Raw genomic sequence first — 72,089 nt, 5'->3', positions numbered from 1 at the left:
GGTTTATTAAGGGGTGGTGTTTGAGAGTGGTGACCCATCTCACACTCTAACTGGTTTACAATGTCGCACTTATTGAACTTATTCTCTGGGAAACATAGAGCGATCACGGCAAACTCCAATCACTGTATCAAGCAATCTATGATCGGGCCTTATAAGGCTTGGATGCACTTTAGCCTTGGTGACCTGATTGAGGATTTGGGGTTCCAAACAAAGCCATAAGTTGGTGGTGCTTTGCTTGGGAGCTAGTACATTGGGGCTTGCCCATTGACTCTGTGAAAACCCAACTCTTTCACACCCAGCAACCTCGCCACCTCTCCATTGATCTAACATTGGACCATTCAGCTAATTTACCTCTTCACAGGAAGAAGTGATATCATGTATATAGGCCAAGGACAGACCTCTGGTCTGCAGGAGTAAGCTTGAAAAATGTATCAGTGGGACTGACAATGGCTCCTATGGAAATACTTTGAGGTACACTTTAAACCTTGACTGAGGCTACACATTTTTATCACGTAATGAGCAACATCATCTTAGTATCAAAGATTGCTTAATCCACTTAGAGCTCAAAATGAACATTTGATTCTTTAAGTCATTTTATGTATACTCAATCCAATAAATTGCTCAAAATAACGAAAAAGGAAACAGTGCAGTGCACTTGAAAGGTGACAGATATGATGAATTGGAGTGAAAACCGAAAAATCTTAGGTAAACAAAAGCTGCATGATATATTTATATGAAGGACAGTTGTATAATAACACATTAGTCCGCAAAACACAACACATATATATATACTATATACAGTCGATAAAAGGACATCATCAACGTTTTCACATCAAATCATGTCTTCCTCAGGGGTGTGTGTACTGTACTATCACAAAGCCTAAACAATGGAAAAATGAACGAAGAATTTAGTTTATGAGGTCTGCTTATAGGAAGAGACAAAATACTGTGGCTGACCTATAGGTTGCTTACCAGACACATTGAATCTGGGCAAGTCATATCAAACCTGATTGAATCGAAACACATGGAGATCGTTCCTACATTATTCCCCTAGTCACTATAACATCAAAAGAACAGTGCTTAGAATATGCCACATAATAACAGGAGTGAACCATCAAAGTATCTATTATATAAATATGGTTAGCTTATCCATGAATCCAAGAGTCATGCTGAGTTAATGCAAAGGCATATGGTAAAAACATGGACCAGAACATCTGCAAGTCAACGGGACAGATTGAAGAATATACAGTGTGTAATGTACATAAATGATGCAAAAATACAATCCAGTGGAATACCCTACCTAGAAGCATCTAAATTGATTAGCAACAAGCGTCCACATATGTGTAACATCTATTTGTGGAAAAAGTGGGGTGAGCATTTTAGAGTGAACTCTACAGCGTACACCATAGCCAAATCAATGGAATAACCACCAAAAAGGTTTTCTTGCTTTCATTGGTGGTGCAATGGCACCAAGTCTGCAGTACTTGGGTCAAAAAAGTAATCTAACAAATATTGGAAAAAGTAAATATTAGGGTGATTTGTGAGTGAGAAAAGACCTCGAAGAAATGCTATGCATAAGGGTGTATGTGATTACCAGAGGTTTCAAGAATTCAAAGAAAGCAAGAGAAAAAAGACCAAAGAAACCAAGTTCAGAGAAAAAATCAACACCACAATTTCCTGCATTAAGTATATATACAAGTATAAATTTAATCACCACCTGAATATGTTTATATGAACTCTGGAATATAAATATTCTGCCAACGGGAGAGGTAGTCACAAGACTACCCACTTCTCCAGTCCATTATTAATAGTGTCCATTGAATGCATTCCTTTTGTATTTACATATGTTTAGGTTTGCTGACCTCCTACCCTCGGTCAAAGATATGCTCTTCCCCAGCAGCTCTGCTGTACTGTGCTCTGCCTACGGTCCTCCAAGACTCCGCCACCCTCCTCGCACTCAACCCTGGAAGACACACTGACTGCCAAAGATCCACACCTAATACTACCCACAGACAGTTCTCCTGCAGACACTGCCGATGATCCTTCATCATTAACAGCGCCCCCCCACAACCGCCATAGGTACTCTGGATGCACGCACCTCTGAGGCCCTGACCTGCACCCTCCTCAGTGTGCACTCCCTACTCAGCCACGCCATAGAGATCAGGGACCTGATTGACACCCTCTCGCCCGACGTCGCCTTCTTCACAGAAACCTGGACCTACTCCACCTCTGGCCCGACATCTCTGACGGCTACAAGATCCAGAGAAAGGACCGCCCTCATCGCCCAGGAGGAGGACTCGCCATCGCACACAAGACCTCCCTTCGACTCTCCACCTCAAGCATGAGCGACCTCCACTCCAACACAGAACACCTCCACTTCCAGATACAGACCAGCTCCGGGACCACGCTACTCGGCACCCTTGCCTACAGACCCCCGGGACCTCGCACCCAGTTTGCAACCACCATTGCCGACCTCATCGCACCCCACACCATCACCTCCATGGACTACATCCTACTCGGAGACCTGAACTTCCACCAGGACAATGCAGTGACCTCAACACCACCACCCTCCTTGACAACCTCTCCAACCTCGGATTGAAGCAGCTCATCAACACCCCTACTCACAGAGCAGGACACACCCTAGATCCCATCTTCGCAGAAGGGACACACATCCACTTCAGCAACACCACGCAGCCCCCCTGGATGGACCACCACTGCGTACATTTTACCTTTAACACCACCACTGCACCCAAGCCCTCCCCGCGCCCCCCACGAAGGAACAGGAGCAAGATCACAGAAGATAACCTTAACACCACCCTCCTCCTAGACCCCCCCTGCGCCATGACCGATGCCAACTCTGCAGCAAAAGAACTTCACCCCTGGATCTCTAGCTGCACCACCAAGCTCGCACCGCTCTGCCACCCCGCCAAACAATGCCCCCGAAGGCTGCCTGGTTCACCACCGAACTCCAAGAAGCCAGGCGCTCCTGCAGACACCTCAAGAAAACTTGGCGAAAGAGGAAAACCACAGAAGTCTTGAACAACCACATGAGCACCCTGAAGGAATACCACCAGTAAATAAGAGATACCAAGCGGACCTTCATCTAGAACAAAATCCACACCAACGCAAGCACCGCCAAAGAACTTTTCAAAGTCATACAGCAATTCACCAAACCCCCAGCGAAGTCACGGACTTCACACCATCCCAAGAACTCTTCAACAAGATCAGCTTCTACTTCCATCTAAAAATCAAGGCCCTCTACGAAAATTTCAGCGAACAGACTCCAGACACCCACCCCCCACCGCAGACAACGAGCCGACTGTTACTAACTGGAACCCCGCCACCATTGAACACATCACCGCGACCATGAAGATCACCCAGTCAGGGGCCCCCATGGACCCCTGCCCACCACACATCTACTGCAGGGCCACCGCCGCCATTGCACCCAAACTAGGACAGACCGTCAATGCCTCCTTCAAATCCAGCATCTTCACAGACGACTGGAAGTGGGCAGAGCTCAAACCCCTCCTCAAGAAACCCACGGCTGACCCGACGGACCTGAAAAACTACTGGCACACCTCTCTCCTCCACTTTGCTGCCAAAGTCACTGAGAGACTCATAAACACCCAGCTGACCGCCTTCATCAAAGAGAACTCCATCCTAGACTCCTCCCAGTCACCAACCACAGCACTGAGACTGCCCTCCTTGCCGCCACTGATGACATTGCATGCTACTTGACCAAGGACTCTCTGCGGCCCTCATTCTACTGGACCTCTCTGCAGCTTTCGACACCGTCTCACATCACACTCTTGCAGCCAGACTTCACGACACTGGGATACGAGGAACTGCCCTCAACTGGATCCAATCCTTTCTCTTCGGCAGAACCCAGAGGATCAGACTCCCTCCCTTCCTCTCCGAACCCACAGAGATCAACTGCAGAGTAGCCCAAGGATCATCGATCAGCCCCATGCTCTTCAACATCTACATGGCCCCCTTGCCGCCATCGTCAGACAGCATGGACTCAACATAGTATCTTATGCAGACAACACTCAGCTCATCCTCTCCTTCACAAAGAACCCCAATGACACCATACTCTATTTCCAGGAAGGAATGAAGGACGTCATAGCCTGGATGAAAGAGAGCTGCCTGGCCCTCTGCAGTCCACCCACCCCTATAGACCATGCACGTAACCTCGGCATCATCCTTGACTCCACCCTCATCATGACCCACCAGATCAAAACCATTGCCTTCACCAGTTTCAACTGCTTCTGGATCCTCCGCAAGCCCTTCAAATGGATACTCCCCGATTGCAGAAGGACTGTCACCCACATACTCATAACCAGCAGACTGGACTATGGCAACACCCTCTACGCCGGCATCAACAAAACTCTTCTACACAAGCTCGAAACCATCCAGAACACTGCAGCCAGACTCGTCCTCGGTACCCCACGGCACGAACATATAACCTAACACTTATGAGACCTCCACTGGCTCCCAGTCGGGAAGAGAGTAACCTTCAAACTTCTCACCCACGCCTACAAATCTCTCCACAACATAGGACCCAAATACCTCAATGAGAGAGTCTCCTTCCACGTACTCAAAAGGAAACTCTGCTTCACAGACATCGCCCTGGTGGAACCCCCCCGCATCCGCAGAAACAGAACTGGCAGACGAGCCTTCTCCTACATCACACCCAAGACCTGAAACGAGCTCCCAGTTCAGATCAGACGCTCTCTGTCCCTGCACACCTTCAGGAAGAACCTCAAGACCCTGCTCTTCGCTTGAACCGGAGCTGCACGCCCCCACCCCCAGCGCCTTGAGACCCTCACGGTTGAGTACCACTGTTCGACCTGGCATCTTTGGCATGGTTTCCCCTGTCTTTTTGGCCTCTACCCCCTGTATTTTTGATGCTGTGCTGGATTTCGTTTTTGCTGGTTTAGATGCCTTGGTCACTCTGCCACTGCTGATCAGTGTCAGAGTGTAAGTGCTGCCTGTGTAAATTGTTATTATGATTGGATATACATGATTGGCATATTTGTATCACTAAGAAGTCCCTAGTAAAGTGCACAGGGTGTGCCAGGGCTGGTGATGACAAATGCTACTAGTGGGCCTGCAGCACAGATTGTGCCACCCACAGGAGTAGCCCCAAAATGGTGTCTCAGGCCTGCCACCGCAGTGCCTGTGTGCAGTCTGTGAACTACCATGTCCTCCTGGTCAGTGTCCCAACTGACCAGGCCTAACCCTTCCCTTTTTGTGCACATTGGTCACCCCTATGGAAGGCCCAAAGTACTACCTTGGGCAGGGTGCAGTGTATGTGAAAGGTAGAGCATGTACTTGTGCAGGTGACAGAAAATACTTCGAAGACCACTTCTGGGAATCAAGAGGAACCTTTGCCAAGGAGAATTGCTGGAGAAACTAAGGATGAGTACCACCCCTTTGCTGTTTGCTGTCTGGGTTTGCCTGCAGTGGCTGTTTCTTCCATAGAAAGGATAAAGAATTTGCTTTTCTGCTGTATACCCTGCTTGAAGAATATCTCAGAGGGCTTGAAATAGAGCTTGCCTCCTGTTCTGAAGTCTCAGGGACACAAAGACTTCACCACCAGTACCCCTGAACTTCCTTTCTGGGAGTTCCGACCTGCCAAGAGGTGCGTGCCTGCTGCTGTTTTGGGTATTATCCCAGTAGAGTTACAACAACCTTTTGCTGCCTCCAGAGCATTGACTAGAGGTTGGTGAATGAGGTAAGGCAAAAGTGGCAAGGTAGTCAAGTGATGAGATTATTTTGCAGTAATCTCAATCTTTCAAAAAATGACTACAGTAAATACCATTTTACACCACAAGGTGAAAAGCCTCAGGGGAATGGATTCTTCAAGAAGGTTAACAAGAATAGGGATAGGAATGGCAGAGGTAAACTAGAGGCACCTTTGACTAAATCCAAAGATTTCTTTTTCAGAGATGGGGCAAAAGGACACACCAAGCATAGCTGCCCAGGTTTAAACCTAACACAAAAGGTATCTAATATGCTGTTCTCTTTGTACGGGGGTAGCTCCAGTGGCACCTCAGAAGTTTCTGTGGATGTCTAGGAGAGGAGGCAAGATTTGATACCTCAAATATGTCACAAAAAATACCTTTAACTTACTTAAGCACAAGATACCAAGGTGAGTGTCTTGTGAGACAATGGTCCTACTCAAACTATGGTTGTTGAACATGCAGTAAACCCACTCAAGATTGTTTCTAGAGTCTTGTTATAGGGTCTCCATAAGTGGAGAGTGTTTCAGGTTCTTGGTTGCCAATGCTGAACTGAAGATAGGTGGCAAAACCAGACAAGTCCTGGTTGGCTTCAGCATGGATTATCTGCTGGGAATGACTTAGATGTTGTGGGCCAATGAAGGCTGGGCTAACTAGAGCACAGGCCACACACAAGCTTGAGAGAAATGGAGATCTCTCAGAGAATGCTTCCACTTAGAGAGGGAAAAGCGTTTGGGAAAGGACGGAGTACAGAAGAAGTGTGTGTTCCATAGTATGAGCTGTCTATTTCTTCAAAGGAGGAGGGAATGCAATCAGCAGCACAACAGGTTGTAGACATATAGAGACTGACAAAGTTTCAATGTCTGTTTATTGCTGGATGTCCCAACTAGGTTTTGAAAGGCTCATTCAGTGTGTACTATAGTGGAAAGGCTTCTCACTTGCATGTGAGCATGGCTACTCTACATTGAGCACTTAGACCCTGAGATCAGAAAGAGGCTGGCATTTGGCCCACAACATTTCCTTGTCAGTGATTTTATGGATTAAAAAGACCACCTAGATGCTTTCCTCTCACATCAAGTGACCTAGGATAGATACAGAAATGGAATACTTTTGACATTTGTGTCCTACTGGTCAGATGAGTAGCTAGTCTGAAGGACAGATATAGACACACCTATTGCTAGTTGCATTTTGTCATGTCCGTGAACATTGGGGAAATGCTGCCAATTGGAAGGCTTCTCTGCATTTTTCATATCTTACTAATGCTTTCAGACATTTAACGGATATGTACAGAACCAGTGCATGCACAATTGCAGCTTTGCTCATTGCTTTTAAGCTTAAAATGGCTGTATGGAAAATCTCATTAAAACGCTAAAAGCAGGAAATGAAGGTAACATTACATGACTGAAAAGTTTTGTGTACTTTTATTAAGAGCAGTGGTCAAAGTGGGAAAAAAGTAGGGAAACTGTGGGTGGAGAATTAGAGAATGGGAATAACCCTAGGATTAGATCAGTGGGCGTGGCCAAAATGCACAAAACATCCCAATTTTTAGGTCGAGAATGGGCAGCGTGCATGCGCTGCTCTGCGAGCCATGCAGTATTGAGTTAGGGACGTGAAGCTCCACCCACTCTCTGCCCATAATATTAATTGGCTCGTGTCATTGTACTTAGTAAATGTGGCCTTCTGATTCCTTCATCTCCTTGTTAGACCCTCCTTAGTAGCGCCTTGTCTTCATTTGAAACCTTCCATGGCTACTGGCCCTTTTACTTCTATTGTTACACTGTATGTTTTATTTAGTCTGTGAGCACTATTTTCTTTAATGAGTTTTGCCCTACTGCAGGTATGACGTCATTTCCTTAAATTCAGTGCGCCATGCACGCTTTCACTTTCCTGAGACCTATTGCATTGCAAGTACTTTAATTATTGCTTTGTGCCACTGCGTGCTGGAAATGGAGATGCTTCCACCCTACTTCAAGTCCTCCTCCGCTCTTTCATCGCACTAGATCGGATCCACGAGAGTAATGTGCGTGTGCTGTACCTTAAATAATTTTTACTTTTTTTAACTTTAATGGCTATCACTTTTAAATAATCTCCTTCGCCACAGCAAGGACAGCACCTGAGCCCATTGCTGGGTTAATTATGCTCCTTCCCCTTGGCACAGACAGCACGCAAATCTGTTGCTGTGTTAATAAAACAAAAACTGTGGACGCCATCGTTTCCCCTCCCCCATCTACCCCCCCCCCCCCCCCCCCTGAGGAAGCACAGCACCGAGGGCAACACTCCCACTGTACATGGGGAGCCATTTGGACTGAGAGATTCAACTCCTGAGTCAGTGCTGCAGTCAGGAGAGAAGCCCTCTCGGACATGGGCGTAGGAAGTGTGGGGGACGCAGGGGACTTATCCCCCCCAGATTTTGGAGTGGGGGGGGACACGGGGGACAAAGGAATTTCCCTCTCCTGTGAATCGCAGGGCCATTAGCACGCAAAAGCACATAATGGCCCTGCACTTGACTTTGTGACCTGCCTCAAGTTACCTGTGATCAGCTGCATGCCTGATAGGGCTAAAAGGGATTAACACCCCCCGCCCCCTCCCTTCACCCCCCTTCTCCCTCGTTGTGTTTCTCAAGCCAGGGCTGCTGCAGCTCGAGTTGTTGTGCGCTCGGCTGGAGAGTGTCTGGTGTCCGCCTCTGTCTCTCTACACACGTTTTTCACAGGTCTTTAAAAGACCATTTACATTCATTTGGAACTGGCTAAGAAGGCTTTGTTGTTTTGTTAACTTATTCCAGAACCCCCTGTGTCCCCACTCTGCCTATTCTCTATTCCTTACTTACTTAATTTTATTTTTACTGTCAAAGTAGGAGAATGCATTTAATGAAAAGGCATCTCACAAGTAGGGATGCCACATTTCCAAAAGAAAAATACCTACCATTTGTTGTTTGCAGAGTCCGCAAGAGAACTTTTTGTTGAGAATATATTGTTGCTTAATTTTTTTTGTAATTTAGTCTTTAATGTTGGTTTTTCAGAGCTATAACACTGCTTTGTTGGAATCTTTTAAACCTGAATAACTATTTTCCTGTGGGGGCATTCATTTTTAAACATTGAGTGCAATTCTAACAGTTTTAAAAATGTACACGCTTTTGTTTCACTTGTATACTGTGATCATTATTGCTTAGCCTCAAAATCAGTGTTCAGCCGTTGAAGTGCTTGCTCTTCCACATGCAAAACGCTGTCACATTTTATGTTGGTTTTCAGTGCCTTATAGACAATGCAGTTTAAAGACGTGCGGGCATTCTCTCTGGGATTTGCAGCTTGGAGTTCATACCCAGACTAATGAACCTCTGGCAATACCCCAATAATTTGACATTACAGTCTCAAAGTTTGGAAACCAGGGGTTGGGGACTTGAAAACTTCTGCAACAATACGAGCTAAAATCAGGATAATTTCTCTCATTGTTGACCTCTGTTAAGGTTAGTTTTTTCTGACTTCAGTCACACTTTGTTGATGATAATTGCTCAGAAGTGACACAAGCATGTGTGAGCACTGTTAAAAGATTCTACAAAACCAGAAACAAATTTGTGGAGCAGTTATAAACATGCAGTACATTTTTCATTGAAACGAGTTTGATTACTTTCAGTTATGTGCAACATATGTTCTGAAGTGGATATCTGTTGCTAGCAAGGCTTGCATTTTGTAAATTCAAAGGGAAAAACGTTATTGACCAACGATTTTCTTAGGATGCAGCCAGGCAAATGTGAACCTGAAACCATGTTTTTGTAGTTTACCACAGTGGTGACCAGCATGCAATTGATGCTTGAACTCCTGTTCGGCTTTGCAGTTTTCTAGTGCAGGCGCTACTGCGTCTGGAGCTGGCAAGAGTGCCTGTAACATGTTGGAGACCAGAAGACTATTTCTATGGCACTCAGCATAACAGAGTAAATGATTTTGCGGATTCAATGCAGGCAAAGAATGGAGGAGGATTGCTGGTGAAAGGGTGCAAGGTCAGCAGTCTATGTATGAAGTTGTATGGAGGCTCCTCTACTGTGGCACAGAACGGAGAGAAGGTCCCATCCCCCACCTGATACAGCAGAGAGAGGAAAGGATGGCACCCCAAACTGAATATCGGTGAGCAGGGTATGGTCCTCAGAGAGAGTAGAGGAAACAAGCAAAAGGAGGACTCTGTTGAGACTGGACAGTAGAATTTTTTTTGTAAATGAACCCTTTGATTTCCCCGTTTGGCATCCACTGCCATGTTGAGAGAACTTCCGACAAATGGATTTTAGGTCACACCTGAAGCTGCTTTCATAAGATATACAAGTTTAGTAATTTCCTTAGGGCAATAAGGCATTGCTCCACATTCCTATCTACTGGCACGTAAAGCACTGTTCACATTTGGTTTGCAGTTGAATGTGATTTTCAGAAGTAAGCAGGGAGCACCTACTAGGAGGAGTCATACTGTGCACTCCAATTGAAACTCAGGAATTGTGTTCAGAAGCACCTCCAGACAACCAATGGTGCAACAGGTATGCTAGAGGATGCTTGAAGACATTAAAAAATAAAGGCAGTGAGGCACTCAGCATGACAACATCAGAGTGGAGGGTTATTTGGATCTGATGCCTGTTTGCTGACGATGTGCTGAGATGGAGGAGGAAATCAAGTGATGGAATTCTGGGGGGGGTCTCCCGTTTAGAGGTGCGTGTTACCCCCTGTGAAGGTAATCCTCAAAATTGTCCCGGGATAATGGGACCCTGGACATGGATGACTTATGAGTGTGTAGCTCATGTATGTCAAGTAGGATGTGTGTGGAGTTTAAATGCTAGAGGAGACTGTGGTATCTCAGGGATTCATTTTGATTTCCTGTACTGAAGAAGTGGATAAGGTAGTGGTTAGAGAGCCTCAACATCATTATGAATTAAGGGTTTCTCCAATGCATTACTGAAGTCCTCTGAGGTGGACCAGACTCTATGGATTGGAATGAAGGAGTCAAAGGTCCTTTTGTAGTGTTGAGAAACCCTTCCCCCCTCCAACTCCATTCTTCCCTAACAGTGTTACCAACGGCAAGTTAAGGGAAATTGAATGGAGAAATCTCTCTATTTTTTAAGCCTTAGTTTTGGGTCCCCTCTGACAGGAAACCACCCAGATAAGAAACCTCCCTGATATGAAACTCCCAACACAACCCTGCCTTCCTGCTAGCACTGAAGCAAAGTCTATGGCTGTAAGAAATACACCAAAGACGGGGACTATCTGAAACAGCTCACAGAGCTGAGTTTTTCTTCTGACTTGCTAAAAGTATGGGGCAGAAACCACTAGCCAATGGGCCAGGCTTTCCCTGGAACCAGAATCTGAGGTCCCTTACCAGTGGAGAACGAGAAACTCTTCTGTGCTCCACGGTATGGAGTCACTGACTGACAACTCCACTTTGCTAGGTGCTGGGAACAGAGACTGGAAAGTTCTGCAACCTGCACTCTCAGGCTGTGTTGTGAGATTTTGATACCCTGGTGCCCCTGCAACGTGCCCAGAAGCAGAAGTGTTTGTGATGGCTAAGTACTCAAAAAATCATTTCATCCTGTGATTCCGCCCCTTATCCCCTCGAATAAAAGCCAACGTACCAGTAGCTGTAATTGGATTTATGTAGCGCTTACACCCCCTGGCAAGGTGTGGAGTTCTTTACGACAAGTAGAATGCTACTCTGGAACACAAGGTTAGTGGTTAGTTCAGTGGTTATTGTTAGTTATTGTGATTAGTACTGTGCTCTCAAGGAAAAGTGCATGCATTTACACCAATTATTTTGTGATGTATTAATACCAGGTGGTGTGCTCATTCGAGGAGGCTCTGTGCTTTTAGGTGAATGGTTGGTGAGGTAGATAGGCTGGTAGAGATTAGTTAATGTTGCATTACAGGGATAGGGTCTTAAGGAGGAGAGGTTGTAATTGATGACATGAGGTATCAGCCAATTGCTGAATTACAATAAGAAGGATTGAGACAGACGGGCATGAGACAGAGAAGGCTATTCTCAGAAATAGAAGGTATGCAGAGGATGCAAGGCTAGAAGAGGGTCACTCAGGAGAAAGAAAGGAGAGGAATCAAGCCAGAGTAATTAAATGTCAAATTTTCATGCAGGGTTGGGGAACATATTGGGAGAAGGCTTTCTGAGTTAGCAATTAGTCACAGAATGTAGGCTGTAGCAAGAAACAACATTACACATAGCACTCCATATCTGAGGAAGATAGCTTAAACATGTGAATCTGAGTGCAGACATCATTTAAACATTAAGAGTTCAATCATGCTGAATGCCAAGCCCTGGGTAGCCTTTTTAAGCATAGTCTGGAGTATCCCAACCTTGGTACATGGTCTGTACACTGCACAGGGGAGCTGGCACAGACAAAATAGAAGTTCTCATGTAAAGGTCTTTCTTCACTCTTCTGTAAATAGATTTTTTCACTTACTCAATAAAAATAATTTTTTTGTCACTGGTTGAGATTGCCTCTCCAGTATGCAAACATATGTATACCCTGTTTAATCACCTAATCCCGTCCAAGTGTATGTTGTGTGTAACTATTGTAGTACATACAGTATACATGTATGCAAAGCAGTGATGAAGGCCTATGTGTTCCATTTGGACATCCCAAGAATGTTTCTGTGCACAAGTCGTGGGTGAAGTTGTTTTCCCAGACAGTGGAAGTGTATCAGGATGCAAAAGGGAGGCTTGATGTTCAGAAAGTCTGACAACATTTGTCAGTCTCAACAGAATAAACCAAAACACCTTGAGAAAACTAGCCATAAACCCAGATTTCTTACAGCGATCAGTGGTTGCTTTGACCCCCATTTGGATCACCTCTGTGAGGCAAGGTGGGATCTTCACTTTGAGTGTTGGGTTCCTGCTTGGGATTGAGCAATATCTCACACTGAAAACCCCCCGATCATCTTAAGATACAGTGAAGCAGAGCCTCTTCATCTACCAGAGTTTAATGGCATACTTCCTTCAGAGGCACAAGTATGCGCACCAGAAACCTAGCCTGTCTTGGCCAAGTCAGTGCACAATCACTGAGTGGGACTGCCTTGTGTTGTGTGGATGACACACCACTAAAAGCAGCATGGCTCTCAACCTCGCTTGCAAACAGCAGACCGGGCCTGCAGATGACTGCGAAGACGGAAACAAGGTACAGTGCAAAAGCGAGGCATTGCAGCAATAACTTTGGAACACATCACTCTATATCACTATCCATTGGGGAGGGTCTACAGGGAACCACGAGGGATCAACAGATTACAGCTCACCAGCCTTTCCCTCCTGCAAGAGTACATTGATGCCAGTGCCTTTTAAATAGCACAAGTCAGTACTGGCTGCCCTCTGCTTATGGAAACAATGTCTTACTATTTGCATGCCATATTAATGTCCTCTAACATTTATGTACAGTATTGAATTGTGTGTTGAGATAAAGTGATTTTTCCTCTAAGTAAACACCCTTGATGGACAATTATTGAAAACACACACCCACCAACACACACACACACACATCCACACACACACCAAACCCCCCTTTCTCCTTCTCTCTTTTCGTAGTTAACTTTGTTTCCAACAGAAAGGTAAAGACCCAGGACATCAGTGATGAAAGCCTATCATTGATGAAATCGGAGCCTGGTAACCTCTGATTGCCGTGGGATTCCTGAAAAATTTGCAATTGCAAACTGAACAGTTTTTTTGTCACAGATGTAGCACCTTTGTAACTGTAACTTAAATTAATTACCACACCAAAGATCATTTTGTGGGCCCTACTTCTACTAGCATAAATGTAACTAAAAGGCTTCAGTCTGTGGCCAGGCTCGCTACTGTGCATATACAACCCACAAGTCAATACAATGCTGAGTTGCTACGGGTGTCTGGGTATACACCCTGCATTCAGACACCTCACCCCTTATTCTCATCACTCACCCTTCACTTTCACGCTCACCCTGCACTCACAGCGATCACACTGCTCACCATGCACTAACACCATTCACCCTCCTCCTACCCTGCACCCACTTAAGCATACCTCTTACCCTGCATGCACATGACACTCCACTCACTTGTCATTTTCACTGCTCACCCTGCACTCACATCCATCACACTGAACTCACGCTGTTCCTGTCTACTCGCACATTCATCCTCCTCTTACCCTGCGCTCACACAAGCAGACCACTCACTTTGTACTCACAGCGACCACACTGCACTCATGTCCTTCATGCTGTTCTCCCTCCACTTACCCTGTGGTCACATGAACACACCTTTTACCCTGCACTTACAGTGATTGCGCTGCACTCACACCACTCACGCTTTTCACCCTGCACTTACACGAGCACACCACTCATCCTGCAATCATGTGCCGCTTCAATCACCTGTCAGTCTAACTGCTAAATTTGCAGTCTCACTCAAGCAAGCACATTTCTCACTAAGCATTCATTTCTCCAACTTTGCACTTTCACCCGCACCCAAACTCATATGTCACAACACTTACCCTGCAGTCACTCCTCTCACCCTACTCTTCCACTGTCACATCGCTCACTGTGCACTCACATAGGCATTCCTGTCACTTACACAGCTCACTATTCACTCACATCTTCACACACATCTTCACTGACATCTTGACTCACATCTTGGCTCCCATGGGCACAACATTCACCCTGAACTCATATCACACAAACAAACACAGCACTCACCCTGGAGTCAAACCACTTACCCTGCACTTCCTCCTCTCACCCTGCACTCACACAGGCAAATCTTTCAGCCTGCATTCATCAAGGCACCCTGTTCATCCTTCGTGCACACAGGGACAATAGTCTGCCGGAACATATCACTTACTCTGCACTAACGACACTCCACATGCACTCACCAGACTCTCTCACAAATCACCCTTCACCCTTGCCGCTCACCCTGTACCACACACAGGCACACCACTCATCCTGTACTCACACCACCTTGCATTTGCTCCTATCACTGCACTCACTCCTCCCACCCGACACTCACATGGGCCCGCCTCTCACATTGCATGCACGCAGCTCACCTGACACTCACAGTGGCAAATTTTTCACCCTACACTCTAGCCACTCATGCTACATTCACTCACACTATTCACCATCAACCAGCACTTACATGAGCACACCTCTAACTCTACACATATACAATATTTTACAACTCTCATGAATCTACAAATATTTCTACAAAGGCACCCTTAAGAATAACTGCTCTTTCCATGGTACTACATGCCTAATTAATCCCATCTACACCAAAGGGGCTGGTGAAGGAACAGAGAGTGGGCTGACAATGTGGGATGGCACGAGGAGGGAGACTAGGCGGAGGCTTTGGGGTATGGTGCTGGATTGAAAAAAGTGTGACAGCTTTAGCCATTCCTAGCGTTCCATTTACTACAATGCTCCATCCCGAGACATGCCGGTTTGTTTTTACATTGCAAATTGGGTCTCAAAAAAACAAAAATGTAAAGTGTTACTGGATGAAATCCATGGTTGTCGAAGAAGTCAAGCATTTCATTAGGTCAGTTGGATGCTGTGATACTACATGTTAATACTGTGACTGCTTGATCCACATGTGAAACCATATTTAAGCCCTGCAGAGCTATTTTAAGGAAGTGCATTTTTCATTCATATCATACTTGTAACAAACATTGACAAAGCAATATATTACTATTTTGAATAATGTATAGAGAATCTGTTTTCATTAAGTTTGCCTAAAGGGTACGGCAGGTAAAGCAGTAGCAGCAGGGCAAGCTTTTTCAACACAATAAAAGCAAATTTACTAATTGAAGTGTGAGTGGCAGTGTGTGTGTGAGTGTGACAGAGTACAATGTTACAAGAGTGCAAGAGATATAGTGAGAAAGTGTGTGAGAGAATGTGTGTGTGTGAGTGTGACAGAGTACAATGTTACAAGAGTGCAAGAGATATAGTGAGAAAGTGTGTGAGAGAATGTGTGTGTGTGAGTGTATGCATGCTTTGCCTACATAGGGATTTTTTTAGAGGTACCCAAGACTATTGCTGCAGTATCCATGGTCACTTTTTGGCACTGTCATATTGAAGGTACTCATTGGCATATGGGGCTCGACCATGAAAAAATTAGGACCTTGGCATAGTGAAAGTTATTTCTGACATAAGACATTTGAAAAAAATTCAGATTTACTCCTAAAAAAGCCAGGCCTCCTTGGTGCACTTTGAAAGTACTGGAATATTTTATGAATGCCCCATAAGGGTCTGCCACATTTTAGAAATGTGATCCCACAAATTACAAAACATTGTCAGGGAAGAAGTCAACTCTCCCTTAAATCTTCTACAAGAAACTTGGTAAATTGTTTTGCTTGCTGCAATCTGGGGAAAGTATCCCACCCCACCAATTACATGGATGTTTTTCCTCATATAATGGCTGTAAGGTTAGGTCTGACCCCGTTTCAGGAAATGCGTGTGCTGCCCCATTGCTGGGAGCTTGACCGCTTTAGGGCGGTGGGACCTGTTGCAGCCGCACCTCACGTTGACTTTGGTGAGGGACACTGAGTTTAAAAATAATTTTTGTTTTAAAAGCAAATGAACTTCCTTGTGCATCAGGCAGTTTTCAGGCAACAATAAAAATGTCAAGATAACTCTAGTGATCAATGTTTCTACTAGTGATAGTTCGAAATTTTGTCTAGTGAAAGTTTTGGCTCATCGTAAAGCAGTGCGGAGGGTTAATTTGGCTGCTGCAAAGAACATGTTCCATGCAGATCACAAAATTGAGTGAACTATGAGTAGCACTATGAACAAGTCCTCAGGGTGGGAATAGCGGTTATAATGAGTCCCAGCATCATGCCCCTTTGAAAATCATTAGTTGGAATGTGGCAGGCTTAAGCAGTAAGCTAGATGTCCCAGACTGGGTGGCGCTCGTTGAACCCCACTCAGTTTGTGCATTTCAAGAGACATGGTGCGTAGAACCAAGGCACCGAGTAGGTAATGCCACCTTTTTTGTCCCGGCAGAAATTCCAGCCTCGGGAAGAGGTCGCCCCTTCGGAGGTCTCTTGGTTTGGATAAACATTACTTTGGGATGGAGGGTACACCATCACCCCCAAAAAACTCCAGATTTGATGCACCTCACTGTAACTTGCCCGAGGAGAGCAGAAAAACTGGAGATTATTAATATCTATACACGAGGGGCCTCCGGGAGAGCTTTGTCACCAACGCTCTTGGACCTGGAGGCAGCCCTGGGTGAGTGCTGTAGCGATTCCCTAATTTTGGTCATGGGGGACTTCAATTGCACATTCGAGCCTTTGTTACCCGATGAATCCCTGGATCTAAATGATGAAGATTCTAGGAGAGGTGTCCCGTCACTTGACTTGCCCATCATAAATAGTTGGACCCCCAGAATCATCCAACTAAATTCCCTCACTTTAGAGCACGGCCTAAGGGCAGCCAATGGGAGGACACCATCAGACCTAGTGGGGGCTCATACATATAACAGGGTCGGCCATTCTTCCCGGATCGATTATATCCTTCTAAACTTTTCTTTGTGGGCTCACATGAAGGATATGGTAGTCCTACCCTCCCTGGACAGTGACCATAACGCCCTTTCTTTGACCCTATCAACCTGGTGGAAAGAGAACTTCCCTGGAAGTGGAAACCATGATGCTCTTGCAACAGGGCCACTGGGAGGAGTGGTCCCAACAAACTGCTTAAGACGCTTGAAATGGGACAAAGTGGCAATAGATGAGGAGAAAATGGCATGTATCAGAACTGTTACTTCCACAGCCTGTGCCATTTTAAAAAGTCAGCCTATTTGCCCTAATCAGATTACAGCATTGTTCTGTGAGGTCTCACTCTCAATTGGGGACCTTTTCAAGGCCAAAGTAAAAAATGGGAACCCTAATCGCAATAATCAACAAGGCAAGTCAGGATGGTACACGAAGGAGTGTCGTGCCAAGAAGAGAGCCCTGATACTGGCGGTGAAAAGTGGAAATGCCACCCTAATATCCACTGAACGGAAGGGCTATAAATCTGAGCTCAAAACAGCAAAGAGAGACTGGGAAGACAAGTTCTGGCAGGATCTCCGAGCAGCCAGCGGCGGAAAAAACGCAAAAGCTTTCTGGGACTTAGTTCACAAGAAGAACAGACCCCTTGATACAGTTATCACCTGTAATATAACCGAGGACTTATGGTTTACACATTTTTCGAAATTGTATACGGCAACCGCAGTTGAAGCGTTGGATTTCGTTTTACCACAGCCCCTTAGAGTGATGGAAAGATTCGAGGAAAGTCTGTTTACTAAGATAGAAGCGGAAAGTGCAATAAAATCTCTGGTTCCACGCAAGGCGGCTGGCCCCGATGGTCTTCCGGGTGACTTGCTCCGAGCTGACATAGATGATTGGAGCACACTGATCTCCTCGGTTTTGAATGCTGCTTTGGAAGGCGCACCTCTGCCTGCCTCTTGGATGGCCGCTGAAGTGGTTCCCCTTCACAAAAAAGGCTCGAGAGATGACCCAGGGAACTACAGGCCAATCAGCCTGATCGACTGCTCACAAAAAGTCGCAGGCAAGGTTCTTTTAACAAGAATACAGCAATGGGCAGATGAGAACAGGATCCTTTCGGATTTTCAGGCAGGGTTCCGTGCTGGCACTGGAACAATTGAACAATCGCTAAGGCTTCTTATGATCCACTGGAAGGTCGTCACAATTGGGAAGGGTACATTATATCTGGCCTTCATCGACCTCCGGACGGCCTTCGATTTGGTCCCCAGAAATAATCTATGGAAGGTTCTTAATGATCTTGGCCTGCCACCTTACCTGCTCCACCTGGTCATGAAGTTTCATGAAAACAACTACGCCCAAATTCGCTGGGGTCCCAATGGCCAAAAAACCCAAAGAATAGATGTGAACAGAGGAGTGCGGCAAGGGTGTGTTCTTGCCCCAACACTCTTTTCGCTCTATGTTAATGGGGTGGTGGACCACTTGTCAAGGATTCCAGCAGATGCCCCTCGTCTGGCAGGTCGCTCCATCCCCACCCTGCTTTTTGCGGACGATACTTTGCTCCTGTCAAAATCGCCAATGGGCCTACAACAGCTTCTCTCTGGCTTTGACGATTTTTGTAAACAAAGAGGACTCTGTATAAATACAGACAAAACAAAGTACCTTATTTTGAACCCTCCGCAAAAACTGGGCCCTCCGCCAACATTGGGCTCCGTGGCATTGGACAGGACTAAAACCTTCGATTATCTGGGCATCAGGTTGGTGGATTCCATGAAATGGGACCAGCATCTGCTCAAAATGTTGCTAAACCTAAAAAGAATAACCGGGACCCTGCTAAAAGAGCAGAGAGCAGCCTCAACTAAACCCATAGCTGCAGTATTGGACATCTACGCGGCCAGAGGAGTAAGTGCTGCCTTGTATGGGGCGGAATTATGGGGAATGTCGAACTTGAAAGACCTTACTCGAGCTGAGAATTCCTTCTTGAGAAGCCTGATGTCCCTTGGCCCGTCTGTCCCCATCTTGCCTCTGCAATTGGACATGGGCTGTCGGGCTATAGAAGACCTAGCGAAGTTACGCCCTTTGCTTCTGTGGGCTCGCATCTGGAGAGTTCCTGAACTCTCAAGTTATGCGGACGGTCTACGGGAGATACTAAGTTCGGCAGGGTGGGCGAAAATAAAGTGGCTAACGGATATTAAAGCCTTACTTACCAATCTGGGGCTGGAAGAAGCTTGGCATCAACAGTCAGCCCCCCCCAAATCCACAATAAAACAACTTTATTGGAATTGGGTAACAAACAGAAGGAATTCCTCCACCTCGATATGCAAGTCGACTAGAAACTTCATGGAGTCCAAAGATACCCCCTATAGAGAACTGTATCTGGACACCATCTCAGCCCCTTGGGAAAGGTCCCTGTACTTTAAATTTAGAACTGGTCTTCTCCCTGTAATGGAATTTACTTGTCACTGGAAAATCCCATACCAGACTGCTCCGTGGTGTCCCTTCTGCCCACAGCGCAGAGAATCTGTCCCCCACTTTTTATTTGAGTGTCCTGCATATATAGTTCCACGGTCAAAATGGCTCAAGCCCATGTGTCGTACTCTGGGCACTAGGCATTGCAACGTGGCCTTAAGGATTCTCTATTCGGACACTCGTACTTTTTACGCATGTGCCACCTCGAAGTACCTTGGGTGGGCATGGCGAATCCGGTCAAAAAGACTTAGGCAAATTGTTTAATTACACTTTTTAACATGGTCTGTTTTAAATGCTTATTTTAAAACCTATAGATCCATTTTCTGATAGCAGAAAGTTACAGTTTATTTTAAATGTACTGAAAAGTATTTTTTTTATTGTATGTATGCTTTTTAAGATATTGTTATATGTCGAAATAAAGCCTTTTTGACTTGACTTGACTTGACTATGAACAATAGACAAGATTTTTCCTCATTTGGTCTAAGTACTTTACAAATGCAAATAACAATAAAGCATAATGTGACTATATTCCTGCCTTTCTCAATATTTTTCTTCAAAACTATCCGATTATATTCGTTTATGGGGCATACGGTCTCATGCAATGGGCGATTTGTATAGGGACGCTGGAAAGTCCACAAGGTTGTCCCTGTCCCCCCCAGAAATTTAGTGTCTCCTACGCCCATGCCTCTCAGTAAGGTTCTCCGTTGTGGGCTGTGGAGTGCCAGGATCACCTTCCTGACTGGCAGGTCCCACCAGACGGGAAGGGCAGCCTGGAGGGAAAGTTTATTCTTCTCCTCCCCCTGCAGCAAGAACTGCCGGTCCAAATGGCTGTGTTTAGAGCAGTGAGTCTGACGCCCCCCCCTCCCCCCCACAGTCAGTGGTGGACAGGTTGCTGCATCACTCACCAGCGGGCAATTCATTTGAAAGTGCGAAGCAAAGAGGGACCAAGTGAAGCCTCTCATCTTACTGGGCATTCTTCATTTTGGAGACCAATAGGCCTTGCTTATCCGCTCCTGCTTCGAAGGAGTCCAGGGGTTGATCCTGAAGAGGATCGTGCCTTTGAAGGAGAATTACCACAAAACCTCACGTCGAAGGGAATGTATTTGTCCTGCATTCGACAGAGAGCTCACAAATTACTGTAAAGCCCGCATTCATTAGGAGTGTAGTTTGGCCTCCATTTCACCAGAATTCCTCCATCTCCCTCTGCAAAGACGGCGCGCAAAGCCGTCATCGTGTTAATTATGCTGTTCCTCCTTCGGCAAGTACAGCGCACAAAGCTGTCACTGTGTTTATTAAAGTAACAATTCAGAAGCCATTGTTTCCCCTCCCCCTTCTACCTGAACTCCGGTTGCAGCCCAACACCCGCCTTCACCACTTTCAGGCTCGTAGTCACAACCTGGACAAGGGGGAGGAGGAAGGATCCATTAACTTCCCAGAGGATGGGAGAGCACGCTCAGTTGCTGTACGAAAGGTTGGTTCCACGACGGCCCTTGACAGCTCCATAGGTGCCTTTGTATTGAAAGCTGCACAACCCCGGCCACGGCAGGCAATGTGAGGGTTGGGGAGTGGGGTATTGGTAAATCATCTTTCAGTCCAATGGGTTTGCACACCTGAGTAGCATACATGTAGCACTTTCTGCTCTCAAGATTGGCTAAAGCCCTTAGGTACGAGACGCCAATGGTGAGTAATGTAACATTTTCCTACTTAGGAACTGCTCAGTACAATGACTTTGCCTAGTTTTCATTCAATAGAGTGATGCTTTCTGGGAGCTGCGGTCTTCCATCAACTGAAATAATTGAACTAAAGTACTAGATTACAGCCCTGTGAAGATAAATATGCTGCTTGGATAAACACTTATAAGGTCCAAAAGGCGAGGCTTATTGACTATGCCAATGCTTGTTATTATTTGTTTGGCATTCCACTGACCAGTTACAGCTTTTTATGTTATTTAATTCAACCAATGGATACACATGAATATTTAAGATTGAATTTGAGTTATTGACATTATTTCCAATCACAGAATGTCTCAAATACGCATAAAAGTGGTAGCACATGCCATTTGTCTCCAAGCTATGCAGTTTCTCCTCCTTTTTTCCACAAGATCCGTTCAAACATGAATAGCAAAATATCCTACTTTACAAATGTTTTCTATATAATTATGGCTCTGCCATATGTGACACATAACACATCTGCTTTATAATCTGACAAATTCAACTTATAAATTGTTTGTAGGTCAAACGGATTAAAAGTTACAAAATAAATATGTATTTATTTATAAAGTTTTAAATATGAGTTGTGCTGCTGCAAAGTGGACAGTCCTTCGCAAAGGGTGACTGATCACCTTTCTCACTGCTGTATTTGTATTTTACACTTATACTAATAAAGCAAAATCTTTCCAGAGACTGTTAGCATGTGTAAAATGTCAAAAAATTAAAGTATCAGAAAATATACTGTGTTATGCTGCAGCCTTTTTTTTTGCTGCATAATTTAGTCAACACTGTGGCATAATTTTGTCCTCCTTTGCTGCATAATTCCAGTGGCTCCAAAGCAAGCAGCACAATGTAAAAGTGCTTGTGCGTGAAGCAGCAAGACTGTGAAGTTTGCAAACTTAGGGGGTCATTATGATTGCGGTTTTTCTGCATCCTCGGGCCGGCGGAAGCCACCGCCGGGCCAGAGGATGCGGAAAAACCGCAGCGGACTGACCAAAGACCCACCGCCACAGTGCAAATGCAAATGCAATGCGTGCATTTTTAACATTGCTGCGGGTGCAGCTTGAAGCCGCACCCGCCGCAATGTTAAAAATAGAGGATGTGACCGCCAGGGTGGCGGTCACATCCTAATTGCACAGGGGGTAACTCCGCATGCCATGCGGAGGTTCCCTCCTGCTCTGGGGCCGCGGACGGACGCAAGTCCGTCCGCGATCCTAATGAGGCCATTATAGTTTGGTGTGCGTTCAAATCCTGCATTGCCGATCCCCGGTGAGTTGCAACTACTACTGCTGAAACAAGGCCAATGGAGGTACCAATGGGTGAGGCGGACTGGCCTCAAGGGCAAGGCCGGGTTTAGCACTAATGTCGCCCTGTGCAACAATGTTTGTTGGTGCCCCCAAATGACCAGCTCCACACGGATTCCCTCACTACCACCCTTTAAGAGTGCCCCTCAAGTCTCCATATCTACACTCTCTCTTAGATGTATTTAATTTGATTAACAATGCCACTCATACCAGTGTAGGATGTCAGAGCACTTTACATCACACACATTACACAGAGACAATCAATTATACGTATGTAAATCACTGTATAGGAAATGTTATATAAGACAAAGGACTACAAGATGTAGGAGTCACATGAAAACCATACTAGTAGGCACTATAGTTTAATGGTAATTGGTTTGGAGAAAAACAAACTGAGAATTTAAAACATATTTCCATGGTTGGGGGTTCTCTTTAATAATCTGAAGTGATTTCCATCTGAATGAGCACCTTTTGCAACATTAGGAAATCAAAGACTAGGGAAAAAAATCATAACGCTCTAACTTATACCATGCAGTTTGCATGCAGCTCTTAGATGACAGTTAAAAGTTTGCTGTTCTATGTTTTGGTTTTAACTTATAAACTGCAAGTAACAAAAGGTTCTCTCTGACAAAAGCAGTAACCCACTCACCTATTTACATTATGTGCACTTTGTGATCTGCATGGTACATGTTCTTTGCAGCAGACACATTAACCTTCTGTGCTACCTTTACATGAGTCAATACTTCCACTAGACAAAACTCTGATCTCCCTCTCTCTCTCTAGGGAGAACATTAATCACCAGAGTTAATATGACATTTTTATTGTTTCCGAAAATTGCTGGAGGCCAGGTAGGAGGTAGCACCATAATATACTTGCAAAAATAACGGCCAAACCCAAAGTCAGCGCCTGGTGCGGTCACACTGGTTGCCCCGCCCTAGAGCCGGCCTTTCTCAAGGGTCCTGTGACCTTAGCAACAGAGTCACTCTTGCTCTAGGGAGTGCTGCTTCATAGGTCTGTCCGCTAGACTGGAGGTAAACTTCAGTATGGATTGTGGTGGAGAGGCCTTCAAGGTTAACTCACACTTGCCACCGCTAGGGTACAGCTGCTGATGCTAAGACACCAGGGCTTCTAAGGTCTTGTGGGTCTTCTAAGGTCTAGCATGGGAATGTGCTCCCTCAGGAGCGTGACCTGGGGGACTGGTCATGAAGGATGAATCCAGTTCCCCAATTCCAAATTCACAGCTTTGCCCATAGTGCCACATCCTCTTCCCCACTGAACACCATACTGTCCCAATAAGAGAAACTTGTACTGCCTTCTGCTACAACCCCATTGTGCCCCCTATATAAACACCTGGATGAGAAACAATTCAAATTACGCACTAGACAAGAGCAGTATGCTGTCTAAAAAAAAAAGTACGAACATCCTGGAAAAAGCAAACACTTATAGGGAAGGCAAGATTAAGTAAAGCATGTGAAATGTAAGCAGGAACAGCATGGTTACCTAAACACTTTTACACTCACTATTCAGAATTCAGTGAGTGCTTTCGCCTGAAAAGTTAAGGACAATACTACAGGGCCCGGAAAGGACCCATTTCGATGTCCATTGCTTATATCCATAAAAACTTAAGAAGTATGAGCCGCAGTACACATTTTCTTTACCAAACGACCCATCAATCAGGCATTGCAGTACCTCCATGATTGATGCACTCCCCCACCTAGGGGAAATAATGCTGTTCAAAAAAAGACAAAAAAACGAAAGTGACACTTTAGAGGCAAACTGTAAAGTGATGCTAATGTGTTTGGGTGTGAATAAAATCAATCTGGCCACTCTGCCATCACTCGGTCTGGCTTTATTTATTTTTCATATTTTGAACATTTTATCCCCAAGGCTACACTGTGAAAAAGAAAAATGTCAGAAAAAGATGACAAAATTGTTTTTATTTATTGGATCCATTTCACAGGGGAACAAATAAACAAAAGGAGGAAAGAGAGGATGAAAACCGTTTCTTGAAGTCACAGTTTTCAGTAAGTGTGGAGGAGCTAGTCATAAAGAGAGGGAATAAGAGGAAGAAAGAGAGGGGGCAACTGCCAGTGGCAGAGCAGAAGTGGACACTGTCCTTGTCTTCTCTGGGCAAGAAGGAAAGGTGTATTTTTCCTTCTCTGTCCGCCATGCTGGCCCCCGAACTGCCACGAACGCCTTCTCTGTAGGCCATGGCTATTTCTGACGTCCTGGGATTAATGTTTAAAAAAAAAAGTAGGGGAACGTAATCTATTGACTAAATTAAGTAGGGACATATCGTGCCCTGCTCATCCTGCCCAGTTCGACCACTGATTAAGAGTGTTTTTTGTTTGTTTTAGTGTCTAAAGTTGCTTGCACGAATTTCTATGAATAAAGCGGAATTGGTAAAGTGGGGCAGTATTAATAATGCAGAATTGATTTTTCCCATGAAGTGTTTTGTCAACCTTACCGACAGAGGAGTGAGGACTGAATGTCAAAAAGACAATGTGAGCAACAAACCTTCTCCAATGGCAGAGTCAGTTATTAGATTAGTCAATATGGAGGATATCACTGTATGTCATGAACAGCTACGATGGAAAAAAGTAGGTTAGCTTAGGATAAAATAGACATAAAATGTAATTCAAGTTGTGTTAAATGTATTTCATATTTTACAGAGTCACGTGCAGATACTATGGATGTGAAAATGGATGTGAAACTCCGAAACAATCTACTAGTGTTCCTGTTATGCACTACCTCTGCGCCTCAGCTTTCGACGTGGTCAGTGATTTTCCTGGTTTTGAATTTCTCCTTGGCCCTGAAGCCAGCGCAACCACCTATTGTCCACAGGAAACCATTCATAGTTGCTTGGAATGCGCCCACTGACCTCTGTTCTATGAAGTATAATGTAGTGATCAATTTGAGCATGTTCCACCTGACGGGAAGCCCCTTGGCCAGTGCACGAGGGCAGAATGTGACCATACTCTATTTCAATAGATTGGGATATTATCCATGGTATACATCACAGGACGTACCAATTAATGGTGGCCTACCTCAGAATGCTAGCCTAAAATCACACCTGGAGAAATCCAGTGCGGATATTCATTATTATATTCCTTCAGAGGATTTCAGTGGACTGGCTGTTATAGACTGGGAGCATTGGAGACCACAATGGGAAAGAAACTGGAATATCAAAAATGTCTATAGGGAGATGTCAAGAAAACTTGTTTCTGAAAGGCTTGGGAACGGCTCATCCAAGAACATTGACAGAGTTGCAAAAACGGTTTTCGAGCAAAGAGCAAAAGCATTTATGGAGGAGACCATACAGCTGGGAACTAAAATGCGGCCCAATGGTCTGTGGGGATTTTACTTGTATCCAGATTGCCACAATTACAATTTTCATGAGCAGAACTATTCAGGTTCCTGTCCAAAACAAGAAGTGCTGAGAAACAATGAGCTCTCCTGGCTTTGGGACAGCAGCACAGCCTTGTACCCTTCGATTGTCCTTCTTAAATCCCACCAAAGCACTGGAAACGTACGGCCATTCTCCCTTTTTCGAGTAACGGAATCTATGCGTATAGCTTCAGCGACTTCTCATGAATATTCTCTGCCAGTATTTATCTACACTAGACTAGGCTACAGAGAAGAACCCTTGACATTTCTTTCAGAGGTAGGTTTTCCGTCTATCCTGTGAATGTTAAAGACAACTAGCACAGAATCAATTTACTTTCACAAGAACATCAAGAATTGCTTCCCAGTATCTTTAATTATTTCTCTGGTTCACAATCAATATTTGCTAAAGGATGTATTGAGAGTAGGTGAAAATAATGCAACTCTGTACTGGCTATTGATTTTACCAATATGGAGCGACCAGACTACAAAATAGCACTGTGTAGAGGAAGATCAAATCTGTTCACCACCAAGTAGATGTCACTAAGATTTTGCCTCTTCCAGCCTGAGAGGTGTGCTTGGTCCTAATCCTTGCAGGCTTCTATGTTCAGCTTCCCAGGAAATGGTTGTTGACCAGGCCCATCAGCTCTCTAAGCGGGTTAATATATTGCAACATCCTAAATCATTACAGCCTCCTAAACAGACTAGCACCTTGTAGTGACTTAGAAACTAGACTCAATCACATACTGTGGCAGTTTCTTTCCCACTCTTCAGTGCTTAATTTGTAAAAGAATGACTGCTGGGCCGAGAGTTTTGCTCAGATGCCTGCAGCCGACACTACTGAATGCCGGGAGCTGAATACAAAGACTACATGGTCTTTATTCCAATTCAAGCCTGTTTCTTTCACCACCTGACACACTATTACCCTTTATCTGATGTTTTCAGGTTCTTTTTCATCCCTTCTTTTCTTCTTTGTCACTATTTTTTCTAATTCCAGCAAATGAAGCAAACAAGCCTGACTTGTTTTAAAAAGGTTCTAGTGGTTCTACATCCAAGAAAAGTTTGAAAGAAATGGATTCAAATAATTCATTTTTAAGCAATGTTTTCACATACATTTGGGAAAAAGCCATACATTTTACTTATGAAATAGTCCAGTACTTTTATTGTGTAACAATGAAACGCAACACGTCTCAGGAGTAGCCTTTTCATTTGCTATGAGATCCTCTCTATGTGTTAAAATTGGCCTCCAGTGTGTCATTGATAACTTTTTGTGAAGGAAGCTCCTATATGCAAACAATTACATACAATATCATCGGTGCTCCATATGCCAAAAAATGCTTCTAGTATTTCAGGGCCAGTATTTTCTCATGGGTGCCTCTCTCCTCCCATATTCCACTCCGAACCCTAGTCCAAGGCTTACATCCAATATGTCAGCACCCTCATTTTGCAATGTGAGCCCACACATTCCAAGAATTGCCTACAGCATGCCAGTGCTTGCAGTTTGTCACAGCTGCCCTCCATTACAAAAACTATCTCCAATAGGCCAGTACCAGTAGGTGGCCCTAGGTGCCTCCATAAACCAATAATTACCAGGAGTAACCTATGGCCAGTGGCAGGTTAGCAAGCATAACACATACTCGTGTTCTTGCTCACTCATACATTAATTCCCCTTCACCCACTCATTCTAGCTCACAAACACACTCACCTCACATTCTTCCTATCACTCATTCTGATTCGTACTCTCAATTATTCACATAAATATACTGACACACTTACTGTCTCTCAGTGTCTCTCACACTGTCATATGTGGCATGAATTCTCACTCAGGTACAGACTTACAAAGACACTTATGCACACACTCACTCTCGCGCTTTCACACCTCCACTCTCTTACTCCCCTTCACTCAATTATTTTAACTCAATCATGCTCATTCACACTGACTCATTTATTCCAACACTCCCTTCTCTCACTGACTCCCCCTCCCTCTTCGACGTACTCATCGTTACTCATTCTCATTTTCTCTCCCTCGTTCAATCTCAGATACACCAACAAGCACACTCGCATTTACAGATACATTCGCTCTCACTCAATCACACTGATTTCCATCCACTCTCACTGATTCAAACTCACATTCACTCAGACTCATTCATGCGCATCAAGCCCATATTCACTCTCACACACTCACCTTCCTTGATTCTCACTCCTGTTGTTTCTCACAGACTCTCCCATTCTCTTACGTGCACTCACTGATTTTCACTTACTCATGCACACACTCAAACACACACTCTCACTCTTTCATGTTTCTTGTCTCTCACTCACTCATTCTAACTCACTCATACTCACTCACAATAACTTACTCCCTTGGACTCTGGCACCCTCTCACTCACTCTTCCTCTCACTCTGACACCTATTAATTTTCAGTCAGACTCATTTTTATTCACTGTCACACTCACTCTGAGCTACACACACATCCTCAAATGTACATGCACTCTCACAAGTTCTCACTTACTCTCAATCACTTTCATTCAGGCACAATTCCACACACACACACCTTCACACACTCCCTTGCACTAATTGGAACTCCTCTCTCACACACACATGCACACACACATGCTCTCATAATCACACCCACTCAAAAAGGCCCAGAACAATACATTTTGATTTTTTTTACATCTTACCTAGATTCCTCTGTTAGTAGAAGTAGTAGTTGTTTATTTGCATAGTTACCTAAAACCATTGCAATCGAAAGTTTAAAATAAACAATATATCAACACATTTTAAATTACCTCCCTGTACAAAAGAAGAAACAGTATATCACCACTCGCATATTTTCCTTCCTAAATAAAGTCATAAAATCTCATGTTTTGATTAGCAGTAAATAAATATAGGTTCATTAGTAAAATTATCCCAAAAAAAGTTAAGAGCAGGTTTAGGCAAAATCTTTCCCTCAACCTTCATGAATTTCACAAGACTACCATTCTACTGAGACTCATGAAATACCAAAATGATCTAAAAGACAGTTAAGAACACGTCGTAATGATTTCTTATCTAGTGCCTTGCTAAACTTCACAAGTTCGCAGATCAGGTAAGGTTCGTGAGATGCAAAGAGTGTCTAAAGGCAATTAAGAGTCAGCTTTTGGCATTTTATTTTCCACTGCCATCATAAACCTCACAAATCTACAGTTCAACTGAGGATCGTGGGGAGTGAGGCAGGCAAGAACTGCCTGTCTTCGTGAACAAATTCCTCGTTGGTTAAAAAGGAATTTTAGCAGGTGCTTTCGGTCTTCCTACAGTTTGTCACAGGAGCACAGCAAATGCGGCATATCCTCCGGGGCCGAACCACATAACCGACAGAAGAAGCCCGCCTTTTTCTTTAACCAGTGCAGGAGGTGCCGGATACAGGGTTACAGACCCAAACTGTACTTTAAGAATTTCATTTTGGTTATTTTTGAATAACCCAAGTCGAGATAGTTCTGCAATACCTGTGTGGTATATGAGTTCTGGATCATCCAGCAGTGTGACCTTTTTGCAAATGCTGCCTTATCCTCAATCCATGAGAGATACTTAATTGTTTCCCTGACCAATCTTTTCAGCATGGTATGGCTTGTCGGGTGTCCCAAAGCTGTTGTAAACCAAGATTCAACAGGCTCCTTTTGAGGTACGTTGCAACTGGTGAGGCTGGATGTTGTTCTAGCTCGTTCCATAGATGGTCATTTAAGGTACCTTGTATGGTTTTTCGCGTTTTGTCCCAAACTACTATATACGCGCCCTATCTTGCCAGGGTCTGTTTCTGGATGCCAAACTCAAGCCTGATTTGGGCAGGTGAAGTTTGTTTGGGCTGGCTAAATATAATCCTGTACGCAGCTGTGACTGTATTGTCCACAATCTTAGCATCTCTGCATCTCAGTACTTCACTCCCGTATGTTATTGTTGGCAACAATTTAGCTCGTATTATTTGTGTCAGAGGCAAAAGAGAAGGGCCCGTAAGTTTACTATTTAGTGCTTTCAGAGCGATTGCTGAGGCAACGCCTTTACACCTGATGCTAGTTTTCTGTACAGTAAACAGGCCCAGTTATCAATTTTTACACCTAAATATTTGTATACTGACATATTCTCAATACGAGTTTTGTTCCAAAACCAGGTGTATGACTTGTTCCGTTTCTTACTAATTGTCATTGTCTGTGTTTTTTCTAGATTTATTGTCAGATCATTTAGATCCGAATATCCCTGTGTTGCATTCACGAGTTGTTGAAGCCCAACTTTTGTGTGGCAGATTAGGACTATATCGTCCGCATAGAGGAGGCATGGTAATAGTAGCCTTCCTAATTTTGGTGCATAAGAGTTACAGCTATTTAGGGTAGGGATTAAATCCCTAAGAACAAGTTAAATATAGTGGAAGCTAGGACGCAGCCCTGTTTAAGACCCTTTTTGGTTTCTATGCGTCTTGACAGGAGTGAGCCATCTCCCAACTTTATCTGGATCCACGTCTCCGTATGTAGGTTGATCAGCAGGTCTAACAATGGTCCTGGTATCCCCCATCTCTTTAGTTTGTCCCATAACATGTTCCAGTTTATATGATCAAAGGCGGCCTTGTAGTCAATAAAAGAAAAGTGAATCGGCATTCTGTTTTTTTCAGCCTTATTTATTAGCATACCCATTGTTAAGATATTAGAAGTTGTTCCCACCGATTTATCGAAGCCGGTCTGATTAATCGGAATTAGGGATTTCTCTGTGGCCCTGTCCTGCAGTTCTTCCTAGAGTGTGCCTGCGAAATATTTGGCCTCATTATCCACAACGGCAATTAGTTGATAGTTTTGGGGAAGAGACTTGTCCCCGGATTTAAAAATGGGTGAGATAATTGAGCCCTTCCAGGAGCTAGGTAGTATATTAAAGTGCCTTATTTCCAAGAATAATGGTTCAAGCGCAGCAGCCCATTCTTTTTCCTCTTGTTTATAGAGGATGGGCAGAATTACGTTCGGGCCTGGTGCCCCCTCTTTTCTTCCCTTTTTAATTTGGCGCCTGATATTTTTATGTAAACTTGACACTCCTTCGTTTGCAGATGGTGCATGACTTCCTCGATTATCTGTGTTCCTATGCAGTGACAGTGGGTTGTTGTTGACAGAATTTATTTCCACATTAACAACTTCTGTCTTCAAATAAGAATCTTTTTCTTGATTAAAATGACTTCTGAGGTGGCTTGCCCAGTTTTCTTCTGTGATATTAGAAGAGATTCCTTCATGCAAAGGTCTTAAAAAAAGAATAATGGTTTTCCAGAATTTTGCGGCGTCGCTTTGTTTACAATCCTCATATTGTTTTGCCCACATATTTTCCTCCATAAGTCTATTGGCTTCCCATTTTGTTTTTCTCAGCAATACTTTCGATTTCCGAAGCAGATTATGTTTTACAATATCCATAGGGTTGTACCATAGTTGTGTCATCATTTGATAGATTGATCTTTTTATCCCCTTGATCTTTTCTTTATGTTCTCGTGTGAAGTATTTCATGCTACTATGGCCCAGTTGGTCATGTTGCTTGGGTTTTGTAGAATAAGTTGCCATAGTAGCAATTAAATATTCCCATTTCTCAATTTCGCTGGAGCCCACTCTAGTATGGAAAAGCTGTCTGGCCTTTTCTAATGTGCTTTCATCGGTTGCTACTGAGTATTTGATCTTTTTGTAATTGATTGTGTGGACGGACTCTTTAGGCACCAAGGATAGTTCGTATTTAGGTTTCATGATGTTGAGAACAATTTCTTGGGGACAATGATCGCTATCAGCTTCTTCCCCTATATGAAATGAGCTCATTTGTTGAAATAAGGATAATGAAATGAAGGTATAATCAGTGTTGAGTTAGTTCTTGTTGAATGAAAAGTGGTGGCCGGTGGATTGTCTCCATTTAATCTTCCGTTTAATGCTCTAATATTAAAAAGTTCAAGGTCACGTAATATCTGCTTGCCTAGTTTGGCCAGTATCAATGTTAGCGACTTCCCTTGGAATGATATGTCCCAGGCTGAGTTTTGAATTAGGTTCTCGTCCTCTGATGAGTTTCCCATAAGGTTGAGATTAAAGTTCCCGGTGATAATCAAGTCTGTTGATGTTGTTTCCCGTATGCACTCCTCAATAAACTTACATAGTTCTTTAGCTGCCTTTAATTTCCTTTTTGGGTGAATATAGGAATTGATCAAGGTGAGGTTGGTTCCCTCCGTGCCTGTTTCTGATTGCGGGAAATTAAAGTTTACTGCCATTGAAACGAGGGAAGTTTGTCCAACTTCTTTGACCACGAGGCCACTAGTGACTGAAACGTAGGTTACTAAACCACCTTGAAGATGTCCATATTTTGCGCTCCTTGTGGCGCCTATAAAGAAATGCAAAAAACATTGATGGTGCGGTGGGTCTGCTTGCCATGTTTCTTGCAGTACCAAAATGTCAAACGACCTTATATAGCCAATAAAATCCGGGTCCATAATTTTAGAGGCCAGTCCATTAACATTCCACAAGCATATTCTGGAGTGGTTTTCCTCAATCGATCTTAAGTTTGTCTTTTGTCAATTTGCATGGATGTTTATTGTTCTAGCGATCCATCTTAGATCACTTAATCCTGCTGGAGATGATGTCCGGTCCTTGGTACTTCTAGTAATACTGTTATGTTTCATGTTTCTTGCTCCATTTGACCCCACTGCACCTCTAAGTACCGATATTCCGTGCCTAATTACAGAATATTGTGCTCCCTCTATAACAGCAGGAATTAGTAATTCCGGATATCTTAGTTTTATGTACGGAGTTGTTGTTATCCCCCAGTTTTAAAATGTTTGAGCCTCTGCAAGTATTTTGTATGCAATTGATGATGTCGACCATGTTGCTTTTGTTTCTTCACCGCGTGACCCATCCTCGGCTATGAATTCAATTGAAACCAGATCTGCTGTTGTCACATCTTCTAGAGAGGGAATGTGGGATAGCAGCCGTAAGATGTTGCCCCTGTTCAATATGTCATGCCTGCCTCTTGATGTATAATCTGGGCTCAGAAATATAGTATTTGTTAGGCTACTTGAGTCACCCGGGCTATAGATCTTTTTTGTTGGATTTGCTAGTTTGAGTAGATTCATGGCCTTTTGTTTCTGAAAGTAGAGCCTGATTTGTAGAAATATCTTCTTCCTCTCTTTTTTTATAACGTCTTATTTGTTGTCCTCTTAGGTTGGGCCTTTGTCCCACCTCTCCTTCCCAGAGTCACCTAGCGTGGTTCCCAGTTCCTTTATGGGTTCATGTGTATTGTCTCTGCGGTTCATCTTTCTATGTATGGATGATGATGCTTGTTCAATGGGAACCTGTTCTCTGATGGTTAACTGAGCAAGATCATTTTTTGTTGTTTTTTTGGACATTTTAGGCAGGATCCGTTGAACCATTTCGATCTCAGGCTTTGATACCCAAGTGCAGTCACCAATTGCGGTTTTGTTGTTGTTGTTGGTTGTAGTATCGCTCTTCCTTGGTTGGTTTTGCTCAAGCTTAGATTGTGTTTTTTCTTTTATTACTATTAGTTGGGAAGTTAAGTTTGTCCCTTCATGGTGCGCAGCTTCTACTTCCTCATTCTTAGCATTCCTCGAGGTATGAACGTTCTCAATTGCTTCCTTCATTTTATCGGCAGGCTGCGTTATTGTTTTTGCACTTTCTGCATTTCGTTCGGGGGTCCCTCCTATGCTCATGTCATTTCCAAACATGAGTTTACTTTGTACTAATGGTGTTGGCGTCCCAAAAAGACGCTTGAGTCCTTCATGATTTAGGTTTGTTTTTTGATTTCGGCCTTTCCTTTTTTTTGCTCTTCTTTGTTTTGCGTTCATTATTTTTTCTCCTTTATCTTCCAGTGAGGCCTCAGGCGTCTGGCCATCTGGTGCTTTGGTTACTGTGTTTTCTCGTTCTCTAGTCATGTAAGCCTAGGCTTCCTTTGTCCTAATGCCTCCCTTATTTTTTGCTTTAGCTGGTGCTATATTTGTTGTATTTGTTAAATCATATGTTTCATTTACCGTAGGTTTCACAGGAAATTCTTTATCCGCGCCCTGCGTAGACTTTTTGATTTGGTTACATTAGTCATTTAGCATAGATGGAAGGGAGGTCAATTTATCAATTATGAGCCCGCATCCACAAGTTAGGTTCACACCTTGCGAGTGATCGTATTTATTTTGTAAGAGTGTGTTTAATGAACCCAGTGTCAAGGTGCTAAAGAATATCCACAGGAGCAGACGATGGACCCAATGCCCCTCCGCCTCAAACACCACTCAAAAGTAAAATCAAAGTGATGTCTAAAGCAGGGGGGAAAGGGAAAGTGGTAGAGAAAAGAGAGACAGCCTCTGTTCGGAAGCGTTGCGGCTTCTTTGGCAGTGGTCTTCGGGATTCTGCAGTGTGCACCTAGAAAAGAGGCATAATATAACAAACAACCTAGTTCACATCAGACCTAAAATCTGTCATGCTCTGTCTAAAGTTTCTTACCCCTTAGGACCTAGGCTATAGCTTCTCTCTTATGGTAAGTATGTTCTTATAACAGTTCCTGCAACAAACACAATCACGGTCAATAACTCTGTAACTCTAGTGTTGCTCAATCAACCCCATTTGGTTCCACTCATTACCTGGTGCTGTTATAAAGAGGCCTTGAATTGCTTCAACTGGAACTTCAGATGTGGGGAATTCAATGTCGCACAAAAGAAATGGACCCTAGCTATGAGTAACTAACTGATAACAAAAGTCTTTAGAGACGAGTTATGCTTCCAGCATTATGAACTAAAATTGTCTTCACAGTTCAATGTTCAGGTAATTCCTACCGTTGAACGATGACAAACACCTTCCGAGTTTCTTCACTCAAAAACAACTTTCTAACTTCGGACAATGTGAATCCCACGTAGCGCATGCGTAATTCTTTCTTGAAAACTTTCGAAGTCTTCTAAATCGTGAAACAGCTTCGAGCTCCCATCGTGAAGAAAGAAACACCTCTTCACTCAGGAATGGTTACAGATTGGTTATGGAGGGCCTCTACCAAGAGCTGCATTGTTTTTAACAAGCTAGAACAAGCACGTTCCTGATTTATGTATTTTTGTAGGCCTTCCTGTTTTGCAGAATTTTTTATCACTTTTTTGTCTCCTTTGCATTCCCTCCCCAATTGTTGATCTTGGTTAAGTTCTGGTGTCCCACTCAAAGCGTTCCCAGTGGGTTCACTCCTGCATTTATCCTGGGAATAGGCGGCCATGAGATCTTCTCACTCTTCCTTTCCCAGGTATGAGGAGATTTCTGTTATTTCTGCTGCGTCAATTCCTAGCCCCCCTTCTTTTTCTTTTGTCCCCACTACTTTTAGCATTGTCGCTTGTTCGTTGCGGTGAGGAATTGGCGTTGGAGCTGTCTGAGAAGTTTCTGTTCCTTTCCATACCTCCTTTTCCCTTTTCTGGTCGGGTTTGTTGTTGTTGATCGGGTGCAGTTTTGCCTCAGAGCTTCCCAAACCACAGATCGTTGGTATATCAGATGTACCACAGTTACAAATACTGTTATTGTTTTACGTCGGGTCCCCTGGCGCCAGCTACGTCATCGAGGTTTGATTGTTTTTCCTCTATATACTCAATATCCTCTCCCTGGGTCCCTAATGCATCCATATATCTGTGTACTTGGATTAAATCAGTAACAATTATCTGTTCCTTACCGGTAGTATTAATATCATATGTCGTCCAAGTCCGAGTTTTCTTACGTTGTGGAGTTGAAGTTGCTTGTGATGGACTGATAACTATCATAATGGACGCATTAGTCGCATTAGGACTTCCCTTTTCGTCTATAATTCCATGTGCGCCAGAAAATTGTTTTGGTTGTATAAGTTGTGTCGACTGTACTGACTGTTCTGGCAGAAGTGGTGATTAAAGGCCCTGTACCTCGTTCACTTTTGAAAAGAGGGCATCCCCTGCATTTTTTAAGAAGCAGAATTTTGTGTAGATTTTTGGTTGGAACAAGGATTGGCAGTTTTTTTATTTGTTTGGTTTGTAAGTTGTTTCCAAAGTTAAAGGCTGCCTGCATTTTTGGGTCCCTGAAATTTTTGTGTCTGCGCTTCTATCAATTATATCAATTAGGGCAGCGTCCTTCTGCGTCGTAGGCCTGATTTTGGTGATGTTTCATCCCTTGAGCCCTTGAGCAACTTGGAACTCCGCTTTCACTTTCCTTTGACCATTGCACCTCGGATCCGGCCCCATCTCCTGATACTTTATAGATCCTGGCAGTTGGTGCCCGGTATCCAGCTCAAGAACTGAAAATTAAATTAAATTAAGCTGTTTTGTTTTTAAATTTAAGTTGGATTTTGGGAGGCAGTAAAAGGGAAAGGTGAGGTGGGCTGCAATTGAAGCAGTTAATGCAATCACTCTCTGAGCCTTAGTATGCCTGGGAGGACTCTACTCTCTGCTCACCTCTGAGTTCTGTGTTCCCCAGTGATCTGTGTCCTTAAGGTCACAGCCTAGGTGTATGAATGGTGGAATGTTGGAGTGTGTGAGGTAATATAGAATGAGTGGGATGCCTGGTGGATGGATGACAGTTGGAAGAGAGGGCTGAGCAGCAAGAGAGCTGCTCCTGGTGGGGTTTTAATGATTATATGATTTAACCTGATTATTCATCAATAAACCATCTTTAATCAGCACATCTCGGCTACAGTCTATCATATTACACAGAGCAAACATTCTGGGTTTATGGTTTTCAACTGGGGGAGGGGGGCAAAGAATATACAGAACAATAGCAATCCAGTTTGTTTTATATTTTTTGAAGCGTGGGTGCAAGGGAAGTTCTTTGTAATACAGATATTTAGATTGTGGAAGAAACAATAAATAAATACCCAAGTCAAATAAGCAAGCTCCATATTCAGATCTGGTTTTAGAATAAAGTCTCACTTCTTTTCATTTGTCCAATTACATGATCCATAACGAGAAATTTGACTTTTTTCAAGAGTAAGCTATACAAGATATTTGTCTGCCAAGTGTTGTGCAGCTCCACAAAAAGTGCAACCTTTACTAACAAATCAATGACTTTTTGACTCCTCCTTTAACTTTGCCTGTCCTTGTCAGATCTCCATGAAACTTGACAATTCTGCCCAAAGCGTGGCATGTCGAACACAAACCGTATATTTTGTTTTTAACAGCCTTTCAATGTAAACTCTGCATCTCTGACCTAACCATAACGACACACTAGCCATCACCATTTCCTTGCGATGTAGGGATTGCCAATGTTGTAGACCTGATAAAGCAATGTTATAGATGTAAAGTTGGCAATGCTTTCAGTCATTGGCAAACAAAGCAAAACCAAAGGGGATGATGGAGGGAGTGTTGAACATTGCAAGCAATCACCCCCAGTCAACTGATCTGGATTTGCATATGGCTGGGTTCAAACTGGAATGGCATGGTGAGCAAAAGATTTAGGCCCAGATCTCTGTACTGGGGTGAATGTATGACATCGTTCTGTATTCTGTCCATCAACTGTTGTTTTTGTATTTGTCACCCCGAGTGGGACGCGTATGCTCAGACGTGAGTCCCGTGCTCGCTATGCCACTGGAATCAAGCTATTCTGGCTGATGAGGGTTGAAAGCCCGAAACCGGTCCTTGGATGCTTGTTTCCAGTCCAGGGAGGACCTGGCTTGGCAGTTCGGGCTGGACTGTTCCTATGGGACACAGGGTCAAGACTGATTTGCATATGGCTGGGTTCAACTGGAATGGCAGGGTGAGTAAAAAAACGATGGATTTAGGCCCAGATCTCTGTACTGGGGTGAATGTATGACATTGTTCTGCATTCTGTCCATCAACTGTTGTTTTTGCTTCAGTCACTGGCGGCTCCTAAGCCGGAGGAGCATAGCCCCCAGTCACAGCAGGCATGGCTCACTGGTAGTGCAGTGAGAGCAGGGGGTTGGCTGTCACGTGGGAAGGAGATCAGAAATAAAATTAAAAAAATTAATTTACCTCGAGGGCGGGTCCAACGTCCTCGGCGTGCCTGCTCTCCTGCCTCCGACAGGAATAGGAAGCGGGCAGCCAGGCTCCCTCCCCTAAGCCAATCACAATCCTGTAATGGCAGCGTTATGATTGGTCTGAGATTTGTGACATGGCACTCAGCCAGGGGCTGGGGAGTTGGGCATGTTCTCCATGCAGGATGTAATGCAGCCTGCATAGAGAACAGGGGAGTGCGCATGACCCAAAAGGGCCGACCAAACAGTCATTGCACACTTAGGAGTGGGCAACCAACTCCGCCCCTGTCCTGCTCGCAGAGCGGAGCAGCCAAGCCAACAGCCTGCCGCAAAACAGCAAGATAGGAAACATAAAATGGCAGTAACTTTTGAGTTATTGTCGTTTTATGTTTCTCACTGCTTAAGAGCAGTAAGGTGACACTCTTCCACCATAGCTCAGGAGCGGCCCCTGATAGTGTGTGTGTATGTATGTATGTAGGTGTGTATGTATAGTCCCACTGCTATTGCAGCAGTGAAAAAAAGAAAATGATAATAACAAGACTTTATTATCATTCTCTTTTTCTTTTGAGACTAATTTGGGGCTGGCTCCCTGACGCCAGAGCAGGGGAGGAGTGGCTTACAATCCTCCAAGTGCACATGACAGTTTGGCCGAGCCTCTAGGGCCGGCCAAACTGTCATGCACACTTGGAATGTTCTCCTTTGGGTTGTGTTGCACAGCCCCATGGAGACCATGCCTAGCCTCGCCAGGCACTGCGTGAGCATCCAAAGAGGATGACTAGGCTAATTACAACACTGCTCCTGCAATGTCGTGACTGGCTGGGAGAGCCTGAAAGCCCGAGTGCTTCTGGTGCTTCCAGCAGAGGAGGAGAGGAGTGCAGCGGTGGGAGAGGTGTGCAGCAAAGGTACGTTTTTTATTTTTGTTTAGCCTCCCCACTCCACCACCCCTGTTCCGAGTTAGCTGCCACTACTTTCAGCGCAAACATTTTGGAGGTAGTAGGAGAAAACACATTGTGGTGCCAGATACCAGAGTAAATTGTAATACACCACAATAGTAAGCAGAGGTCTCCAATTCAACAGTTTGCTCTCATTCGATTAATTTTTTTTTTAACATTTTTCATCTGTCCCCAATAGTTAGCTAATTCCTGTAAGTAGTGATATAGAGGAAGAAATACTTACTTTTGCAAATCACTCAGAACAAAATATTGATTTAAGTACTGTGTTAAGCTTGATGTAAACCTTCAGGAAACGCCCATACAAATGACCAAAGGTCATCTGGCAAACACAGGCGCACGCACACCTCAGTCTACAAAGAAAGCTTTCAAGCAATACCCATGTATATAGAAGCATAGGATAGCATTGTTTGAGACAGGATATATGTGGGGTATCTGTGCAAAGATGACAACACCCCATAATGGAAAAGAAAACACTCATATATGGTATGTACCAATGGGTAGCATACTGGTGAGTCCAATTGTTTACTGAAAGGCATTGTTAGGCAAGATGGGGATGTTTGTTAAAAAACATGGGGCAAAAATAAGCTCTTTCCCCATGTCCAGTCTTTATTATCCTACTGAATTACTGGACCTGGCAGTTGTACATCAGCTGCAAGGCTTTATTGAGAAATTTGTCTTGGTCATTTCCAATTGACCAACGGTATATCGAGACATTGAGAGAGTCTGTGCTGTTAGTGGCCTGGAGAGACCTTAGTTTGTAGGAAAGCACAGTGTTAAAAACTGATTAGAACTTTACTGTATGACCATTCTGAGTTTATGCCTCTTCAGTTGAACGCCATCAGCTTTGGGGAGACTAAAGGTTTGGCAATGTCTACTATTTAATGTGCGCCTGTTTACACAGGCAAACGTTATTGGATCTTTATAAGTTGTATTTTTGGATCTACGCAGATTATATTCAAGTTTTGGTCGAATGACAGCTCTCACCTCACAGAATTCCTGTGTTTTTCCAAACTTCATCCTGTCCTTTTAGTATTGAATGGAAAACATACTCTTTTTTGTGTTAGAGATGCTTTATTGAATGAATTTGTAAAACAATACAGAGTAAAATGATATACATCTGCTCTAGCATTGTGTAAGCATAATATGTAAAACAATGAAATATTATATCTAAAAAGGATTAACACCTAAGAATAAATAGCGAGAGGAAACATAATGCCTAGAGTCGAAAGAACAATACTAATATAAAACTCTAGCATTTTCTAAAAAAAAATTTAAGAATGGAGATGAAAGAAGATAAAGAGAGAAGAGAAAGAAAAGAAGAAGAAAGGGAGAAGGAAAAAAGAAGAATATTAAGAATAAGGTTAAAATAAAATAGTTAACAACCATCTGTTGTTACCAGAATAACCAAACAAGATAGTGGCTACTCATGGGGGGGGGCAAATCTGTGCACACAGGTCTAGCAGGGGCAACAGTTCTGGATATGTATGAAGTTGGAGGAAGCTAGAACAGGTCTCTTTGAATTGTTAAGGGGAATGTAGTAGCATGGGCTCTGTCTAACCTGTGATGGTGACATAGTAAAATCCACCAGGCAATACAAGTGATTTTTGAAGTATCTTTTTAATTGAATGTTATAATTTGTAAAGCCAGGGCTATCATCAAATCAATACATTTCCTAAGTCTCTTACGAGAATGCCATATGAGGGGACACATTACCCAAAAATAGATGAACGCTGTCAAACGTCTTACCATGGACAATATGTTATTAAACGTATCCCATATTAATAACCCAAAACTCTGAACTCGGGGACAATGGCTATTTAAACCAGCGCTGACTACAAGCGCTGGCACTACAGAATACTCCTGAGGCGGAAAGCCGGGAGAGCAGAAAGCGATTTTTAGCTGTTTTAAATTCATTGTGATAACGTGTATTTTACAACTCCTGCTCTTGGGCACATAACGCTGTAAATCAAGCACCCTCGCACAGCCGGATTATCGCTGCAGCGGGTGAATGTTTGTTGTGTATTATTGCCGCCATAACCCGACCCAGCAGACACGCCCTCTCGCGCTGGCCACTCCCCCAGCGCCGGGCTATTTAAACCAGCGCTGACTACAAGCGCTGGCACTACAGAATCCTCCTGAGGCGGAAAGCCGGGAGAGCAGAAAGCGATTTTTAGCTGTTTTAAATTCATTGTGATAACGTGTATTTTACAACTCCTGCTCTTGGGCACATAACGCTGTAAATCAAGCACCCTCGCACAGCCGAATTATCGCTGCAGTGGGTGAGTGTTTGTTGTGTATTATTGCCGCCATAACCCGACCCAGTAGACACGCCCACTCGCATTGGCCACGCCCCTCCCAACACCCCTCCCACTTCCATAAAAGATGTGCATCTATCGGAAGTGCAGTGGACGAGCGCAGCGGGCGCGACGATTGCGCGCCGAAGGCGCGCTTAAGGCAAGCTCGTCTGTGCTCGTCCGTGCCGAGTCTGGGCCCAGGGCTACTCCCCTTAGCTCGGCAGAGCCATCCATTGCTCAAACTCCGATAGTACGGAAATACACTTCCGACCAACTTCGAAACCTTACGTCCTCGGCAACCTTGCCACACACCATACCGTGTTTACGGTATACTAACCCTATGATAGGTCTTCATAAGTGCCCTACCTGCACTACTCCCACCTCCCTAGTCAAATCCCCCCTCCAAGTCTTAGCTGCACTTATCAATGCACGCTCTGTGCCGAAACATAAAATGGAAATCTCAGATTTTATCGAGTCACACAACCTAGACCTCCTGTTCATCACCGAGACTTGGAGTGACGACTCTGCAGGCCCGGATTTTAGAACAGCAACCCCTGAAAATTACTGTGTTCACAGACTAGATAGACCGAGAAAAAAGGGGGGAGGGCTAGCCATTATTTACCGGGATCATCTCAAAGTTAAATTCACTGATCTTAAACACAATGACTGTGAGGCTTTGTCATTTTCCATCTGTCTCTCTGACAACCAATCATTTGTAGGCATTTTACTCTATCGCCCACCGGGGTCCAGAGCTAAATTCCTCAACAATCTTAATAACCTAATCGAGGTCACAGCTGGAGCTCCTCACTACACCATTCTGGGAGATTTTAATTTCCACCTTGAGTCCAGCTGTGACCCTGATACCACGACGCTAATTAACGATCTAGTAGCAGCTGACTTCCAGCAAATTGTCAACCAATCTACCCACAAAGTGGGACATACCCTGGATGGTATATTCACCACTAATCCATACATTTTGGTTGCAGACGTGATCCCTCTCATTTGGACGGATCACTCAGCGGTCTACTTTTCCATCAAAATTAAACCCACTCCTCTTTCGATTGCTTCATCTTCTCCTATCTCCTTCAGAGACTGGAAAAATATCAACACTTCTCACCTTGCTTCTATGTTGTCTGACAGCCTCAACATCACCGAACAGGACCCATTGTTAGCCTCAACTAACTATCTCAACAGCTTAAACACGGCATGTCACACGTTAGCACCAGTAAAAACCTCCCATCTTAGCAGACAGCTCCCTTCGGCCCCTTGGTTCACAGAATCCCTTCGCCTTCAGAGACAATATTGCAGAAATTTGGAAAGATTCTGGCGCCACCACTACAACCCCACGGACAAAGTCCTTTATAAAAGCACCCTCTCCAATTACAAGTATCATATTGTCTCCGCAAAGAGCGATTACTACACTTCCCAAATCAATCAGGCAAAAAACTCTGCAAGACAATTGTTCCAGGTAGTCACTCAACTGGCTAATCCCCCCACTCCGCGTCCTGCTGTTTCACAAACCCTCTGCAACTCTGTTGCTGAGTTCTTTAAAGATAAGGTTACTTCTATTTTCTCAGCATTCACCCACTCTGTTCCCACCACCACCATCAATCAACGTCACCCTATTGATACTCCTATTTTTCCGAATTTTGAAGCAACCACTGTGGAACAAATCAGACGTTTAATTTCCAGTACAAAATCAGGATCACCCCTAGATCGGTGTCCCCCTGCCACTCTCAATTAGGCATGGGCGGATTTTGCGGATTCGCAATCCGCGGATTTGCGAATTTGCGGATTCACAAAATCTGCGGATTTTGCGAATCCGCGGATTTGCGGATTTTGTGGTGGGGGGGGGGTTTCTGTGCGAGTTCATGTGCCTCTTGTGTGTATAAAAGGTCAGAGAAAGATCAGTTCAGCAGATGAAGAGAAAGAAGCTCCTGGTCACAGGAACAGCACAGGTATTGCGCTCGTGAAAGTCAAGGATGCAAAGGCCTCTATCCAGCATCACAGCTGATTTTCCACGGTAGATTTGGGAAGAAAGCAGACCTGTGCCCAGCCTACTCATGTAACTATTTTACAATGGCGCCAGCAAGCTGCCAGCGCCGTTGTAAAATAGTTACAAAGTTAACTTGCACAGGAAGCACTTAGATAAAATAAAGCAGCACCTGCTTCGTTTTATCTAGTGGTTCCTGTGCAAGCTAACTTTGTAACTATTTTACAACGGCGCTGGCAGCTTGCTGGCGCCATTGTAAAATAGTTACATGAGTGGGGGTTCAACTTTTGAACCCGTTACGTCCGTGGATTTTTTTTTGCGGATTTTGCGGGAAATCCGCAAAATTCGCGGATTGCGGATTTACCAAAAATCTGCAAAATCCGCGGGCGTAACGGATTTCCCGCTCATGCCTACTCTCAATCCCATCCCAGAAGCCATCTCCCCCGCACTGACTAACATCTGTAATGCTATGTTCAGCACGGGCGTCTACCCCCAGTGTGGAAGGAGGCTATCATTAAGCCACTACTAAAAAAAAACACACTTGATCCCCTCCTCCCAGCCAGCTATCGTCCCTTTGCATGTCTCTCTTTCCCTGCACAGATATTTGAGAAAACCATGAATATACAACTCTCCAAATTTATAGAAATTAACAACTTACTGGATGAAACCCAATTTGGGTTTAGACAGGGTCATGGAACCGAAACTGCCTTACTAAAAGCGGCAGATGAAATAAGGATAACACTGGATAAAGGTGGAGCGTCAGTACTAATACTGCTGGATCTCTCCGCAGCCTTTGACACGGTCGATCATGTCACCTTGATCGACCGTGTCTCAGCATTAGGCATTCACGACAAGGCCAAAGAGCTTCTCGCCTCCTTCTTAACGGACCGTCCACAGACAGTAAGAATGGGCCATTTTTCCTCCCTCACCTTCACCCTTCCTTGCGGAGTGCCGCAGGGATCCTCGCTAAGTCCAACACTGTTTAATATTTATGTAGCAGACTTGGCGAGGGTGATAAAAACCTATGGTATCGCCTAAGGCAAGCCCGTCTGCGCCCGTCCGCGACTGTCCGGGGCTAGGGGCGCGTCACTCTGCCCCGCTCATCACCTATACCCCGGACCAACTCCACAACCTCCAGGGACCCTGGCCCATCGCAGCCTCCACTTGTTCCCGCATCTTCTCTCTTGGTCTCTCTCCTGCCGCTCCCTCTCACATTCCCCTTCCTACAGTTGACCTCTCTCTCTCGCCCAGTAGCATCACCCTTCCCACAACCCCTAAATCCCTCACGGTTTTTTATCTCAACACCCGGTCAGCAGTCGCCCATGCGCACGAACTCTCGATCCTGCTGGATCTTCAAGCCCCTGATCTTCTTTTCCTAACGGAGACCTGGTTCGGCGACGACTCCCTCCCCGCCCTACTAGCCACCTTACCGGCCTCTTACTATGCCCTTCGGGCTGATCGCCCTTCCGGCAGAGCTGGGGGCGGCGTGGCGGTCATCGCACGCACCGATCTCCCTTTTCAAATTCTGTCCCTGCCTGATATCGCGACCACCGAATACTTGGTTATTCGCACTACCTCCATTACTCCTCCTCTGACCTGTTTTCTCACTTACCGTCCTCCTCAATCCCCTTTACAGTTCCTCTCTGACTTCTTGGAAGTCCTGGCTACCATTACAGTTAATAATTCTTCTATCCTACTCCTAGGCGACTTCAACTTTTGGCCCTCCGACCCAGCTGAATGTTCGTCCTCAAAGGAATTTTCTGAAACCCTCCAATCCCTCAACTTCACCCCCCATGTCCACTCCCCCACCCACATCAAGGGTCACACGCTTGACCAGATCTGGTCCCTAAACTGTCCCGTGGAATCCCTCTCTATTTCGCCTTGCACCTGGTCCGACCACCACCTTATCTCATTTTCCCTACCCATTCACCCCCCAGCCAAGCCCTTTCGCCCCAAAAACATCTGGGTTCGAGCATGGGGCCGTGTCAATCCAGAAGACCTCTCTTCCCTTCTTATCACCTCCCTCCCTTCCCTGCAGGGCCTCTCTACCCTCTCCCAGGTTGAGGCCATAGATCAGTGGCTCTCCGCTGGCAGTGACTCTGTTGCCCCGCTCAAACGTATTACCTCCAAGCGTGACAAGGATGCCAACCAGTGGTTCAACGCAGAGCTTAAGGCCACCAAACTTACTGTACGCCGCGCGGAGCGGGCTTGGAGGAGAAATTACTGCCCCACTCTAAGACTGGAGTATACCAACATCCTTACCCAGTTCAAAAAAGACATCTTGGAGGCCAAAACCGCCTACTTCTCCTCCAAAATCCTTGCTGCAGAAAACCAGCCTAAGGAGATTTTCACGATTGTCCATAACCTGGCGTTCTCGGACAGAACAACTCTGAAGCCCCGTCCGAGGAACTCTGCCACTCCCTCAACAACTACTTCATCCATAAAATTGCTACTATTAAAGCTAACATCCCGCCCCCTTCTCCCTCCTTTGTTGACCCCCAATGCCCCCCTCCCAAGGGACAACTCACTGCCCTCCCCCCATATCTAAGGAAGCCCTGTCTTCCTTGGTACCTTTGGTTAAATCTGGCTCTCCACTCGACCCCTGTCCTGCTCACATTCTTCGTCATATTTTTGTTACCTGCCTGGACCCCCCCTTCACCTCCTCAACAGTTCTCTGGCTCAAGGTGTGGTTCCATCCCCCTTGAAGTCTGCGGTTATTGTGCCGATTCTAAAAAAACCCTGGGGCAGACCCCTCTGTCCCTGCCAATTTCCGCCCCATCTCCCTCTTACCTTTTCTGGCAAAGGTGCTCGAGCGCCATGTCACCGGCGCTCTGAGCTCCTTTGTAGAGACTCATGGAGCTCTCGCTCCCCGCCAGGCCGGCTTCCGCCCCGCACACTCCACGGAGTCCGTTGTTATCTCGGTCTTGGACAACCTCAGGGAGGGTATGGATACTAACCAGCGCCAGGCCCTAGGGCTCCTTGATCTCTCAGCCGCCTTTGACACAGTGGATCATACCATCTTGCTTTCCCGTGGCAGGGCGGCCGGGATCGGGGGGACTGCCTTGGTCTGGCTATCCTCCTTCCTGAGCGACCGCACCCAGGCCGTCCGCCTGGGTGACTTTACAGCGGACGTCCGGAAAGTTCAGTGCGGGGTTCCCCAAGGCTCCTCCCTTTCTCCCCTCTTGTTCAATCTCTATGTCGCCCCTCTTATCTTTTCTCTTCAACAAATGGAGGTCGCCGTATTTAATTATGCGGATGACCTCCAGTTGGTCTTTAACCTCTCCTCTTCCCCCTCTTCTGTCCTTAATTTTCAATCTGTCATGCTCCACATCCGGGACTGGATGAACCACAATCACCTTAAACTCAACCCCGACAAGACTGAGCTGGTGTTGACGGGTGGTTCATCCAGCCCCTGGTCCTCTCTCTTCTGGCCCCCTTCTCTTGGCCCCTCTCCTGAACCCTCTACCTCTGTCAAAACCCTCGGCATAAAACTCAACTCTCAACTCACCCTTCACTCCCAGGTTAGCTCTGTGGTATCTTCCTCTTTCCTTTCACTGCGCACTATACGCAGGGTGTCCCGTTTCTTCACCTTATCAGCTCTCAAACAAATCACCTTAGCCATGGTGGTGTCCCGCCTGGACTACGGCAATGCCCTATATGCAGGCATCCCTGCATATAGCTTACGGCGTTTGCAGCAGATACAAAACCAGGCGGCCCGCCTGGTCTTCAATCTTCCTAAATTCCACTGTTCCTCCCCCCTCTTGAAATCCCTACACTGGCTCCCTGTGCGAGCCCGGATCCAATTCCAGCTCGCCTCCATCACCTTCTTGGCCCGACTGGACCTGGCTCCAGCATTCATCTCTTCAGAGATCACCCCCTATGTACCCACTAGGGAACTCCGCTCGTCCTCCCAGTCCCTCCTCACTATCCCACGCTACCGGACAAAGAAGTGGGGAGGTTCGAAATTTGCTACCCTTGCCCCGATCCTCTGGAACTCCCTTCCCCTGGATCTGCGATCCATCACCCTGTACCCGCAATTTCGCAAACACCTCAAGGCCCACTTGTTCACAAAGTCCTTTGACTAAATCCCCAGCAGTCTCCCCCGTCTTTTAGCCCTGGATCTTGTTAGCTGTAGCGCCAAGAAACCGCAGGTGTATGAGCGCTTTACAAGTATTTTAAAACTCAAACTCAAACTCATTGCCCTTACGACCTACGCCGACGACACACAACTGGTGCTATCGGTGCACAACGATGGCGCAGAAGTTGCTGCCAACTTTCAAGAAGGAATGCTGGCAATCAGTTCCTGGATGTCATCAAATTGTCTCAAACTTAACTCTGACAAAACAGAGGTGATGACATTCGGGAAACTGGAACCTACCTGGTCCCCCTTATGGTGGCCAACGAAGATGGGAGCTCCACCAGTACCTGTCACTAAGGTCCGCAATCTTGGAGTCACGTTTGACAACAAAATGACCTTCCATCACCATGTCAATTCTGTGGTCTCCTCATCCTTTTTCATCCCGAAAAGGATCAAAAAGCTGTTACCCTTCCTTCCCACTTCAGCTGGCAAAACCTTAATTAGCATGTTGGTTTTCTCAAAAACAGACTACTGCAATGCCCTTTTTCTGAACGCCCAGGAAAAAGTCCTTAACAGGCTGCAGTTAGTTCAGAACGCCTCAGCCAGAATCTTACTGGGCATCCCTAAGTTTGCCTCAATCTCCCCCTACATTCAACAACTGCACTGGCTACCTGTGCTACCTGTGCATCGCCTATAAAGCTATCAACAACCTAGGCCCACAGTTTCTCAAAGACGCCCTCTGCCCACTTGAAAATGCAAGAACGCTTCGTTCCTCCTCTGCCCATCTGCTTAAAGTTCCGCGAACTAAAAGAGCCAATTGGGGGGACAGATGTTTCACGATTTCCACTGCTAAACTCTGGAACACTCTCCCCCTTCACATCAAAACGGCTCCTGCACTCCTTAGTTTTAGGAAGAAATTAAAAACCTGGCTTTTCTCATGGTAAATTTTTTTTTTATTTGCCACAATATCATTCTGTAGACTGAGCACCGAGACACCTCCGGGTATTTGCGCGCTATAAAAAATGCAAGAAACATAAACATAAACATAAACAATCAAAAAAACATATGAAAAAATTCACCGTTTTCTTGGGCACAAGACTAACATTTGGTGTCGTTGATTAGGTCAAACTGATGTAAGTGAGTGGGAGTGTAATATAGTCTATTATAGAAATAAAATAGAGTTTAGGTAGTGGAGGCAGAGCGGGAAGTAGCATGTATCTTAGCCCAAATTGTTTCCCAATTGTATATAACATATCCAAATAATCAAGAAACACCAGACATGCCTGCCATGTGATAAAAAAACTTGATACAGCGTACAAGAAAAATGACGACTGGAAGTGGGAAGACAACAACAACTGTAACAGCATGATCCAACAGACCAAAGGAAAGTAGAACCTGTACAAAACACTAACAAAAACAAAAGAAATACAAGAATAAGAGTTGCACAAATCAAGTTTTACTGAGTTCCATATCTTCTCCTTTGTGTTTACTGATTAATTGTTTAAGGTCCTTATTGTCTTCCAAGGTAGTCATCCTGTCCTTGTAGGTGACCTTGAAGAAACATGGATAAAGAAGCCCATAAACTGTGCTCAAACTCGACGTTGGTCTTTCGGGCACTTCAAAAATAATGAACTTCCATATTTTGGCATACTGGGTAGCCCCAGTGTCTCCCCTATGGGTCCCAGGAGTGGGGTTCAGGTATTTATAAGGATGACCTTTATAAAATAGGTTTTATATTTGCTGGAGTAGGAAAATTACACATTTCACTTCCCTCATTGTTTGTAAAGTTCTTCCCAAAATGTTTACATAATCAGAACCCCTAACGTCTCCCCAGGGGTGGAGGGTCCTGTAGATATAGGCAGTGTCCTTTATAAGCCCTGGTATTGGAGAAATTACCCAGTTCAATCCCCAACCACATAGGTTAGCATGGTGTTCAGTTATTAATTAACAACTAATGCTAGGCTTGGCAGAAAACATATCATTCAAGGACTTAGGACAATGGTATTGATGCTGTTGTTAAATTTATCTAGGCCTGGGTGGTGAATTCCACTACAGGAGTTTACAAAGTTTTCCACACTCCACGTTACGCGGAGCTTGCAGAGTTTTTTCTTTGTTCGCATTCGTCAACATCAAGTTGGCGAGCGTTAGCAAGGAAAATCCACATCCCGGCAAGATTTTTCCTCGTTCGCGATCATCCACGTCAAGTTGGCAAGTGCGGAAAATCAACCTCCCGGCGAGAGCTCTCAAAGCGGTCAGTCAGATTTCTCATTGCGAGTGGTCGCGTATGCTGTTCTGGAAAATAACTATCATCAGATTGCTCTTACTAAATAATGTCTTCACCTGTGGGCACCCTATCCCTCGTGGTCTCTTCTCCCTCCACCTCAGTGGTGATTTCTTCTTCTAGTGCCCATTGAGCAACTGAGGTTCTAAGTTTTTTCAGTTGTGGTCCACATGTTCTACTCTTTCTTCTTGGCTGCTTGTTGAAAAGGCATTGTCTTCATATCTAAAGGGTTTAACTATTTACTTATAAATCATTCCTGGAATGTGCTAAACAATACAATGTGTTAAAGTTGTATGTTTAATTTTAGTAAGAATAGAAATTGTGCAGAGACAATATTATATTACTATCCATCAGGTTAAACTGCAAGAACTAGCGGTATATAATAAGAGCTTTGTCATACCATAAACTTTAAATGTAAAATGTGTAGTTGAATGATCTTAGAGAAGCCACATTATTTCACGAGAAGATTGGCATTGAACATGGGACATTATAGGGATAACTCTGAAACATATCTCCAAATTATTTTGGTGTTAGATAATATTTTGGATTTTACTAAACATCACAAAAATGCCCATTGAATCAATTAAATCAGTATATTTTTGTCTTTGCTGTAAAATGTTTCACAGATGCATTCACATCATTTGAAATGAGAGGAACATATTGAAATATTTATGTTTTAGGACAAACAAGATGTGTCTATGGACTCTTATTGCAGAAATGAATAAATCTTTAAACACTAACCGGGTAAAGCAAGACACATTTCTCCACTACCCTACATTGTCTATCTCACTGCAATGATATTCCATAACTGAAACAAACACAATATCTAAATCCCATAACCTGCCTCGGCCCATTTGTCACTTCCTTTCTTGACGAAATAGGCTATTTAAGTATATAAATTCAGGAAATCATTTTAAAAGATGTATGTAAAGGTGGTTATGATTAAGAGGGCTCTAATAAAAGTTGTGTCCCTACGGAACAGACCACATTTCTCTAAATGTTAGTTGTATGTAAGTGATTTAAGAGAGATGAGAATGTGATCAATTATGCCTTAATTGGACAGCAAATAATCTAATTGAGGAAAGAATGTAAAAATTAGAAACAAACATAAATGGTATGCTATTTAAGATGCATTGATAAGTTCATCTACCTGAAAACAGTATTCTATGAATCAGTGTGTCTACACTCAGAAGTATAGCTTATTACATTTTTATAAGTTTCCTCTGTAAATTTGCCACAGCAGAAATCTTGAGTGTTTATGCATTCAGGAATGTAAAGTTTATTATTGAGTAATATGGATCACAAATCAAATTTACCTCAAATACATATTTTATCAAATTGAACTTTGAAAGCATGTTGAATATCTGTAAATGGTGAATATGCGTTGATCAGAAACATTGATTGATGAAAAAAATGGACACAATTCTAATGTCTGCATCTCAAAATGGTTGCTTCTGGGATTAAAGAATGGGCATTTCTGGTGTCTTTGTCCTTGTTTTTTCTTATTCACGTAGATTACTTTCTCTTGATGTGGCACGAAGGGGGGGTGGGAGGGGGCAGGGGGATATGCGTCCTTCAATACTCCTGACCACTATCTTTCACTAGTCTGCATTGAAGCAATAGAAACTGCTAATAATGTGGAAAATCAATATTCATTTTGAAGGCTGATAAAGAATGGTGTTGTTTCCTATGCAGCAAGACCTCGTCAGCACTATTGGAGAAAGTGCAGCTTTGGGAGTGGCAGGCATTGTTATTTGGGGTGACATGAACCTGGCGTTATCAAAGGTGAGTAATTTAACAGGTATTATCAGCTGCTATCAGTATTTTTAACTGAAAAAAGGTGCTTGTGTTTTTTTCCCACACAAGGATACCATTAACATGCAATACGAGAACGGAACTCTATTCTACAGTTAACAAATAAATATAAATACATAAGCATACTATTATTGCTATCTCCTGGAAGCCAGGAACATTCAGTGCATTTGTCACTTAGCACGACAACGAAAATGTAGTTGCTTATGTAAAGCATGAAGGAGACAGAAAACAATTTTGATGTATTATTTATCAACATATTTTTCAGGACATACACTTTTTTTGCCGCAATGTATCATCCACATGGCCAATACATTTTTGCAAATTCTAATATGTACAGATTTGAATTTATTCCAAGGCTCCTTTATCCCAAGTGCCAATCTTGTTTCGAACAAACAACTTCTTATTTGGGTTTGTGGAACTCATAATAGCTTTATAGCCATTGCTGTAATCTACCAACATCTTGATTTGCAAATGTTGGTGTTAACAGAAAATACTCTTATTAGTGGAAAAAGTGCGAAACCACAAGCAGACTTTCCTTCACCATGCTCTCTCCAGGTTGGAGAGTTCCATTGGTGGATGCTCCTCCAGAAAACAACTACCACCCAACTCCATATGAGTCCCTTAGTCTAATATTTGTAACATAGAGGTCTACATTTTCTTTTTCAGTTTGTGAGCTTTTCTACAGCCCGAGACAAGACACCATGACATCCAAATCACAGTAATGATGGGGGATTTACCCACATAAATATAGATTGGGCAGATAATGCTAACTTGTGTTGATTTATGAAAGGACCTGCAGATATCACAGCTCAATTGGGTCTCAGTATGAAACCTTTCACACTCAAAATTGCAGGTTCGTATTTTGAGTTCAATTAACATAACGCCTTCTCCTGGAGGGACACATTTACATTTTCTGTTTCAGTTTTTGGGGTATGCTTCACATTAGGTTTTTAGGGAAAATTGCTACTTGGGTTGATATTTCTCGGGTGGCTTCAGGTGGGTATTCCATGCTAGCCACAAACTTTCCACATTAGATTACTCGAATGATAATGACCAACAGAACCCTGAGCAGGGTGTGATGATGCAAAACCAAGAGATTAAACTATCAGTTTCTTTAAGATGGCAATGATGACTAAACATATCTGCAACTAGGGCCGGTGACATGTTGATATTAGAAATGATTCAGATGTATTGATTTTGTCTGTCACCTTCTAAAAAAATCAATTAAATTATTCTGAACTAGAAATGATTCAGAAAGAGGACAGCTGTTCGTGACTGTGCTACATGTTTATTTGTTATGTGAACGCAGGAGCATACTCCACTCTTTTGAGTCTCATTGGGTACTGTTATGAGACAGATACAGATCAGTGAATACTAGAACCTCATTTTGAAATGCACTGTACACAAAACAAAGCTGATTTCAAATATTTCACATCTCTCTAATACTTACAGGACAGCTGCACAAAGGTGAAGCACTTTGTTACTTCAGATTTGGGTTTCTATCTCACCAATGTGACCAAATCTGCAGAAGTGTGCAGCCAACATCTTTGCCAGAACAATGGGCGGTGCTTGCGCAAAACCTGGTATTCCCGCGACTACCTCCACCTCAACCCCGAAAACTACAAAATACACCTTTCTGAAAATCTAGAGATGTCAGTCACTGGAGAAGCATCTGATGAAGATTTGAAACTGATGGAGAAACAATTTCATTGCCACTGCTACCAGGGGTACGAAGGGAGCGACTGCTCAAGCTTCAGACCTCCAAGTGAACCGCCTCGCAACGCTGCTGTCTCCTTGGTGTCCAGATCAGTATGGACAACAGCATGCATTCTAATTCTTGTCTCACTAATCTGAACCAAAAGAGCTGTGAGAAAAGAGAGTGATCCAAAGGTGCAAAGAGATGAAATGTTTATGACAAGCCAACTTTTCATTTTGATATTCAGTCAAGGACATGTACTCTACCATAATATACTGTTAAATGACCCCTCTGCAACAATAGGCTGAAGGCGATGTGAAGGGTAATTAACAGCTGCTATCGACCAACATTATTTGTGCAATATATGGGAAAATGCACCGTAAACTGTATATTATGGGAATGTTCTATGTCACAAAGGAGTTAGACAGAGTGCCTTCATAAGAACATGGAACTACAAAACGACTTTCTATATTCTTATACCCAGTGAGGGGTTATGGCATGCCATGTAATGTATGAGTCCCTGCTCTCTTCTCCTCTGCTGCAGTCCCACAATATGTGGCCTCTTTTCTCTGTGGCCCTTCCTTTTAGACATGGGTGTTTTCTTCCCACACGTGAGGTTGAGAAGATGGGAGCAGGTGCAACAACACAAAAGTAACTACTCGCTTATAAAAAGTTACTAAAAGCAACTAGGCATGTGCTTTTCTTGCTACAAGTCCGTTCTGATGTCAGAACGCGGCTGTAATAAGAAAATAGTTTATGAGTCACATTTATGGAGATTGTTGACTCTCAAAGAATATACAACTATTAGCACCTGTGCCCTTAATCTCACGCACCTGAGGGAAATATACCCACTGCCAACATCTGTTTAATGACTTTACCTCTAAGCCAAGAATGAAGACAAACAGCAATTAGTGGTGAGCGGCTGAGTTAATCCCAGCTTTCTAGACAAAGAGCTAATGGTTGTCACTACTAAAGAGCATGATGTCGGATATAAACACACGTTCCCGGTTGGCCTACTAAGTACCTCACATGTGAATGATATAATTCGCTCACTCACTTAGGTGCTCACACGCCGGCTGACTGTGATTCTTACTCACACACTTACTTCAGTCCAATCTCTGTGAAGTCTGCATTTACCTGGCCCTCAGGTCCATAGAATATTGAACAGTGTATGCCTGCCAGTGGGCATGGGGGGAGGGGGGGGTGTCTCTCTCTCCTAGCCGATGAGTCTTACCTTGCATGATAGTGATGGGAGACGGGAACTAGTCGACAACACTTGAATGGGCTGAATGGCACCAGGTAGTGAGTTGTCCTCTGGAGAAGAAAAGCAGCCACTCTACCAGTCAGACATCCTCATCTGCAACTGCTCCACTGTCTTTCCACAGAGAGCTTTTGGTATTCCTGGTTTTCAGAGATGTCTGTTGAACACACACATGTCGTTCTTCGGTATCCCATTTTTATGCATAAACATCTCTCACTTGTATTTATTATTTCCATGTTCTTTATTAAACCCATAAGAAAACAATGCTGCTGTACCTTCCTCTTTTAGACTTTTGATTTCTTTTACCTGTCTTTGAGATATTTTTGTCATTGATACCACAAATGCCGAGGGCCTGATTTAGAGTTAGATGGAAGATGAACATTTTCCAAAAAGCAGTTGATGTTCTGTCCACCCTATTTAGAGCATAGATATATCAATGCACTTTATATAGGAAACAGGTTATATCCCCTCTAGTTGTGTGTCGAAATAATGAAAGCAAAAAGTTTGTGATACTAGAATATTGAGTAAAGAATATTGAGGGCAAAAATATTGAGGGCAAAAATATTGAGTAGCTGAGTGCATATAGCTAAGTACAGATCTATCATTAACCGCATCGCTGCAGCGGTTATTTTTGCGCTACGCAGCTTTTTTCTAAAAGCTGCGTTAGATGACGAGCTCAGCTCGTCATCCGTACACGCCCCCCGTGGCTGATGACAAGCTGAGCTGGTCATCAGCATCGAAGGGGTTAAACCTCCACATATATGTAGATAGCTAGAAAGCTAGATAGATAGAAAGCTGGATAGATAGATAGATAGATAGATAGATAGATAGATAGATAGATAGATAGATATAGATAGATAGATAGATAGATAGATAGATAGATAGATAGATAGATAGATAGATAGATAGATAGATAGATAGATAGATAGATAGATAGATAGATAGATAGATAGATAGATAGATAGATAGATAGATAAGGTACATATATGTAAAGTTAAGTAAAGTAAATATCTACTTACCTTTATAAACACACCATCTCAACATTTTTTTCCTCAATATTTTGACACGATAGTCTAGTACCACAACATTTTGCAGTCAATATTAGGGTGAAATGCCTCGCCACTTTTAGCTGAATGTCCTACGTTCTGCAAACTCTAATTTCCCATTATACTGTTTAAACCCAGTTACAAATAGCAAAAAATAAAACTGTAAGTGCTATCTCCATCAAACCTCAGTTGAGTTCTTATGTTGTGCTATTGTATGATGTAAATGCAAAAAGAACAATTGATGTACAGAATGCAAAACAATGCCATACATTCGCCCCCAGGTCAGAGATCTGGGTTAAATTCATCATTCTATGAAACGAGAAAGCATAAGACACACAATTGATGGACGGAATGCAGAACAAATCAAAACATTCATCCCCAGTCAAGAGATCTGGGTTAAATCCATCATTCTCGGAAACAAGCATCATAGTACCGGTTTCAGGGTTTCACCCCATATCAGCCAGGATAGCTTGAATCCAGTGGCACAGTGAGCCTGAACTTAGCAGTTCGGGCTGGACTGTTCCCATGAGGCACATGGTCAAGACTGATTTGCATATGACCAAGTCTAAACTGGGGTGGCATGGTGAGCAGAAGAATGATGAATTTAACCCAGATCTCTTGACTGGGGTGAATATTTTGATTTCTTCTGCATTCCATCTATCAATTGTGTGTATTTTGCTTTCTCGCCCTAAGTGCTCCGGGTATGCGCAGACGTGGGTCCCAGGCTCACTGTGTCACTGGATTTAATCTATCCTGGCTGATGAGGGGTGAAACCCCAAAACCGGTCCTAGGATGCTTGTTTCCATTCGAGGGAGGACCTGGCTTGGCAGTTCGGGCTAGACTGTTCCCATGAGGCAAAAGTTCAAGACTGATTTGCATATGGCCAGGTCTAAACTGGGGTGGCACGGTGAGTAAAAGAATGATGGATTTAACCCAGCTCTCTTGACTGGGGTGAATGTTTTGATTTGTTCTGAATTCCATCCATCAATTTTGTGTCTTTTGTATTGTATGATGTAAAGGCAAATTTGATTCCCAGACATGAGTGGAAAAATGATATCTTAATAAAGCAAAACATTTAAATGACCATGATTGCTACATTAAACGATTACAAAAGAATTAAACTCTCAAGAGCTCATGAGCACTTACCGGGTTGGCTTTTGGTCCTTGCCAACCACCCATATAATATACTAAGGAAATTACATCTCCAAAGACTTGAAGATTCATTTGTTGAGAAGGTGGAGTGCAAGGGACGGTGTCTGAATGACCTTACATTAAAGGGAGCACTGCACCCCTGTTCAGACATGAAGAAGTTAACTGTGTGGAAACACATTGCAAAATATTCAATTTAGGAATCCTTTGTACGTTAACCAGACAAATGTTGTTCATTAATAAGTACCCTGTTTGCTCTTGGTGTGGAATACATGATTTGGTTGATCCTCTCTTCTTGAAGGTGACATTCAAGACGAATAGAAAACCACTGCCATCGACACTGTTGCACTCGGTATGGTAAATAGCCAAGGTTAACTATCAAATGAATGGTGGACTAGTTTCTGGTATACAGGTTTTTTTACTTCACACTTACATTCAGAGGGTTGCTTGTTTGATGGTTCTCAAACCATTCTATTAAGAAATGTTCATGGCCTACAATCTTCTACGTTCAGTGGGCAATAGTAACATTTCATGCTTTCAGATTGGCAATGGTAACTTTCCATAGCCACAGCTGGGGATCAGGAATCGTAACAGTTAAAGTGCCTATTAAAGATGCCTTCAGTTATGATGAGGGTTTTGTAGGACAGAGTGACCATGGGGTAAAAAGTGGCTTTGAATGTGTTTTTATTAGATATTTGGTGTAGTGCACATCTATTTCCAGGGAGCTAAAATGGAGAAGATTAGGGTGGGAATAGCAAACAATCGATATTTAAATTATGTTTTTATCACACAGGCTTGGAAGATACGAAACACACAGAAAAACATGTCTCACAAATACCTAGTCAGTAACACACTGCTGACATTTATGTCACCGCCGTATTATATTTATTTTCCGTCACCCTTTTTTTTGAGGGACATGGGTACCGAACTAAAGCTGGAAGGTGCTGACCAAAGAAGAATGGCTTCCAATTTACAAACTCCTAAAGCTAAAATGTTCATGTCCTTTTCAAGCGAGTAGCTCAATGAGTAACATGAGAATTGGAAACTTGCCACTCATCACTTAACAGGGGGTTCATTCATAGCTTGGGTTAGCAGTTATTAGGACCCTAGGCAATGATTGAAACTGGTTAGAAACTCGAAATATGCCAAACACCAGGTTTTGATTTTCAAATATTTACATTTTATCTTACATTTGGTCATAAATGGGTCCACTGATATTTTGTCTAACTTAGAAGCAAGAGAGGACCAGAGATTGGACCCGTGCTATTTATGAGCTCTTATTTAAAGCAGGTTTACACCTCAACAAGGAATATATTCATTTGCATCCAGGGTCCAAAACATTTTTGGATGTGTCAGACCCAGTTTCTGACAAGACGTTTTATAGCCCCATGGTGTGTTACAGTTTGTTTTAGATAATTCTTTTTGAACAGTCTACAGGCAACATACAACAATCAGAACTTGAAATGTAATATTTGTATGTAGAGGGAATAAAGCTTGAGAGGTCAATTAATTTTGGAAGAATGTAAGCAGTATTTGTATTACTCTTTTATGTACACTATATAATTAAGTATAACTCCAATGACTTTGTGAATAGGCCCCAAAACATCTGAAATGAGAAAAGTCACTGCCTATTCATACTCAGTTAGTACAGATCAAACGGAATGTGCCCTCCTTGCATTCATACCATTAGGCAGTTGGCCGCTTTGAGGCTGATTCACAAAGGCATGTAAGAGTAAGTAAAAGAGTTGTCCCTGTAGTGCTACCTCTCATAATAGCAAATTCTTTTTTAAGTTGACCCCTTTAAATTTGCATCAGCAATTTGCCCAAACAAATGAATCCCTTTAAAATCAGGGTAGTGAAGGAAACAACCAAAATATATCGCCTTGCCACAAAAACTTTGATACGCCACTGCAGTCAACATTTCTTTCCAACTACGCAAAGAAAGTTTCTAATACAAGCTCTTGCTCTTTACCTACCATCATGAACCAACTGATAAAGTTGTGGAACTCAAAAATTGTCTAGCAATTACAGAATGTGTGTTTATGCTCCCCAGCATTACAACAATTGTAATAATCACAGAGAATCAGAGAATTTGGCAGTGATATATATATATTACCTACTGGCGGTCGCCAGTAGGTAGTTATTGTTAGGACCTATTTTCCATAGGAAATCCGCAGCATACTATTTGGAATAACTTTGGTGCCGGTTGACGAATCGTCGCGACATTTTCAAAACTAGTGGGGCACTCCGGTTCGCTCCTATCCTGAAAGTCTCTGGGTGATTCGTGAAGCGGGGGCCGAAAAAAGGGGGTCTCAAAACGTGTTTTCTCCATGCAATTTTCCATAGGAACGGTTCATCACAGCTACTGCCCGAACTGCTGAACGAAATTACACCAAATTTGAAAAGAGGTAGTCCTTGGTTCAGACTGGTGCCTTTTGCTTACATGGTGTAAATCCTTTCAGTAGTTCCTGAGAAAATCACAATTAAAAGTACATATATATTTATTGACGCGCAGGATCCGCGCAACCTGCCGAGCATGAGCTGTATGCTAATTGGCTGTCAACACTCCAAACCTGGAAGTGTTGGCAGCCATCTTGTGCCTCGGGAGAACCAACGGGTAGGACGGGTATGCTCGGACGTGAGTCCCGTGATCTCCACACCACTGGAGTCAAGCTATCCTGGCTGAAGACGGCTGATAGCCAGAAACCGGTCCTAGGATGCTTGATTCCGGTCCAGGGAAGACATGGCTTGGCAGTTCGTAAAAAAACTATGGATTTAGGCCCAGATCTATGTACTGGGGTGAATATATGACATTGTTCTGCATTCTGTCCATCAACTGTTGTTTTTGCATTTGTCAACCCGAGTGGGACGGGTATGCTCAGACATAAGTCCTGTGCTCTCCACACCACTGGAGTCAAGCTATCCTGGCTGAAGTCGGCTGATAGCCAGAAACCGGTCCTAGGATGCTTGATTCCGGTCCAGGGAAGACATGGCTTGGCAGTTCGGGCTGGACTGTTCCCATGAGGCACAGGGTCAAGGCTGATTTGCATATGGCCATGTCTGAACTGGGATGGTGTGGAGTGTAAAAAAAAACTATGTATTTAGGCCCAGATCTCTGTACTGGGGTGAATGTATGACATTGTTCTGCATTCTGTCGATCCATTGTTGTTTTTGCATTTGTCACCGCGAGTGGGATGGGTATGCTCAGACGTGAGTCCCGTGCTCCCCACACCACTGGAGTCAAGCTATCCTGGCTGAAGACGGCTGATAGCCAGAAACCGGTCCTAGGATGCTTGATTCCGGTCCAGGGAAGACATGGCTTGGCAGTTTCGGCTGGACTGTTCCCATGAGGCACAGGGTCAAGGCTGATTTGCATATGGCCATATCTGAACTGGGGTGGTGTGGAGTGAAAAAAAACGATGGATTTAGGCCCAGATCTCTGTACTGGGGTGAATGTATGACATTGTTCTGCATTCTGTCCATCAACTTGTTTTTGCATTTGTCACCCCGAGTGGGACGGGTATGCTCAGACGTGAGTCTCGTGCTCTCCACACCACTGGAGTCAAGCTATATTGGCTGAAGATGGCTGATAGCCAGAAACCGGTCCTAGGATGCTTGATTCCGGTCCAGGAAAGATATGGCTTGGCAGTTCGGGCTGGACTGTTCCCATGAGGCACAGGGTCAAGGCTGATTTGCATATGGCAATGTCTGAAATGGGGTGGTGTGGAGTTTAAAAAAACGATGGATTTAGGCCTAGATCTCTGTGCTGGGGTGAATGTATGACATTGTTCTGCATTCTGATCATCAACTGTTGTTTTTGCATCGGTAGAACAGAGGCACAAGAAATCTAAATAAACAACACGCAAAATGCGAAAAGGAGGCAGGGTAGAAAACCCTGACGCCCTAGGCCTGTTCACGGGCCCAAAAATTATTATTTCTTTTAAAAAATCGTCAAAATCCGCGCAGGATGCGCGGATCTTGCGGATAAAAAAAACGAAGCTTCTTTGGTAATTGGCCCCCGGGCGGCCAAATCCCGGGGGCAATGCTTATGTAATGGGGGTCCCCCAGCCCCGGGGACCGCAACCCCGGGGATTTTTTTAATTATGTGTTGGGGGGCTCTCAGGCACCCCCAGCCCCGGGGACCGCCACCCTTGGGGATTCCTTCAATGGTGTGAGGGGGCTCTCAGAACCCCCAGCCCCGGAGACCTCCACCCCCTGGGGCTTCTTGAAATTAGGTGGGGGCTGTCAGGCCCCCCCAGTCCCGGGGACTGCCACCCCCAGGGATGGGGGTGGCAGTCCCCGGAAATCTGCTCTCTCTTCCAAATAGCAAAGCAAATTGCTTTTCCACAGGGGGAGCTGCATCTTAGCAGCTCCCGGTGTGGAAAAGCAATGCTGGCTCCCGCAAGAGGCGGGGAGCCGGCGGGACTGTGGGGGGATTGGGGACCCCCCACACGGTCCCCAACGGTGTGGGCCAGCCCCAGGGGATGGGGTTCAGGGCTATTAGTGGCCCGGGAGGGGGGCCATGCAGCCCCCTACTCAAATTAGAAAAAAAACAAAGGCTGGCCCCGGGGGATGGGGTCCCCGGGTCCATAAGGAGGGAGGCAAGGCAGCCCCCCTCCCAAACAATAATTTAAAAAAAAGGGCCATGCCCCGGGGATGGGGTCCCCGGGGCTGCTTAAGGCCTTGAGAGGGGGTCATGCGGCGCCCTTTCCAATTTTTTTAAAGAAATTAGGGGGTAGGCCCTGGGGATGGGGTCTCCAGGGCCAAAAATAAGAAAAAAGAAGGCGGGCTATGTAGCCCCCCTTCTTAAAAAAAAAAAAGAAATACCGGCCTCACGCAGGAGGCCACGCCCCTCCTTTCAGCACTCTGCAGACGCGCCCCTGGTGCGTTTGCAGATGAGGAACAAATTCCCCTTGAATACTGGGGGTCCCTGGGGGCCAACTAGCCCACCAGGTATCTCCAGTATGTGCCAGGGAGTTGTGTTGCAGACAGGTGTTCAGAGGTCATGCCCCTTTTTACACCTCTCTGCAACACAGCTCTCTGGCGCTTATTTGAGGTACCTAGTGGCCTAGTGTGACCCTAGGGACCCTCAGGATTCAAGGGGACTTAATCTCCCAACTAAGAACAGCCACAGGGCGCATTTACACAGTGGTGAAGGGAGGGGACGGGGCCTGAGGTGACGTGTGCAAACAAGCCCTGCGGCGCGTTTTAAGTGGGGAAAAAATTCCCCTTCAATCCTGAGGGACCATGGGGGCCAACTAGCCCACCAGGTGCTTCCAGATAGCGCCACTGCGCTGCGTTGCGGAGAGGTGGTCTAGGCCGTGTCCCTTTTGATATCTCTCTGCTATGCAGCTCTGTGGCGATTACTGGATGTACTTAGTGGGCTAGTTGGAACCTAGAGACCCTCAGGATTGAAGGGGAATTTTTACCCAACTTAAAACTCGCCACAGGGCGTGTTTGCACAGTGGTGTAGGGAGGGGATGTGTAGGAAAGTGGCTCTATATATACTGGACAGAAGTAAAATCAGCCAAACTACGAATTCCGATTTATTCACCTGTTATCAGGAGAGAACCCAGTGCTGCATCTTTTAGCCCAGCGTTGACCCTGAAAAGTAATTCCAACCGTACTTACCAGTAACTTGTATTTCTTTCCATAGGAATCTATTGTCTGGTTTTCACCAGAAAAGTTTCTAAGTGTCGATTTTAACACACTACAAATACTCCTTAATAATCGCCTGTATAACTTAAACGCATACTTTCAACTGTTTACAGGAGATGCATCAGTGCTGGATCCAGGATCCACCACTGAGTAAGAAAAAGTAACAATAACACTACTTACCTGCTAAGTGAATTTCCTCCCATAGGATCACATTGGTGATTCTATGTGAAAAAGTTTTTAAGTGTCAACTTTTAAAATACAATAATATTCCTTAAAAATCACTACTGTAACCAAAACGCTTTTACTCAACTGTTTACAGGAGATGTCCCAGGACTGAATCTAGGATCCAGTCCTGTGGTTAGAAAAGTTATCGATAAAGTAACTAATTGTATTTAACTAGAAATTCCCATTGAGCTCAATGTTGCATTGTGTTTGAAATTGTGTTGCCCATTGCAACAACTGTAAGTACTTTACTTAAAAGCCTATTGCCTATTTGCAAAGTATTTAAACTAAAGTAATTCATTCTGAGAAAGTATATTTTGTAATGTAATGTATAATGTAATTATAATGTAATTTAAAAAATAAATATATAAAAATAAATTGTTTAAAAAAATGTAGTAAATCAGTATCAAAAAAATAAATATAACAATTAATACATTTAAAAATTGTCATTTACAAAACCTTTGAAATTCACTGAAAAAACCATAGGTTTCAGACATGTTATAGTTAGGAATTAGCATTTAAAAAACCTTTGAAATTCACAGAAATAACCATAGGTTTCAGACATGTTATAGTTAGTAATAAGCCTTTAAAAAACCTTAGAAATTCACTGAAAAAACCATAGGATTTAGGGGTGTTATAGTTAGCTGGACATTTCACTTGTACAAAACCATTGAAATTCCTCTGTTATAGTTCTCCTAACTATAACTCGCTCACCCGCAATCCATTGCTGATGATGTCACATATTACATCATTCATGACATGGTCAGTGACATCACTGATGACATCTCAAATGACATCACTGATGACATCATCCACGTGACAATCAGATACACTTCATCATACACTAGTATTACCTTTCATAACTCACTGTAAAATACAGAGTACTATATTTGAATCCATTGACACACCAATACAAGTTTCTTAAAACCCACTCAGTGATTCCTAGATCTACACACACATCTAATCACTTACCTATAGATTCACTCATATATGCTGTCAATGATCAATAGAACACTATCAAATATACTTATACACCTATATCGACATTACACAATAGCATACATCCTATTCACTTATGCAGTTATTTATTTATTTTGCAAATTTATAGAGCGCTCTAATACCCGGAGGTGTCCTGGCGCTGGAGGATAGACTGGTGTGGGGGAGTAAGCTTACTGGGTGAAGAGCCATGTTTTTAGACCTCTTCTAAAGGCCATCAGATTCTGGGTTTGTCTGAGCGCAAGAGGAAGTTTGTTCCATGCCTCGGCCGCCCCAAGAGAGAAGCTCCTGCCTCCCCAGCGGACTTTTTTAATTCTGGGGACCACCACCAGGGCCAGTTGTCCTGATCTCAGTGTTCTTGTTGGTTTATGCCAGCGGAATAAAGTGCCTAGGACCTGAGTCATGGAGGGCCTTGAAGACCATGCATACTGCCTTGAAAGTGATTCTTTTACGAATGGGCAGCCAGTGTAACTTAACCAGTTCCTGAGATACTGAGGCAAATTTGGGAGTGTCAGTGATTAGACGAGCGGCAGCATTTTGCAGAAGTTGGAGTTTATTAAGTACGCTCTGCTGGGCGTTTAACATCAAGCTGTTGCAATAATCTAGGCGTGAGAGCACTAGACCAGTGACTATAGTTTTCCTATGTTTCTTTTCCAGATAAGGTAGAATTTTTCTGATGGTCTTGAGTATAAAATGAAGGGAGGAGGAGAGGGCGCTCACCTGGGATTTGAAATTCAGGGTGGTGTCCACCAGTATACCAAGATTTTTCACTTTGTCGACTGGTTCTGGGAGAGGTCCCATTTCGTCTGGCCACCATCTTGGGGACCAGAAGTTGTCCCTGTTGCCAAAGAGCAGGACCTCGGTCTTCGAGGAGTTCAGCTTAAGGCAGCTTTGTGCCATCCAGCGGCCAACTTCAAGCATGCAGCTTTTGAATCTATCGGCCGTGTTTTCTGTTTCGCCGGGAAGGAGGGACACCACAATCTGTGTGTCATCGGCGTAGGCCGTTAGTTGAAAGCCGAATGAACGGATTACCGGGGCGAGGGTGGACACGTACACATTAAAAAGAGTTGGGCTTAACGAAGACCCCTGAGGGACTCCACAGGGGAGTACAAAAGAGCGAGATTCGTAACTGCCCAACGCCACTGTCTGGGATCTATCAGCTAGGAAGGCTTGTAAGATCTTAAGACCCTTTCCCTGAATTCCACAGGCCCTCAACCGGTCCACCAATAGCTTATGGTGGACCGTATCGAAGGCCGCAGAGAGATCCAGTAGGATCAGGGCTGCTCTGCCCCCTGCATCCATTACCTGCCTGATGTCTTCCATGGATTTAATCAGGGCGGATTCCGTGCTGTGTCCCTCTCGAAAACCGTGTTGGGAGGAGTCCAGTACTTCCGCTGATTTTAGGAAGGCGCTAAGTTGTGTGTTCAAGTGGCCTTCTATTATTTTGGCAGGAAGGGGGAGTCTGGCAATCGGGCGGTAATTGTTCATCTCCGTGATATCAAGATTGTTTTTTTTTAGCAGGGGTAAGATGGAAGCTTGTTTCCACCTTGAGGGATAATCCCCTGTCTCCAACATCTGATTGAAGAGAGGGGTGAGGCCCCTGGTAATTGCATCTGGTGCAAGTTTGGATATTGATGTAGGGCAGGGGTCATGAGGGGAGCCTGATTTAATTTTTAGCAAGCGACTTCTCACTTCTCTTTCCGTGATTTGGGGGAAATGTTGAAGCGTGGTTTCAGGTTTAACGAGGTCGGGGGCCTCCCTCAATGAAGAAGTCGTCGCTGTTCTGTCTAGGGGGAGAAAAATTTTCTCTACCTTTTCGCGAAAGAAGGTTGCCAAACTTTCGCAAAGAGAAAGGCTTGCTGGTATTTCAATGGGTTTGGGGTTTGCTAAGGAGGCAACCGTGAGAAAGAGTTCTTTGGGGGTATTGGTAGCGTCTTCTATCTGTCTCGTGAGAAAGGTTTTTTTCGCTTGTAGGATGATTTCCTTGTAGCGTCTTTGTTCCGCGTTAAGCGCTTTTTTGTCTGATTCCCTATAGTGCGTACGCCAGATTTTTTCAAGTTTTTTGCACCTTATTTTGTGTTCCCTTATTTGGTCCGTGAACCACGGGGCAGCGGGCTTGGCCTGGCTGGAGTGGATAGTTTTGGGGGGGGCTAAGCGTAGGCAGGCCTGGTCCAGCCAGGTAGTATAAGACTTGGCTGCCTCCTCCACGTTGTTCGGAAGAGGAGGCAAGGTGATGTTCAATGTGTTCTCTAGGGCGTCCCCAGTGATGTTTTTCCATGTTCTCACTATTTTCGGGGTGTTTCTCTTGTTAGCAAATTTTTCATGGGTGGTGAAAGGAATGGAAAAGTGGATTGCTGAGTGGTCGGACCAGAAAACAGGTAGAACCGAAGAGACTTTCAGATTGGACTGATTGGAAAAAATCCCATCTAGGGTGTGTCCTGCTCTATGAGTCGGCTCGGATACAAGTTGCAGCATGTCAATCCCAGCCATTAGGTCAATTAGTTCTTGGGTATCGGGAGATGTCTTACATTCCAGATGGAAATTAAAATCACCCAGAATGGTGAATCTTTGGGAACAGGCTGCTGTTTCTAATAGTTTGCTCAAGGCAGCTAGAAATCTAGTTTTCTCGCCCGGGGGCCTGTAAACCAGGCAACCTGTGAAGGACTGATGATTAGAGAGGGTAAAGTTGAACAATAGAGATTCGTCTAAGTCAGAGGGGCCGGGTTGAAAGGAACCTCTGATGTCTTTGTGATGTATGATGGCTAGTCCACCCCCTCTCCTCTTGTCCCTATTTTGGGTATAACAGATAAAGTTCTGAGGGGTGGCTTTAACTATATCAGGACCTGATGCTGCATCCGTCCAGGCTTCCGTGACGAATGCAATTTTTATGCCTTCCTCCTGAATGTACTCAGCCACTTCTGAGCTGTGCTTAACTAGGGATCTCGTATTGAGGAGGAGGCATTTAGCCAGGGGGTCGGTAGCTGTTGAGCAGGTGTTTTGGTCTCTTAGTTGTACAATAGGTAACCACAGTGGTTTAAACAAACGTGACGAGCACTTGGGGCAGTGGGAAGATGAAGTTATCTTACTCACTTATGCAAACAATGGATCATACTCACATTTACTCAGCTACACACTTATACAAACAGCACTTCATTGATTCATATAGATAGTAACTCATACTTAGTGTGTTATAAAATCACTGTTACAAGTATACAGTTTTCCATACAGTTACTCATACAATCACTGACTCTTATGTATACTTATTTATATACAATAACTGTCACATACACTGCCTTTTATTTTTCTAGTTTGTTGGACATGTACCATTGATAGATATATTTGTTCATCACCACACCCATAAAGATATTCACTCACCCAAACAACTGTTATAACATGTAGTCTTAACGTCATTTACCTACTAAATCAACTATTCACACATCTTTGGGCAGTCACCCCCCCCCCCCCCAACAAACCACATACACATTCACTCTCCCATACAAATACTTTACTAATCAATAACTGATATAGACTCTCACATAGCTAGTAACCACCTGGTGCAGCAGTTCACACAACAACTGTCAAAGTGATACAGATATTCACACAGTTTAGTCACTATCCAATATATTTAGTGAGACATTATAAAATAGTCAAGTAAACAGTCAATCACACTGCTACTAAATCCTCCATCCAGATATTTATATATCCACTCATTATTCAATGCAGATTGCTATATATATAATACATATTTAAATTAAGAACCAAACCCCATTCACTGGACGATGTCATCAGTGATGTCATTTGAGATGTCATCAGTGATGTCATTAGTGATGTCACTGACCATGTCATGAATTATGTAATAGGTGACATCATCAGCAGTGGATTGCGGGTACATGAGGTACAGTTAGCAGAGCTAACTATAACAGAGGAATTTCAATGGTTTTGTATGAGTGAAATGTCCAGCTAACTACATACATGCATATATATATATATACATACACACACACACACATATATATAAATCAAACTCAAATCTCTCTTTATTCGAATGTCAAAGACACTCATAAAAGATACATGGAAAAAGTCTGAAAACATCCATTACAATCAGTAATAACAATATATAACTACATAGATTAAAATTCAAGATTTTTCTGGTAAAACACAGCTGCCTTAAGAAAACTGCTGACTCCAAAGGTAACACCACTACTTGGCAGCAATTGTAAAAACCTGAATGTCACTCTACATTATTTAAATTGTGGGATTTAAAAAGGGCGAGTAAATAGCGAGACCTAAAAGATGTATACAGTATGCAAAATATCATGAAGTGCAGAAAAAATTGGGTGGAAACATTGTCACAGGTACATTTCCTGTCTGTTAAACTGCCATAATAACTTTGTGGAAAAGACAATATACAATATATAACGCCTGTCCTGATTTTTGTAAGTAGAGCTCTTTCCCAATTGTTGGTCACGTATGTTAAATAATGCTCTGGACCAACATTGGTTTTCAAAATGGAATAGTTTCGAACAAGTAGTTTTCTCAGTTCAAGACCTTCCCTTTCCACACAACATTTATCCAGAAGCATTCAGTTCACACTGATTTATCAGCCATACATATAGATAATGGTTTGCCAGATAAACTAAGTGTATTCGGAGTAAGAAAAATATGCTCAACGTAAACTAGCCACAGGATATCCAAGTCTGTGCACATAGAATACAGTAGGTAATAATAGTTTGTGTAAAGGAGGTCTTATGATTACTCCAAACTGAAAGCCACAACAGAAATGGTCTCAACTTAATGGAGACTTCAAGTATGGCAGGTCCAACTCTTCATGGCAGATATAAGAGGGTATTGAGTGTGGGAGAGAAAGAGAAGTCACCTGCAGAATGAATCAATTTATATATTCTGTTAAATAAAACATAACAAATGCCCAGGTCCAATGGTGGGGGCCTCATTTCACGGGTCAGATTTCTGTTTATACCTTCAATGGATCTCGCTTGTTAACAAAGAACTACTGGCCACACCAAGAGTAGATATACGAATATGGTCATAAATCCATAAATATGCATATCTGCTCTTGGTGTCACAGCGGTTTCTGTCAAGGCATTTTACTGTTTGCTACATAGCTGTATCGGAAGGACACCACCCTTTAGCAAATAACGTCCTTTTTTCTTTTCAAAAAGAAAATCCCAAAACAGGATTGTTAGAAATGGGGGCCTCAAACCTGGTGGAGGGGTGGTCACGTGGTCAGGGAACATGGTGGCTGGCTGACACCAGTCGGGAGACACCCTGTGCGAGGAGGAGAGCCCTGGCCCTAGACAGCGAAGCATGACGTTTTAGGCCTGTGAGCTTTTCTCATGCTACTGTTCTGCTACTTTTCGGCCCGCGACCTTCATACCAAGAGATACAGCATGACGACGGTGCTGCGGTTGCGGCTGCGGCTGCGGCGGAAACATTCGCATGGAAATTTCTAATCAGGATAGTGTCCCTCACAGTCCTCAAGATAGTGTGGTAACCCGTTTTACACTTCATTATAAGGTAAGGCTGTATGGGCCCCAGTCCCGGAAATCTTTTTTTCACACCGGCCGCCAAGAGACGTGGCTCTGCCCCATCTGGGTGTTGGAGCTGGGCGACAGAGAGCTGGAGGAAACTTCGTATCACAGCGCTGTATGCGGGTAAGTGAGGTATTCTTACTAATTTGCAGTGTGGGAGAGAAGTCGAGAAGTCTAAACTTTTCAAGTTCGGAGCCTGTAACCTGGGGCTATGTAGAGCGTCCGGGTTGCAAGGACAATCTGTGTATCCAGGAAAAATTAAGAAAGGGTAATGTCTCTTCACTCGGGCTAAATTTGAAAAGTGTTGGAGCTAAGGGATACTATTTTGAGCCAGGAAGTCTGGATGAAGAGTGAATATCAGTCTGGGGCGTCAGTATTTGAGGTACATCACTCTACAGGTCCGCCTGGAAAGGAGAGAGAGGCAGTTGTGCATGTTTGTCTCTCATATGATGATTTAAAATCTAATAAAGGAGACACAAGTGCCAATACAAGAGGTGGAAGATCCTCAACAGTAAGGAGCAGATACCAACTCCGGTCTGATTTGGAAAAAATTAAGAAAGGGAATTTCAATGAGAAAGGCAGCGATTCTCCCCGAGTGGTGACGCCAAAAACCCTGCTTAAAAAGAATACTAAAAAAGTGCCAATTAAAAAGTGTGGGTCTAATAAACTACAGATAGATTCTAAGCCAATACCCTCTTTAAGGTCGTATTTTAAGATAATGGAGCAGGTTGCTCTCTCTCAATTGACAGAGGAAGCGAAGCAAGGAACATGTGGAGTTCATAAAACTGTATCAAACTCTGCAGGTAAAGTTGGTTCCTCTTACCAGTTTGGGGTTGCACTGAGGCTGGAAAATCTGTTTTCTCCCCTTATGGAGGGTCAAGAGGGTCTAGTGGAGATACCTCAGGTCACTCCGGAAAAAGAGGATAATGAGCCTAATCAGTCTAGTGGGACTAATTCTGATTGCGTTTCAAGTGCTGCTGTTGTCGCCATTTCTGCTGTTGAGTCACATTTAATTCAAGATGAAAGTAATATAGTTGTCCCCGGTGGTGAATTAGGGGTCTTTTTGGCCAGCTTCAGAGAAGAGATTCTAGCCAAATTTGAGACTTCTAGAAACAATCAGAGAGAAATTCAGGATAGGGGGGAGGTCCTGGAGCAGAAGATTGAAGGCTTGTCTAAGCGAACTGAGAATCTCGAAGAGGAGGTGAAAGCTTTGGGAAAGACCACGGCCTCTCATCTCAGAGAGATTGAGAAGCTAAAACAAGGGAACAAGGAGCTACAGCAGGATATGGAAAGGCTTGAACTTTAGGCTGGGAGAAATAATATACGTATTTTAGGGATTAATGAGAATGCCAAAAGGACAGACTTAAAGGGTTTTGTCTCTCGGTTATTGGGGGAGTTACTCTCAGATAGAGTGCAGATTGATTGGGCGAACGCACTTCAGAGGGTGCACAGAGACCCATATAGGTTACAGCTGGGAAAGAAAGCCCAGAGGAAGATTCTTGTTTTCTTCCATACTTATACAATCAAGGAGTTGGTTTTAACTAGGGCATTTACATTTGGGGATTGTACATACTCAATTCGTTCGGATATGGGTAAAAGAACAGCGGAGCGCCATTGGCTGTTAGGCTCAAAGATGAATGAATTGAGGCTTAAGGGAACCCAAGTGCATATGAAGTTCCCCGCTTTGTTGAAAGTCATGTGGAACAACAAAATGTACAACTTTTGGGAACCTGAGGAAGTGGACGCCTTGTTAAAAAAGATGGGAGGAGCAGAATAGAGGGGTGCTTTCCTCAGGTTCTCATGAAGATATACATTGATAAATTATAGATAGGATGTAGTTGAGGCTAGTTAGCATGATAAAGCTGAGATAGGTCAGGATAAGGAACTGAGCTATTAGAGTAATATGTTATCTGTAGTAAAATGTGGCAATTTGCCACAGTGCAGAAGTCAAATCAATAGTGCCTATTTGTGTAAATATGTAAATATGTCAACATGAGACTGTCAATTTTGAGCTAGGTTGCCGGGCTCACCTCGTTAGCATAGGGGTATCTCGAAGGCGCTTGCGTCCTAAGAGATAGTGGGGTGTGTTCCCTGGGGGTGCGAGGGAGGGGCACAGGGTGTTGGGAGCATTTGGGAAAAAAGAAAAAAAAATAGGGTCCTCTATCTGCTGTGTTGTGTATATCTATATGTCAAATTCTTTTGTTTTACGATGAGAGGGTGGGAGTTTTTCCAACTAAAAAACTAGTAAGAATTTAGTACATCTCATCTCATGGAATGTGAATGGGGTAAGATCTAAGTAAAAATTGGCTTGCATTATGGAGTTTCTTGAAGAATCTGAGGCTAATATTATTCTACTACAGGAGACCCATTTAGAAGAGGAGGAGTGTTCAAACATGTTTAAAAAATGGTCTTGGGTTCAGGACATTGTTAGTTCAAAACAGAGGGGTAGTACAAGAGGAGTCGCCATTATTATAAGATCCAATAGTGGAAAGTCATTCTACAGACTTTTCAGGGAGGTGGGCAATTGCTAATATCAAAATGCAGAATAGGGCAATGGTATGTATGAGCTATTATGGCCCAAATCAGGATAACCCAGACCCTCTGATTAAATTGGAGGCTGCCCTCTTGTCAGTCAATGTTCCAGTGGTTATTGGAGGCAACTTTAACTTAGTTCAAAGTCCAGCGTTAGATAGGACCTCAAGGACATAGTATAATACTCCTTTAAATGACTGCACTTAAAATTTTGAAGCATGAATTAAATTTAGTTGATGTTTGGAGAGCCAAAAAAAGGAACGATAAGGGATATAGGGCCATATGTATCATAGTTCCGTTTTGCGATTTCTAAATAGCGGTTTTTAAGGAATCGCTATTTAGAAATTGCAAAACGGTACGTATAAAGAAAATCAAATTTTTTTTTCGATTCCTTAATCTTCCTTATTTGCGAATTCGCAAGTTGCGATTTCGCAAATAAGGAATAATTTCCCATTCATTCCTATGGGCCAGGAGGTCCATACAAATGATTGTGAAATGCATTTCATTTTGCGATTCGCAATTTGCTAATCGCAAAAT

General features: G+C 43.9%; 1 protein-coding gene across 1 annotated transcript; it reads left to right on the top strand.

Annotated features, from left to right (window-relative positions):
- The first annotated feature begins 25,375 nt into the window (after window positions 1-25,375).
- On the top strand, window positions 25,376-53,540 carry LOC147750542 (hyaluronidase-4-like). The gene is made up of 3 exons (XM_086936555.1): window positions 25,376-26,354; window positions 51,324-51,413; window positions 52,896-53,540. The coding sequence occupies exons 1-3, from the start codon at window positions 25,380-25,382 to the stop codon at window positions 53,295-53,297; spliced, it is 1,467 nt and encodes a 488-aa protein (XP_086792681.1). The 5' UTR covers window positions 25,376-25,379; the 3' UTR covers window positions 53,298-53,540.
- Window positions 53,541-72,089: the final 18,549 nt, after the last annotated feature.

This window comes from Lissotriton vulgaris, chromosome 1_1, assembly GCF_964263255.1.
Source record: "Lissotriton vulgaris chromosome 1_1, aLisVul1.2, whole genome shotgun sequence".
NCBI lineage: Eukaryota > Metazoa > Chordata > Amphibia > Caudata > Salamandridae > Lissotriton > Lissotriton vulgaris.
The sequence above is the reverse complement of the archived record's forward strand: the minus strand, read 5'-3'. Positions and strand labels throughout refer to the sequence as shown.

Excerpts from the sequence above, each read along its gene's own strand:
- LOC147750542 (XM_086936555.1), top strand. The coding sequence starts at position 25,380 with ATGGATGTGAAAATGGATGTGAAACTCCGAAACAATCTACTAGTGTTC. Across the intron at positions 26,355-51,323 it reads CCTTGACATTTCTTTCAGAG|CAAGACCTCGTCAGCACTAT; the intron begins GTAGGTTTTCCG and ends TTTCCTATGCAG. Across the intron at positions 51,414-52,895 it reads TGAACCTGGCGTTATCAAAG|GACAGCTGCACAAAGGTGAA; the intron begins GTGAGTAATTTA and ends TAATACTTACAG.